This window comes from Leptonychotes weddellii, chromosome 7 (assembly GCF_054177405.1).
Source record: "Leptonychotes weddellii isolate Sample4059 chromosome 7, ASM5417740v2, whole genome shotgun sequence".
Classification (NCBI taxonomy): domain Eukaryota; kingdom Metazoa; phylum Chordata; class Mammalia; order Carnivora; family Phocidae; genus Leptonychotes; species Leptonychotes weddellii.
Window position 1 is genome coordinate 58,596,430 of NC_138375.1, and position 70,995 is coordinate 58,667,424.

General features: G+C 49.2%; 1 protein-coding gene across 3 annotated transcripts; it reads left to right on the top strand.

Moving 5' to 3' along the window:
- Positions 1-4,980: 4,980 nt before the first annotated feature.
- On the top strand, positions 4,981-59,554 carry HRH2 (histamine receptor H2). Of its 3 annotated transcripts, XR_004075390.2 has the most exons (4): positions 4,981-5,070; positions 26,548-28,121; positions 44,838-44,984; positions 56,693-56,780. XR_004075390.2 is itself a non-coding variant. In XM_006732506.3 (3 exons), exons 2-3 carry the CDS (start codon positions 27,046-27,048, stop codon positions 56,883-56,885), a joined length of 1,269 nt encoding a protein of 422 aa, XP_006732569.2. In that variant the 5' UTR covers positions 4,981-5,070; positions 26,548-27,045; the 3' UTR covers positions 56,886-59,554. The 3 variants fall into 3 exon arrangements, 2 of the variants coding, with proteins under 2 accessions (XP_006732569.2, XP_030883113.1); XM_006732506.3 differs by lacking the exon at positions 44,838-44,984 and having other exon boundaries at positions 56,693-59,554; XM_031027253.2 differs by lacking the exons at positions 4,981-5,070; positions 44,838-44,984 and adding an exon at positions 14,498-14,912 and having other exon boundaries at positions 56,693-59,554.
- The last annotated feature ends 11,441 nt before the right edge of the window (positions 59,555-70,995 follow it).

Genomic DNA, 70,995 nt, shown 5'->3' on the forward strand with positions numbered 1-70,995 from the left:
TGTGGATATAGAAAGATATATTTTAAGGAATTGGCTCATGCCATTATGGAGGCTGGTAAGTCCAAAATTCATAGGGTGGGCTGGCTGGCTGGAGACCCAGGCTAAATGCATCATTTCCAGCTCTGGTTTCCCACAGAACATTCTCCTTTTTGCTAGTGGAGCGCACCAGGAGAGCAGACTGGTTAAAAGATGGGGCTTTGGAACCCGTCAAGTGAATTCCCCAGCTAGCTGTGCGACCTTGGAGAAAACTCTAACTTTCTGAGCTTCAGCTTCCTCATCTATAAAAGAGTGATGGTGGCAGATAATAATAATATCTACCTCACAGGGCTATGGCGAGAATTATTTGAGATGATGGATGCAAAAAATCCAGCACAGAAGATGGTGGATATTCAACAAATTGTGTTCCTTCCTACCTTGTAAGCCAGAACTGGGGCATATATAATGTTGGAGACAATGGGCAAATAGCCAAGTCTGGGTTCTTTGGAGTAGCTGTTGTGGGGCAGGAGCCAACTGCATCCACTGGGGGACTCCCAGCCCTGTGACCTTTCCAAAGCCTCTCTCAAGACTCAGAGCACATGATGACCAAGAAACTCTACACCCCACACATCCCAATCGCAGTTTCAGTTGCCCTACCGCAAACCCAGAGCCACCCCAGAGCCCAGGACAGAGATGAGAAATAACTGATGACAAAACCCAGTGGGTTTCGCTGGAATTTTCCGCAGACCACTTCCGTAAATGTTACTGCTATGCCATGTCATTCGTTATCTTAATTGTTGCAATTTTTTTTTTTCAATTTTAAGCTGTCAGACTCGGCAGAGATTACTCATCCAAAGAAAGCACGTTTTTTGTTTTTTTTTGTTTTTTCTATTTTGGTCAAATAGTGGTTTGGTTCTTAGAATAAGAAGCTTCTTCCATTTCCTTTGAAAGATGGTTTTTATTAAGTATTCAGAGCAAGAAGAAAATTTGGGCTATCAGATCCCAAAGCCCTCTTGCAAATGATGACTTCCTATATGATCGTGTTTAGTAGTTTCCAAAGGTTTTTCAGATCTTATACAGAACTGGAAACTTTTAGAGCTGGAAAGGGTTGCAAATGTTATCCCAGTCTGTGGGGGGACCAACCATGAATTGACTCCAGCAATGACTCCAGTACTAACTTGCTTTATAGAGTATAAGGGTATCACTTCCCTGTTAAAATCCTTCCTCGGCTCTATTTTATTTAGGCTGAAATCTACTCACCTTACCATGGCCTTGCAGCAACACCATCTCCAGACATCTTCCCTCTCCCTCATGCACTCAGCCATGATGAACTTCTCCCTACCTTGGGGCATTTACACTTACTGACTGCTTCTCCTACGTGGAACGCTGCTCCCCATTATCGTCATGTATGCCTGGGTTCAAATGTCATGAGCTAAGACAATCGTTCTCCAACCATCATGAACACAGCACTGCCCCCAGTCACTCTCAATTACATTATCCTGCTTTGCTTTCCTCGTAGCTATTATCTTTAGCTGAAATTATCTGCCTTGTTCATTGTCTTTTTCCTCCTCACATTTCCAGTCCTTGCCTATCTGGTTCATTGCCGTATCCCAGAGTTAACCCAGGGCCTGAAACTTGGTAGATCCAGTTGACGGGTGTTGAATGAATGACTGAACTTAATACCCATTTCTTTTTTCATCTGAGCCTCATCTAAACTCTTTGAGGCAGACATTGCTATTATTCTTATTTAATGGTCAAGGAAATGGGCTCAGATATAGGAACTGATTCTCCCCAAGGCCCCTTTCCTAATTCATTGCTTTGTTACAAACCACCCCAAAATTTACTGACTTAAAACAACAAAGATGCATCATTTCTCTCAATTCTGTAGGTGAGCTGAGTGGTTCTTCTGCTGGTCTTGCCTGTGCTCACCCATGTGGCCATGAGACCTGGGACAGCTGGCTGTCTCTCTGTGTGTGGCCCTTCATCCCAGATGTCTTCACGGCCTGGTGGTCTCAGAGCATTATTCCAAGACACTGAGAGCTAAAGCACCAAGGCTTCATAGAGCCCAGCCTCAGGAACCACATAACACCACTTCCGCTGGGTTCTGTCAGTTAGAGCCAGTCATGGGGCGGCCTGGGTGGCTCAGTCGGTTAAGGTTAAGCATCTGCCTTTGGCTCGGGTCATGATCCCAGGGTCCTGGGATCGAGCCCCACACCGGGCTCCTTGCTCGGTGGGAAGCCTGCTTCTCCCTCTCCCTCTGCTCCTCCCCCCTGCTTGTGCTCTCTCTGTCAAATAAACAAATAAAATCTTAAAAAAAAAAAAAAAAGCCAGCCACGAGGCAGGCCCAACCTAGGGGAAGGGACCCCTCTTGCTGGGGGTGCTGCTATATTGCAGAGGACCTTGGGCCAAATTGTGGCCATCTTTGAAAATCTATCATAGCTAAGAAGTGCTGACACCAGCTTGACTGGACCTCTAACTCAGTGAAGAACACCGAGGACGACGAGTACCCTGCAACATCAAATGACTTAGAAATCCAAATGGCCTACAACAAATTGATCTCTCGATCACATTATGTGCCCACTGGGAGCTGGGTGGGGGTTCTGGGACTTCACTCTGGGACCCAATATGATGAAGCAGCCTCTCCCTGAAACGTCGCCTGAATAGAACCAGTCTCATGACGGAAGAAAGTGAAACGGCAGACACTTGCTCTCCCAGACCCTCCTGCACAGAAGAGACACAAATCACCTTCACCAACACATCAGTGGTTAAACAGGTCACAGACATAGCATCCTTTCTCTGGGAGGGGCACCGAATATGAGTGTACCATAATCTCACCCACAGAGAGCCAATTTCCCTTTTCAGATCCTTAAAAAAATTCTTTACAGAGTCCAAATCTGTCTCATTCTATTTCTACCATTGGTCCAAGAGTTGGAGTCTCATCTGCTCCCTCAGAGAGCCCCTCCTAGAGACAGGTTGCTGGAGCCTTCACTTCTCCAGGATACACACCCCAGCCTTTCCAAGCACCTAGCCCCCAAACCTGCCGCAGCTTCCATTGCTCACAAGATCAGGTCCAAACTCGCATCCCTGAGGTGTCCTTAAAGCCCACCCCACCCCACCCCAATATGATTTCTGCTTGCTGGCCCACCAGGCAGCACTCCCTGGATGGCCCAGGTTAGCTGATGCTCTGCACTGGTTTTCATGCTGTTTCCTCCAGCCCTGTGGCCCTCCCCTCTTCTCCACTCCTATCTCAAGACAATCTTTTTTTCCCTGGCAGGGTCAATCACCTTTTTTCTAAACATTTTCATTATAGTATTTATTCATTCACTTATTCAACCAACATTTGTTGGGCATTTATTAGTATGTACCAGCTACTGTTACAGGCTCTGGGAGACACAGGGAACGATACAAACAAGGTTCCTGCTCCTTCACTGGTTACATTCTGGCGAGGTAAAGCAGACAATTAGCATTAAAACAAAAAATTCTAGATACCGGTAAGTGTTTTCATGATAATAAAAAGGGACGATGTGAAAGGCACTGTGGCGAGAAGGTGACTGCTTTAGGTAAGATGATCATCAGGCCATGCAGCCTCTCTGACGTTTGAGCAGCCAGGAAGATATGGGGGAAAAGCAATCTCAGAAGAAGGAAACGCCAATGCAAATGGTCTGTGGTATGACCCAGCGTGACCCGTTCCGGGCACAAGTAGGAAGCGGCTGTGGCTGAGGCACATGGAGTGAGGCAGAATGTGGTGAGACATAAGATCAGATCACATTGGCAGTGATAGGGTGCTTGGATTTTATCCTAACTACAATAGGAAGTCATGGGAGGGTTTTAGGCAGGGAGTACAGAGAGGCATGTTTGATTTACTCTCTTAGAGAATACCTATGCGTCTTTGTAAATTGTAAGTGAGCAAGCATGGAGTCCCCCAGACCCTCTTGGAGGCTCTTGCTGTCATTCTTGCATGCATGGCCTACCACATCCTCCCCCAGAAACTGTGACCTCGGAGCTCCAGAGGACTGTGGCCTTAGTCTGCATCTCAGCCCATAGGCACAGGGCCAGGCCCATAGTGTCAGAATGGCTTAGGGCGGTGTGTCAATCATCTTTAGCACGCCTCTGAAATGTATGCTTCCCTGAGCCAGCATCCTTCTGCTCTCCTTTGCCAAGCTTCTGCACAAACTCCCTTCCTCGTATCAGGTTCCCCAAGCAACTAGGGGCAGCCCATCTGACCACCTGCCTCTCCTACCCTGGCCTGACTACCCCAGGCCTGGCACAACGCCCTTGGCCATCCTGTCCCCCCAGGCTCCCTCCACCCACGTCTGCAGCCTTGACATCTTGATATTTAAGAGATATGTTTTCCCATCTGAGCCTCCATTTTCCATACCCAAAAGCCCCTTTCCCTCCTCTCTACCTCTTCTCTTTCTCCATCCCTTCCTCCAGCTAGAACAAACCCTCTCTGGGGGGTCTTCTGAAGTCCCACTGATCCCAGAATTATCTAGGCTTTTCCCCGGAAACAAGTCCTGTCTCTCCTATAGCCTGATTCCAGGTAGCAGGATGCTGAGCACCCATGCTGAGGGGTGCCACCGGATCCCTGGGCCACAGCCGGTAGTCCCCTTCCACTCCTATCACCTCACAACTGGACCGCTGGGTCCCAGACAGGCCTAGGGGTGAGGGGGAGTGGGTGGTGGAAATGAGGGGGGAAATGAGAGGAAGAGGGGTAGTGTGACGGAAAGAAAGAGGAAGGGGTAGTGTCAGAGCCAGAGAGAGAAGGAAAGAAGGTCTAGGAGAAAGTGGGGGAGCGTGGGGGAGAGGGACTGTGGGGAGGGAGCCGAGCGAAGGAAGAGAGAGTGTGCTGTGCACGGAGGCGGGAGGAGAGAGGGAGAGAAAGAAAGGGGAGCAGGAGAGCCCGGGAGAGGGAAGGGAGGGAGGGCGGGAGCGGCGGAGAGCGAGGAGGAGCGAGTTGGGGGCGGAGACGAGGAAGTGGGCGCGGGGCGCGGGCGGGGCGCCCGCTCCATCCCTGCCCGGAGCGGAGTCGGCGCGGGCGCAGGACACCGGCGAGCCCGGAGCCGAAGCCGGAGCCACACGGCGCAGCAGCTCAAGGTAACGCGGTCGCCGCCTCCCCGCGGGGCCTCGGCTCGGGTGGGGTCCCCGCCGCCGTCGTGACCCTGACCCCGAGTGCGAGCTCCAGCCCCACGGCTCGCTGACTGTGCCTGACCTTGGACGATTCTCTCCGCCTGCGAGCCTCAGTTTCCTTCTCCGTGACCCGCGGGGGTCGTGCGCGCGCCAAGGGGGCGTTGCAAGGACGGGATGCAGCCCCGGTTCGAAGCCGTGCTCTGGGTGCGGGGTCCGGTGTATTGTCCTCTCTGCCCGCGTGGGGGTGGATTTGGAAAGTCCACTTGCACCGAAACAGCCCTGTTTTGACCCCAGCTCTGGTGGCAGTTTTCTAGGGCCGTTGTGTCCGTTGGAGCCTGGAGCGACATTCTGCTTAAGGAAAGCCAGTAGAGGGCTGGGGGTGGGCGGGAAGGGGGCTCGCAGTTCCTCAGGGAGCCCAGGCATCTGGCCTTCATCCTCCTGTGTTGCTGCCCTATGACCAGTAGCAAGGATGGGCAGGGCTTGCCTGGACCGATTTGCTTCTGGGATGAGCTGGGCAAAGTGGCCTCGGCTGGGAATCCCAGTTCACTGACTTAAGTAATTGCAGTTGACCTTGACCATGTGAACCTCAGTTTCCAACCCCGAGAAGAGGGGCGGGGTGCTGATGGCTCTCTGAGAAGGCTCTGAGGATAGGAAGGTGGGTCAGGAAAGTACAGGTTGTGGTGTCTCCCAATGGCAACTGTCATACCCTAACTTCAACGGCCAGAGTCCTGGTCCTCATTGCCTTCTGGGAACTCACTGGCATGTGGCAGGTCCTCTCTGGTCTCCTTTGCCAGAAGTGGCCAGTGGCCCGGCTGGGCATGAAGCAGGGCCTGGGGAATTGGGGTGGGGAGCAGGTGCCCCTTCCACTCCAGACACGCATCCTGATGGTTCTCTGAGACATGGAATCTGTGAGATGACCGACTCTGCCCTGAAAAACTCCTGGCGGAGTCTCTCTGAGCCTCAGTGTCTTATTTGTAATGGGAAGTTATAAATTCATACTAATGAGTGCCCTGTCGCTGGAGGTTATAAAAGGCAATGAGATAGATTACCTTTATTGACATCTTTGACTGTGAGGTATGATGAGAATTGAATGGAACAAGAAAATAACATTTCTCCTGCACTTGCTTTGTGCAGGCCTGGTACTTGGTGCATTGTGTATACGGTGTGGGCTGCAGTCTCCACAAGGATCCTGGGAACCTGGTGCCATTAAACCCCAAAATTACAGACAAGGCAACCAAGTCTCACAGGGGTAAATGGTTTCCACATGGTCACACTGGTAGGACGTGCCTGTGCTGGGATTGGCCTCAGATCTGCCTGATTCTAAGCCCTTCTGAGGGTATCATACCGGCTCCACAATATGACTGTGGGAAGTGTCTAGCATGGGACCTGGCACCTGGCTGGAGCCCAGTCAGCACTGGTTTCTTGTTCTTTGTGTAATAGGAAAAGCTGCTATATAAACACTGGAGAAAGTGAGTCTGAGCCTGGCAACGGGGTTGGGTACCTTTGCCTAGTGATTTTTCGAGGGATCTGGAAGGAAGGAAGGTCACTAGTCAACATCACATAGGAAGCAGATATCAGGCTGGCTCACCCCAGCCGGCCAACTTCTCTTCCTCTACCACCTTGTCCCAGGTAATCTCATGTCCATTAACATTGGCCTAGGCTGCTTCTCCTTTTCATTCTCCATCTGCTGTTGACTAACTAAACTGACTCTCCCTGCTGATGCGTCCAACAGGAAGACAAGGCCAGCTGTGGTCCATCTCCACCAATGTCCACAGAAGGGGAAACAGGATTAAGTCACAATCCCAAGGATTTGGCTCAACCTTGCGGAGGAAATCCCTGATGATGGGAAAATGGATGCCTAGCTGTGGGAAAATGAGTGTCCCGGCGGGCTAGAGAGGTTCCTTTGCCAAAAATGTTTTAAAAGAAGGAAAGACATCCAAGTGAAATGACTAGACTATGCACAAAATCTCCTCCAAATGCAAAGATATTCATCAACAATCAGAGAGTGCCTAAATGTCCAGTAGGGGATCAATTAAGTAAATTATGGGACAGCCATGTGGCTACTAAGAATGGAAAGTTTTTAATGAATGAGGACATGCTTATGCATATGCATATATAGGGTATGGTCACAAATTCATGGCAAGCACTTAGAAAAAAGACTAGAAGGAAATAGACCAAAGACTGTTAACAGTATTTGCCTGTGGGTGGCAGGAAAATGGGAGATTTGTTCCCTGACTCTTTATAATTTCTGAACTTCCATATTTTATGCAATATTCTCATTAGTGGACATAGAACTGTCTGGCTTCTAGTGACAATATAACCCACCATCCCCAGCTCCTCTTGGCCAGCACCTGGGACAGGGCTTACACAGGGATACTTACCAGTGACAAGGCCACCTCTATGCTGAATCCTGGAAGGCCCCTCAGAAAAAAGAAAGAATAGTAAATTATTATTACCAGCAGAATCTGACATTTGTTGTGTTCTTACTATGTGTTCATGATAACCCTGCAGTGTAGGTACTATCAATATCCCCATTTTACAGAGAAGAAACCAAGAGTCAGATAACTCAGTCACTTGCCCAGCATCCCACAGCAATCAAACCCAGGCCATCTGGATCTGGAACCTACACCCCTACCCAGAGTCAGGAGGGGTGGACAGATCAGTTAACTCACATTTGAGACCTGATCACAGAAACCCTGGGAGAGGCAATGCATCTCCGCACTTGGCAGATGAGGCGATGGCTCCGTAGCAACCTCCAAAGGGCCAGGTTTTATACTCGATGCTGGAGACCCAAAGGCACGTAAGGTGCCGTCTCTACACAGCTGTGGGGGAGAGTGGTGTGTACACAGCGTGCTCAGGGCTATGATGGGGGTTTGTTTAAGAAACTGGCAAACTTTAGAGAATGAAGAGATGCCATGGGAAATGATTCTGGAAGGATAAGCAAGAATTCACCAGCTGAGCAAAAGAGGTTAGAGCAGTGGTTCTCCCTTGGGGTCGGTTTAGTCCCCTAGGAGATATTTTTGATTGTCGCAGCTGGGGTGGGGGGCTGTGCTGACTGCTAGTGGGTAGAGGCAGGAGTGCTGCTGAACATCCCGTGATGCACGTCCCATGGTGCCTCCACAACAAAGAATGATCCTGTGCAAAATGTTAACAGTGCAGAGTTAAGAAAGCCTGGGTAAGAAGAGGGGGGCATTCCTGAACAGGGATCGGCCTGTGCGAGGCATCCACACATAGTCACTCTGTGCCTCCCGTGCGCTGGGCACTCTGAGCCTGTGATTGGGCTCTTGGCTGCCTGGCCTCCTTGCTGCCACTCTGCCCCCACCAGCAACCAGAGTGGTCTTTCAAAACAAAATTGAAGCTTTGTAGAGATGTAATGCACATGCCATAAAACTCGCCCATGTAAAGTCTACGAGTCAGTGGTTTTCAGTATGTTGTACAACCATCGCCACGATCTACATCCAGATCTAATTTTCATCACCCCCAAAAGAAACTTTGTACCCATTAACTGTCATTCGCCAATCCATCCCCACTCCTACACAAGGTTGGGAACTGCGACTCTATTTTCTGTGCGTATAGATGTATCTATTCTGGACATTTCATATCAATGAATCATATAATATATGATTATATGGAATAATAGATGGCCTTTTTTGTCTGGCTTATTTCACTTAGCATGTTTTCAAAGTTTATCCATGTTGTATGTAACATGTATCAATACTTCATTCCTTTATATGGCCAAAATAATATTCCATTCATGGATACACCACATTTTGTTTACCCATTCATCAGTTCATGGGCGTTTGGGTTGTTTCCACTTTTTTGGCTATTATAAATAATACTGCTATGAACATTTATGTGCTGATTTTGAGGACATATATTTTCATTTCTTCTGGGAATAAACCTAGGAATAGAATTACTAAACCATATAATAATACAATGTTTAACCTTCCGAGGAACTACCAGAGTGTTTTCCAAAGCAGCTGAAACTCTTTTTTTAAGATTTATTTATTTATTTATTTGAGAGAGAGAAAGAGCATGTGCATGAGTGGGTGGAGGGACAGAGGGAGAGGGAGAGAGAGTCTTAAGCAGACTCTGTACTGAGCTTGGAGCCCGATGTGGGGCTCGATCTCATGACCCTGAGATCACAACCTGAGCCAATCAAGAGTGGGATGCTTAACCGACTGCGCCACCCAGGCACCCCAGCAGCTGAACCTTTTCCATCTCTACCAGCGGTGTATGAGGATTCCAGTTTCTTCTCATCCTCACCAACCGTAATTACCCGTCATTACTTTTGGATTCTGTGGGTATGACGTGGTATTACTCTCGTCTTGATTTGCATTCCTCTAATGGCTAATGAATTTGAACGTCTTTTCAGGTGCTTGTTGGCCATTTGTATATCTTGTTTGCAGAACTGTCTGCTCAGTTCAAAGTCAAAACTCCATTGCTTTGTTTCCTTATGTAGTTTAAAATGCAAACCCTACCGAGGTCTACAAGGCCCTACATGATCATGATCGGGCCCTGCCTTCGACTGCATCTCTGCTCACTCACCCTGCTCTGACCAAAATGGCAAGCTGGTCCCCCACTGAAGTCCTCTGCACGGGCTGTTTTCCTCTGCCTGACCGTCATGTGCATAGCAGCTCTGGGCTCAGCCTCGGGGAGGCCTTCCTGTCCTGAAAATTTCAAGGCCCTCCTCCCCAGGCCCTTGCTAGCACATCTCAAGGTTTCTTTTGATCTTTTTTTTTTTTTTTTTTTTTAACTATCTGATAAGATCTGGAAGAGCTGGGCTCCGGGCATGGCTATACCTTTCATCACTGTGTGACCCTAGGCAAGCCACTGTCCTTCTCTGGACCCCAGCTGCTCCATCTGAAAACCAGGCAGGGGCACACTGGCTGATCTCATAGAGCCTTTCTGACTCTGTCCTTTGATGCCAGCTTCCATGTGACAGCGCTGCCTGGTGCCGTGGCAGTGAGGGAAAGGTGGCTGGAGCCAAGCTGGTCACAGATTGGAGCAGGCAGCATGGCTGATTATCGCCAACCCCGTGGGGATGGTCTCCAGGAACATGTGGCGGCCTTGACCTGGTGCCCAACCTCCAGGAACGGCAGGAAGAATCGTCAACGGCTCCAGCCAGGACTGGACACCTCAGCCACTTTCAGCCCGGGAATCGCCCACCTTTGCTGCGAGAATAACCTTCTAACCTCCAAACCTGCTGCCCTGGGGGAATCGGGACAGGATTCACAGAGCTGGGGGTAGAGGTGAATGGGGAGGGCAGCAGGTAGACAAAGAGTATTCTTTGGAGAATGGATGATGGAGATGGAGAAAGAGGTGTACAAAGACACAGAGCCACAGAACCTCTGGGGTGCTCAGGGCACACAGGACAGCTAGGTTTTGCAGGAGGCGTGAGGGGCAGGGGAAGGAGGTAACAGAGGAGTCGGCAGAGCTGGATTCCGCAACGGATCCCACAATACCAAACTGAGGAGTCTGGACTTTGTCCTGTAGGCTGGGGAGCGACACAAGGATTTCAGGCAGGGGATAGAGGTGACCAGGTTGTGTTTTCTAAAATGCCCTTTCCCCAGATAAAGTGGAGACAGGTGGGGCTGACGAGAGAGCTGAGACCTGGAATAGTCAGGACAGCCCTGCCCTCATCCAGGTGAGCTGGGATAAAGGTTGGAACACTGCAGCGGGAGAGAAGGGGACCGATTTAAAAGCTGTTTGGGAGGTGAAAGCACGTGAGAGGGGTGTGGGTTGAAGGAGAAAGAGGAATCTAAATAATGAACAGCCCAGGAGCAATGGATGCCAGCCCCTTGGGGTGCTGGCTACAACAGAGAAGGCACAAGGAGCTGCCGTTTGAGTGTGACACTGTCCAGCTGCCAGAGGGATGGATGGTAGAGGCAGCAGGAGAGGGTGATCCCGACCCAGGGATCAGGATGTGCAGAGACACTGAGGTGCAAGAATATGGAGAGCTAGAGGAAGGATGAGACTTTCTAGCAGGCCTGTGCACAGAGGGTGTGATGGCAGGAGAAGAAGGGAAAGTGAGGCTGAAGAGGGCAGGAGGGGCAGAGACACTGGCATCAGAGGGCTATTAGAGCCCAGAGCAGCACCACTGACTGTCGCTGCCTGACGCAGAGCGTTCACTCCCCACGAGAGGGCTGGTTGCTAGGGTTAGTCAGCCTCTCCCGGACTCCTTTCCACACTCCCGGGGCAGAGATAGATGGGTGTCAGCCCAGTTTTCAACAAGAAGGAAGGCAAAGTCCCCTGGGCAATTGGCCAATGAGTTTGATGCTGATCTGGGGCAAAATTCTCAAAGCAATCATGAAAGAGGGTGGGTGGCTAGAAAAGGGAATAAATCCTCAGGGCTGACCTGGCTTTCTGAGAACACCAGCAACGCACTGAGCTCCTAGCCCACAGCTGGTGGAGGACTTTTGCAGGGAACCATAAGATATTAGAAAAAAAAAAAAAGAGAGAGAGAGAGAGATTGCATTGAAAAGCTTGGATATTTTATTTTATAGCCAGAAGATTTCATTTAAAATCCGGATTTCCAACTTCTCTTGAAGAATGTGGCAGTCTGTTAGCACTAGGCCCATAGTGACCACAGTGACCACCCCTCTGGCCAGGGCATGCATCCTCTTTCTGGGTCACCATGCCCACACCCTGCAGTCTCATAGCGAGTATAGACAGTTCACACACAGCCTACCTGGCTCAGGGAGGCACGACCAGCCTCCTAGCTTTCCCTTACCCTGTGCTCCCTAAACTGGTCCTGGGAGCATCATCCTTCGGGTAGGCTCCATGGGAAAAATAAGGCAGGGACCTTATTTGGCTTGTTGGGAGCTCTGCAATCCCCAGTCTCTCTCAGTCCCAGCACATGCTGACGGGCTCTGTCAGGTGCACCATTAAGACCCTCTACTTCCAGCACAAATTCGTTTTTTTTAAGTAGCAACTTTAACAAATGTCCACAGAGCCCATATGGGAAAATACTGCCTTTGCTAAAGGTTTATTCGATAGTTATGTTTTCTTTTTCTTTTCACTTTCTGATTAGAGAGAATATTCATGTGGTCAGAAGTACAGTATACAAAGATGCACAGGGAGACCTTCACTCCACCCTGGCCCCCATCTGCCCAGTACCCTGCCCAAAAGAGGGGGTCACTTTTGTTTGTTATGCTGTATCTTTCCAAATTTTCTTTATGCAAAAGACATATGCACTATATATATATGCATGTTTTTGACATAAGAGAAGTACAGCATACACAATTCTGCATCTTTGTGTTCTTTTTAGTCACTGTAGAATTAATCCTCAATGTAGAAAAGTTGGAATAAGGAAATCTGGAAGAAGACAGTAATAAGTCATCGTACCACCATCCGAAGAAAACCACTATTCCCATCCAGTTTGCCCTTCTAGACATAAATGTTAGTTGCTTTTCTCTCCTGTAGGTTAACAAGGTAGGAGTTCTTAATTATAATCATCTCCTAGATACAATTTCAGTCTTGCTATTTTATTACTTAAAGATAAACATTTTCCCTTATTATTTCATAGTTTCCAGAGCGTGATAGTAATAGCTATCAGGATTCCATTATGACATAATTCCTCCACCAGTCTTCTAGTTTGAAACACCTAAAAGTCATTTCTAGTATTCACCTGTCGTAAATAACACAGTGAAATCCGCAGTTTGTTCTGTATCTGGATTGGGCTGAGTGGACGTCTCCGGGAAGCCTGGCATCTAGGTCAGACACTGCAGAGTCATGGGTTGGCCCCCCAGGGCAGGGGCTAGGAGCTGAGGGTGCTGCCGGGGGATGTAGCTAAGAAAGGGGACACGCTGAGGTCACGGAAGGAGAAGGGACAGGGCAGGACAGAGCCCGGTGGGGAGCAGGAGGAACACGGGCTCTGGGTCAGGCATTGTGCTGCGTGCTTGTGCATCACGTAGAGGGCTCACACCCACTGAACACTGACTACTGGGGCTTTGCACACCTTCGCCCGTTTCTTCCTGGCAACAACTCATCATTTCCATTCTGCCCGTTGAGGCATCTGAGGCAGAGAGACACCACGCCATTGCTTGCCGCGGCTGTGGAGAGAAGCAGTGGGGGAGCTGGTTCTAGAAATGCCTCGCTCTTAAGCCCGCAAGCCTCTCGGCAACCCTTGTGTGGTTGAGGTTATTATCCCCATTTCACAGGAAGGGAAGTCGGGGCTCCCAGCCGAGTCTCCTGGCCAGAATTGCCTCACGGGTAAGTAGCGGAGCTGGAATTAGAAGGCACTTGCAGTTGCTGGGGGGGACTCTTTGTTTCACTGGGGTCTGGAGGCTGAGATGAGGGTGGGCTGAGGGGCAGGCAGGGAGGAGAAGCCTGCTAACTGAAACACCGTCCCCTCCGGCCTGGCAGTCTATGGTGTACTTGCAGTGCTCACTTCTTCTCCCCGTCTGGCCAGCTGGGGTGCCTTCTCTCCCAGAAAAGGCAGGACTCCAAGTGCAGTGTCTCTGGGAGAAGAGCAGGGAATGGCCGTGGGGAAGGAAGGGAGTGACACTTGCTAGGGGCCACCTCGCTTCTAGCCATCCCTTTGTGTCACACGTCATCTTCCCAGCACTGCACACTGCGGTATCATGCCCATGTACAGATGGGAAAACCGAGCCTCGGAGAGGGTCCTGGCTCCTTTCCACTGCCCAGTGGTGGCTTCCTGCACGAGCCAGATGTTTCCTCAAGGGGGGCAGGCAGCCCACCCTGCGGTCCCGAGGTGGACTTGGGTGGTCGGTGGCAGAGATGTTGGCGCGCAGCCAATCCTACGGAGAGAGGGTTCTCTTCGGTTCTTCAGACCTTCCTCTCTGTGTCCAAGGGGAAGTATCAGCGTGGTGCCAGTCCGTCTTAAACACCTCCCCGGGCAGGCCGGTCTGCCTTTCTGAGAAGGACAGGGCTGACTCTTTGTGCAGTAGTAGCCACGTGGAATGTAACATGGGTTAATCGCCACATTAGTTTTCAGGGTGACCTGTTTGAAGGAGAGTGATCCTGCTGGTTATTGCAATGATAAAACAATTCCATTTGCAATAAATTCAATCACTTTAAAGAAAAATAGTAAGTAAAAAAAAACAGGACGGGTATTTTGTGGGTTTGGCGAGAACCCTGGAGGTGGTGCGTGAGTGAATGAGGTTTGAGAAACACAGGAGGTGGGGCGCCTGGGTGGCTCAGTCGGTTAAGCGTCTGCCTTTGGCTCAGATCGTGATCCCAGGGTCCTGGGATCGAGCCCCACATCGGGCTCCCTGCTCGGCGGGGAGCCTGCTTCTCCCTCTGCTCCCCGCTGTGCTCTCTCTCACTATCTCTGTCTCTCTCTCTCAAATAAATAAAATCTTAAAAAAAAAAAAAAGAAACACAGGAGGTGGGGGACAGGGTAAGCTGTGGGGAATGAGAGACAGAGACGGCTCTGCCTGCCTCTGACCAACTGTGTGACCTCGCCTAGGCAGCTGGCCTCTCTGTGCCACATTTGCAAAACAGGGTCAGAGTGACCTCCCCGAGTGCTCCATAGCATTCTCCTGCGGGACCTGAAATGAGGCCATGGGCATGTGGAGGGGCCATGGAAAGTGGGAGAGGACAGAGAGGATTATGTAAGATAGCCAGTGTGTGTGAATGTTCCCGGCAAATGCTAGCTGTTTGCTGCCGCCATTGTTAAGGTGACCCAGCTGGGGGCAGGACTGTCGCGTGGAGGAGCAAGTGTACCTTGTTGCAAGGGCAAAACCTGGAGTGAGGCTGGGGGAAAGAAGAACAGAGACGGAGGGAGATCCCGAGATGGTGGGGGCAGCTCCCGTGCCTGGCTCCCGAGGCGGCGGTGGCTGGAGGTAAGGGGAGGCGATGCAGGGATGGAGATGAGGGTGGCCAGGCCGCTGATGGCAGCCGTGATGGGCAGGGCGGTGGTGACAGTGATGGTGATGAGGAGTCCAGGTGGAGGCCCGAGGGCTGCTTGCTCAGAAAGGAGCAAAAACTCAGGAGAACAAGGAGCTCTCTCAAGCTGCCTGGAAAAGGGGACTTTGTTCTATGGGGCTTCAGAGCTTTAAGGAACCTACGAAAGATGCCTGCAAACTCATACAGGAGCACACACGCACACACACACACACACACACCAGATCTGAAATACAAAAAGAAAACCACAAAATTGCAAGTAATAAATGTTTAATTGGCCTTCTACAATTGTGTCACCATGACAGCTGGTCAGTGACAGCTCATTATACTAAACAGCTAAGTACACATTCTCTTTTCTTTGGAATATGCATTTATTACAACGCATTTATTATGCAGGGGGGTATGCCTCCAAAACAAAGAGTGTGTAGGGCTCTGTAATGTCTTTAAATGGCTGTGACTGGCTGGCAAATAATTTCTGAGATAGTAAGTCCCCCATCATTGGAGGTATGCAAGGCGATCGGGGCTGACTACCTTTCAGGGATGCCGTAGAAGGGGTTCTTGGCCACGGGGTGACCACTGAATGTAGTTTCCACACAGAACACTCCTATGTTGTTATTTTGGGAGCTCATGATTCTATCCTTCCCACCCCCTCTACACATACACGCATACATAAAGTTGTTGGAAGAAACCTTTGAGATATTCTAAGCCCATCTCCTCACTTGTCTGCTGAGAAACCTGAGGGTATGGGACTTGATGGAGGTAACACAGCCAGTCGGGGTCATACCAGGAACTCAAACTCAGGGTCCAAATTGCCAACCCTGTGCCCTCTCCACCCCACCCCTGCCCCCTGGATGGCAGAGATTTGGGCCCCCCTGCAAACATTGGCAATACGGGTCTCACCTCCCTCAGAAGAACCAAGGCAGAATTTTCATTTGGCCCAGTCCAACTCGCTCTTCCCCAGGCCTTTCCCACACTTGCCAAGCCACTGCTGTCCGTGGACTTTGGCCAAGTCATCAAACACCATAAACCTCAATTTACTTATCTAGAAGATGGAAATGAATAATGGAATCCACAAAATAGGGTTGTTGCAGAGATTAAATGGGATAAAGTATATAAGGTACTTAGAACATCACTTGGCACCTTCAAAGTGCCCAGTAAATGGGATATTATATTGTTATGATGGTTGTTTTCAACATACATTTAGTCTATCTAGTCAGTATTAATTGAGCCCTCACTAAGTGCCTGTCAGGGAACAAGACAGAGTAGACCCTGGCCCTCATGGCACCCACGTTCCAGTGGGGAGAGAGAAATAGGGAACAAGTAGGGAAAGCAAGAAAAATTCCAGGAAAAAAAAAATCCGTGGGAAGCGGAATGGAGGGATATGATAGAGGTGAAGAGAGTTGCTTCGGGGGGTCAAGGACGGCCCCTCTGTGGAATTGACATTTGTGATTGGAATGTGCAGGTCAACAGCACAGCACAAGCAGAGCCCCAAGGAGGAGCGAGGGGCATGCCCACGGCACTGGAGCGAGGTCAGGATAGCCAGGTGCCCACTGAGGCCTCGGGCATAATGTAGGGGACCAGCGAGGTAGGGCACAGGGCCCATGGGGTCTTGTGGGCCAAGGGGAGGTGTCATGGTACAGCGTTGGCAAGAGAGAAGGGAGGCCAGTGGAGAGCGGTCACAAAAGTCCAGGCAAGAGATGATGCTGGCTTAGACTAACCCTGGGATGGTGGCAGAGGCCAAGGAAAGTAGCCACTTCCTAGATACACACATTTCAGAGTCCCCAGGCTTGCTGGTAGGTTGGAGGTCAAGGGTGATGCCTAAGTATTTAGCTGAGCATCTAGGCGGATGAAAAGGAGCCAGGGGGTGGAAAAGAGAATCAGAGGTCTCCCCTAGCCCCACACTTCCCAATTTTACATGCCCTTCGTGCCCATAATATCTAGAATAGGCAAATCCAAAGAGCCAGATAGCAGGTTGGTAGTTGGGAGGGACCAGGACAAGAGGGGATGGGGAGTGACTGCTTAATGAGCATGGAGTTTCTCTGTGGGGTGATGAACATGTTTTGGAACTACAACATTGTGAATGTACTGCATGCTACTGAATTATACACTTTGAAATGGTTAACTCTCTGTTATGCGATCTTCACCTTAATTGAAACAAAAAATGAAGGAGAAATAAAGACTTTCTCAGACAAACAATAACTAAGGGAATTTGTTGTCACCAAATGTGGCTTCAGGTTCCCACATCAACCATTAGCAGAGGCCAGGCAAACAGCGCGGGGTCTCTCACTGATAAGAAGACACCTCAATGAGAACTGGTCACACAAATAGGGAATGAGCTAGACCAGATGCATGTCTTGGACACTCAGAGACTGTGGAGCCAGGCCTGGTTCCAAGCCCTGCCTGCCTCTTTACTAGCTGTGTGCACCTGAAAAGTGATCTGAACCTCTCTGAACCTGAGTTTCACCATCTGTCAAACACGAATAATAATAATCTTGGCCTCACAGAGATAGTAAACTATCTGTAGGTGCTCAGCAAATAGAAGTGATCAGTGTCCCTGCTTGTGGTCCAGTGTGTGGACCTCGTGTCCCCCTCAGTGAGATGCCAAGGTGATAGCATTCATCACAATAGAATGTCCACTTTGATCCCACCTCCCCACTGTGGACTAAGGAGTGGGTGGGGCTCTCCCCAACCTGTGCCGAGCGACCCCAAATCCCAGACGACCTTCAGATCTGTTCACCTCTCAGCTTGTGCAGAGGGGCCCCACCAAGGGGGCTGCAGTGCTTGGAACAAGACACACTTGAGGACAGAAGCAAACACAATCCGTGGTTTTGGGCCCCAGGAGGAAATGAAAGGTGGGACCAAAGTTCAGATGACTGGGATCTGGGACCTTTCTCTCTAAAGAACAGCCTCGACCAAAAGCCTTTCCTGGCAGTGGGCTGGATGTTTTTTTGACCAAATGTCCAGCCCACTGCCGGGAAGGGGTTAGAAGTCTACAACCACAAAGATAAAAAACTAACATTAATGCTATTGCGAAGAAGGAAGTGTTTCATGTTGCAGATGCCCAGGCAATCACACCATCTCTTTGAAAAGCCCAAACAGTCATTTCTTTCTCTACAGGAAAAGATAAGATAAATAGGCAGTGGCCCAGTACGGACTCTGGAGTCTGACAGACCTGGATTCAAATCCTGACTTTTCCACTTAACGGTGTTGAGACTTTGGGCAAGTTCCTGAACTTGTCTGAGCCTTGATTCCTGCATTTGTAAAATGCAGAAGAGATTTCTTGCCTCAAGATGTTGTGGTAAAGTGTAAAGGAGATGATGTTTAGAGAGAGAGCCCCAGGCCCGTTGTGAAGTAAGAGTTGTCTACATGCTAACCAGTAAGAAGAGTGTCCTCACTGGTGGTTGGCTGACTGGGACCAGGAGAACGTGTTCCCAGATCTGCGACCAGTTTTCTGGGTAATCTTGGGCCCGCTGACTGAAGTTTCAGTGGCTTTCTATTGCCTTCAGAACTAAGTCCAAACTCCTTTTTAAAAATTTTTTATATAAATTCAATTCAGTTAACATATACCGCATTATTGGTTTCAGAGGTAGAATTCAGTATTCATCAGTTGCATGCAACACCCAGTGCTCATTACATCATGTGCCCTCCTTAATGCCCATCACCCAGTGACCCCGACCCCCCACCCCCCTCCCCTCCAGCAACCCTCACTTTGTTCCCTAGAGTTAAGAGTCTCCTATGATTTGCCTCCCTCCCTGTTTTCGTCTTATTTTATCTTTCCCTATGTTCCTCTGTTTTGTTTCTTAAATTCCGCACATGACTGAAATCCTATGGTATTACTGCTAAGTCCAAACTCTTTAGCACTCCATCCCCAGCTCCAACTTCCCCTGGAGAATCAGCCAGAGAGGTTGGTGGAGGCCAGATCCTGCAGGGTGTGGCAGGCATGGTCATCTTTATGCGAACAGCAGGGAAGCGTTGGAGGGGCATGGCATGACCAGTCTGACCCCCAAACCTGTGCTGTGATTGTGGGGAGAGGATGGTGCCTGAGGGCAATGAACTCAGAGTGGAGGATTTCTGATAAGGGGCTCCTGGGCTGAGCGGACCCAGTGCCAGCCCTGGCCTGGAGCCCTGACCAACCACATGGCTGGTCCTGCTCCTAGGTGTGATCTGATCACCCAGCTTCCATCCCTCTGCCAGGAAATCTCTGCCCTTCCCTTGTCCACCTGTCAAACTGTGTGGCTGTTAGGCTTTGAATCGGTGATACATACCCAAGGTAAAAAGATTCAAAAGGTCCCAAAGGGCATATAGTAAAAGAAGTCTCATGGGGCGCCTGGGTGGCACAGTTGGTTGAGCATCCGACTCTTAGTTTCAGCTCAGGTCATGATCTCAGGGTCCTGAGATCAAGCCCCACGTCGGGCTCTGCACTCAGCGTGGAGTCTGCATGAGATTCCCTCTTCCTCTCTTTCTCTCTCCCCCTCCTGCTCGTGCTCGCTCGCTCTCTCCTTCTCTCTCAAATAAATAAATCTTAAAAAAAAAAAAGTCTTTCTCCCACCCATGGCTCAACCCCCAGGTCCCCAGAGGAAACAACCCCGTTTTGGCAAGTCCCAGTATCCTTCCTGAGCAGTCACGCATGGATGCGTGGGTACACACACACATTTCCCCTTTTCCTATCCTACTCGGCACATGTTTGGAGACCATCCCACATGGGCCCAGGCAACCTACTCAGTCTTTTTGACGGCTTCATTGCTTTGTGTCCTCTGCACTTTTACACCATTTCCAGCTTTTGCTCACACAGTCAGTGCTGTGGGGAGTCACAGGACAAATTCTTAGAAACTCAACCGCTGGGTCAGGAGTCTGAGTGTTCGTAACATTCATGGGATTTTTCAGACTCAGTAAAGCGTGCGTGCACACACCTGCTACCAGCCGCAGAGTCGCACCTCCTTCCTCCGAGTTCCCACAGCCCCTCGTTGTCCCCACTGCGGCCACTGTTAGCTGTCCCTTGGCTGTGTCTGAACCGCCCTGTGCACTTGGTTTATATCCCCGGCCTCACAGCTTGCGCCAGGCTCCTGGCTGATGGTAACTAGGAGCCTCAGAGCTCCTGGCGCATAACAGGCAGTCAGCCTTTCCTAAGTGGACCTGGCTGGCATCTGTAAGTGGGAAGAAAGAACCCTGGGGAAGACCAAGGTCATTTCAGTTCCGACGGACTGGCTGAGCCTCGGTCACATTTGCCCAGCACCCCATGGGGGTACGGCCACTCTGGAGCTTGCAAAGGCTTGTCTTCCCTCCTTAAGGAATGAAAAGTTGCCCCGCTGACGGTTGGGACTCCTGACAGGGACAGAGTTCCTGAGGGTCTGTTGCTGGGGCTACTTTCTAATGCGTTCTTCACCAGGTACCTAGGACGTTTGCAATGGCCAATTATAGGGGGGAGGTTTGAAGAAATTATGGCTCATAAAGACAAGGAACTGCCTTTCCAGGACCCAGTGACTTCTGTCTCATAACTTACGGTGATTAAAGGAGGTGGTCAGCAGGGCCCAGCTCAGGCCTACGCCCACTGCCACAGCCCACCTGGTATGGACAGCAGGGCAGGGGGCCCCTTCCTCCCTCCAGTCACATCACCCTTTGCTCACACTCCCCCTCTACCCCTGAGGCTTCCCATGGCTCTGGGGTTAAAATCCACCATCTCCCTCCTGGTGGAGCTTTTGTGTGAGCTCTTCCCTCTTTCTGGAACCTGCTTGTCCCCCACTGTCATTGAGTTTCCAATCTGTACCGATGTGTCAACTCACATATCCCTTCCTTGAGAAGCCTTTAGTAACCCCGAGACCAGGTCAGGACCCCCCCATTATATAATCTTTTGGCTCCCTATACTTCCCATTTATATATAGAACTCTTAATACAACTGTAATTAAATGAGCAATTCTACCATGAGTTACTTAATGTTTGTCTCCCCCACTGTACTAGAAGCTTCTAGATGTGTCTGTCATGCTCACTGTTGTGTTCCAAGAGCCCAGCACGGGGTCAGTACCTGAAAGGCACTCAATAAATATATGGAGTGCTCATGCATGTTATTTCCTGGCTGGACAGCTTTAGACAATAATACAGATAACATTCGGAGAGAACCTGCCATGTGCCAGACCCTTACTCTGCATTTTCACATCCACCAAGTGAGGGAGGGCATATTTATCTTACAAATTTTACGAATGAGGAAACTAAGGCTCAGGGAGGTGGCAGTAAAGTGCCCAGGCTCACAAAGCTATTAAGTGGCAGCACCGGAATTAGAGCCCAGATCTGTCCAGAGTCCTTGCTTTCAGCCCCTGGCGCTCCCCTTCACCTCCCTGCGTGCCGAGGTTTGCAGAATAAGCATCGAATCACCTCCTTCACAGGACTTCCTACTGGATCACCCAGGAGGTACCTGGCACACAGGCATTGTCTGATGAATCCCGTTTTCTTTTCCTAGTGTAAATTATTGCTTGGAAAACCAGACTCATCTGTCGGGCCCAGTGAGAAACCCAATCACACCAGCCTTAACTGATCCCCCCAAACTGTGGGCTGCTTGCACAGTACCAGCTCCCTGTGCCTGGAGCTTAGTTTCTTAAACCTTGAAAGGGGAACTTCATTTCATTTCCCAGTGAAAAGGGAAAAGAAAGTGCTGGACTCAGTTTGATAAGATTTGAAAGGGAGGAGGCCCGAGCCCCTAGACTAGTGGCTTTTCCAGAAGGCCTCACCCTTCTAGTTAGCAAACAGAATCTACCACCAGTGGCATTTCTTCTGGGATTTTGTCTGTGAAGACTAGTGAGAGGGAAGTTGAGGCACGAGACAGACCTGGGTTTGCCTCTGGGCTACGTCTGTGCTGGTGGGGCAACCCTCGACCCCCCCAAGCCCCCATGTTCTTTGTGCTGCATGGGAGGAGTGAGGAGGGAAATAACATTCTGGATCCCAGCCACCACAACTCCATTCCTGGGGAGACACATTCTGATGATGAATCACCAAGGACCCCCCAAGGAGGAGAGTTTTCCTGGGGCACCGGAAACCCAGGATTCTACCCAGCGCACCCCAGAAACCCCAAGCCTGTGCCAAAGGTGGGTGCAAGTGGGAGGTAGAAGTGAGGGAATGGAGCGAGTACCTCTGGAAGCCTTCCTGGCTGAGATAGCAGAGGAGGCCAGGTCTTACAGGAAGAATGATGGCTCGCCAGCCAAGAGGAAGGAGGAGGGGCATTCCAGGCAGGAGGAACAGCATATGTGAAGGCACAGAGTCAGAATGGGCCTGGCACTTTCAAAACCAGAGGAATGAAATGTCACCTGTGTCGTGTTTCTCAAAGTGTTGTCCTAGGACACGAAAGTGCACATGGCAGGCAGGAGCTGAGACGAAAGAGAAGAGACAGAACCGGGTCACAAAGAACCTTGAATGGCACGTCAAGGATCTAAACTTAGAGACCAACCAAAGCTAGTAATGGAAAACGGATCAGACCTCCCCCGCACAGAGCCCAGCACGGCGGGTTTAAAACCCATCAGAGAGTGCAGAGAGTGCACTTATCACGCTGGGCCGGGGCTGCTCTTGGGGGCTAATTGGCCAGCATGGCCTCACAGAGGCCCGCAATGAGCAGACTCTGAGCTGGTCCCTGCTCTTTGTTAGGGCTGCATTTGCTAGGTGATAACGCAGGTAAAGGTCAGAAGCCTCCCCAGGGGGCAGCGGGGAGTACTGCAACCCTGAGCCAATTCTCCAGAAGGTGCCTTTTGAAAGGCTATTAAGACAAAGATGAGCAGTGGGACATGTGCAGCTGTGACATCGTGGTTAGCCTATGGGATTGGGGGAGGAAGTGGCTGAAGGCTTTTAATGAATTTCATGTGATTTTCACACAATGAGAGGTGAGCAGTCAATTATCTAATCTTCATGGACAGTTGGATACGATCTACCGTGTATTTTGTTGTTTTTCAACTTTTTGTGTGTGAAAACGTTCACCATAAAATGCTGGGGAAAATAGGCCCATTTTCACATATCAATTCAGATACTAACCAGACCCATTGAATCCCAAGGGGAGTACCCATATATTTCCAAGGTGGGGAAACCACACACACACACACACACACACACACACTCACTCACACTCCAGGTACCCTGTACTTCTCCTGTTATATAGACAACAGAAAATGTTGGCTGGCTGGTTGGATGGCTGGCTGGCTGGCTGGCTGGCTGGATGGATGGATGGATGGATGGATGTGTAGATGGATGGATGGTTGGGTGGCTGGCTGGCTGGCTGCCTGGCTAGCTGGATGGATGGATGGGTGGGTGGATGGATGGATCGATGGGTGGCTGGCTGGCTGGCTGGCGGGCTGGCCGGCTGGATGGCTGGATGGATGGGTGGATGATGGATGGGTGAGTGGGTGGGTGGGTGGATGGATGGATGGGTGGATGATGGATGGGTGGGTGGGTGGGTGGGTGGGTGGATGGGTGGATGGGGGGTGGAGAGAGGTGGGCAAGATCCAGGCCCTGTGGGGAGGGCAAACACAGAGCCATATTAACACTGCAAGGCAGTAGGTGCCAAAGTATAACTCGGTGCAAAGTACGGGGGAGAATGCTTTTGCCTCCAGGCATTCAGGAAGGCTCCAGGGAGATGGAGGTGTTTGAGCAGGGCCTTGAAAGGAGAGTAGTCGAAGTGAACAGAGGGAAGAGCAGAGCTGCAGGTGAGGGAGATAGCAAAGGCAAAGAGTGAGAGGGTGTGATACGTTTGGGGGAAAAGCTGGGTTAACTGAATGGCAGAGTTAGAGGACAAGTATAGAAGTGTTTGGTGAGATCCAGCTGGAAGGACGGGGTGAAGTCTGATCCGAGCACAGGCATTAAGGCAGGCTGAAGGAGTGCGAGCTGAGTGTGAATCCAGACTCTCTGACCACTTACTAGGCCTGTGACATCACTGGGCCTCTCTGAGCCTCACTCTTCCAGGCACTAGATAACAGCAGTGATTTCCCTCACTCGTGGGTTATTGTGAGGATGAGATGATGTTTCATTTAATATGCGATCTCAGCATGCCCAGAGCGATCCTGCAGTGAGGATGCACCATGATCTCTCAAGCCATCCCCTGCTGCTGGACACTCTGGTGGGTTCCTGCTTTTTGCTGCGTGCAAACCTGCTGTCACAGACGTCCTTCACACATTTAGCCCGACAGAGGCTATATTGATTGCCACAGCATAGGTTCTCAAAAGAGGGAGTGAAGCCTAAGTGACCGAGAGGGGTGTGCTAATACAATAAAGGAATTAGGGAAACCGAGCTGCTCCGTAATGTGGAGAGCGTGTACACAGAGAAGCACAGGGAAAGAAGGGAAGGCCCCCATCACACCAAACCATCAGCAGCAGGCACCTTCCAGGCAGGAGGGCCTGGACGTGTGACCACACAAAGAGTCGGCCTTTTCTGTATCCCTCGGGATACTGGGTTTACTGTAATAAGCTTGTCATTGCTTCGAAAGTTTGAAAGGAAAGTTCGAGAAAGTGTTTTTATGTTGTCTGGGATGATGAAAACAGTGACAGTGATCTTGCGGTGCTATGGCTCTGGGGCGGTCTCTCTACCCACAGGCTATAGGGTGGGTGAAGCTCCATTCGAAAGCTCCTGCCTTCACGGAAGGTCACCAGGAACTCTGGGACCTGGGCTGTAAAAGAGAAACACGACAGTAGTGATTCTTCTTTGAAACTCCATGAGAAAAGGGACCAGCACTGCTCTGTTCATCATTGTGCCCCCAGCACCTAGAACAGCGTTGGCCGTGTTGTAAGGTCTGAAAGAAATACGGGCCGAAAAGAACAGAGGGAAGGAAGAGAAGGAAAGAAGAAGGGAGGGGAGGATGGATTTCAAATTATGTGAAAGGCTGCTTCGTTCAGATTTGAAAACCCCAAACATTAGCTAAAACGTTGGTCCGGGGCCAAAATACCTACACCGGGCTGTTAAGAAACTCAGAAAAAAAAAATTGTTATCAGAAATAGGGATTCTCAAAAAAGATAGCCTTGCTGCTATCTCGTCCACAGTTAATTAAATGTACCAGTGAGAACCATGCTGCTTGCGTTATTTATGTAATGAAAAGATCTTCTAAAAATAATACCCAGAGGCCCAGCTCGCAAAGCACGGTGGCTGAACCAGCTGGAGCGGCAGAAGGTGACCAGGAGCCGTGATCCCTGCACCAACACAGTGGTTACGATTAAATGATGCTTCTCATATTCAGGTTGCAAAACCGCTCCAGGCCAGAGCCTAGGAGAGGCTTAATTCATGTCACATGGCGATTAGCTTGCTTCTGAGAGGGATTCCACTGTCATCCTGATTTCTGCAGGCTCCCAGATCCCAGTACATTGCCTGCTAGCTGCTCTCTGAAAAACCAGGATCGGCTAGCATGAAAGGGAATCGGCAGGGCCTTCACTTGTTTTTCATCGATTGGAATCACAGAATATCACCAGTAGGAGGGGATTTCTGGGGTTTAACCAAGACATATTGTGTGTGCAGCCTTTCTGTTAAAGTGAGGTTTGCATTGGGACAGGTGGAAGGAAGGTAGGAAGATGGGAGGGAGGAAGGAGCTGGAAACCACCAAAATACCCCTGATGAAGGCATAATAGGATCAACTGTGGCCAGCCACCCCGTGGGCTGCCAGGCAGCCATCGGAGAGACTGAGTCAGTTCTGCGCCGGCTGACCAACCACATGTGCCGCCAGATAAGAAAAGATTGAGAGCGATGTTTGGAGCAGGTGTGGGCAGGGCCTGCCACTGGCAGACTATGACAGCAGACTCAATCTGGCCCTCTGCCTGGTTTTGCACAGCCCATGAGCTAAGAATGGCTTTTACATTTTTAAAGCGTTTGGAAATAGTTTTAGAGAGTTGGAAAAAATCAAAAGAAGAATCCTATTTTGTGACACGTGAAAGCTATGCGAAATTCAAATGCCAGTGCCCATAGTAAAGTCTCATGGGAGCACAGACACACTCTTTAATTTGCACATTGTCCGTGTAGGTGCTTTCGGGCTACAGGGACAGAGGTGAGTCATTCCAGCAGAGACCTTGGGGGATGCAAAGCAGAAAGTACTTACTACCTGGCTCTCTGCTGAGAAAGTTGATCAGCTCCTGCTTTATGGTACGATGACATTTTGTGAAACCAACAGTGCCAGACACTGCTCTCAGTGCCTCATCGGAGCAAAGCCATTACATTTGCTCATTTATTCACTCATTTGATCATTTATCCATCAGATGCTTACTGCCTACCTTTGGGGTCAGGCACCGGGAACTGGCAGTGAACAAGTAGACGCAGCCCCTGTTCTTGTGGTGTTTAGAGTCTGTGTCTAGTTCTTTCTTTCTCCCGTATAAATAGTCCTACCCCTCCAACCATATCTCACAGGGTGCCACAGTGGTCCAGCCCCTTGCATCCTGCCTCCCTTCCTCCTCCCGCTGTGCATCCTGGTTGCCTCAGTCCCTCCTAACGAGAGGCATCCAGATTGACCCTGTGCCTCCTGGTGTCTCCCAGGGAGGTCAAGGTGTAGAAGGTCTAGAAGGATTCATCTCGCATCGGTCATGCTCTTGGTCTGATTTCAAAGTGTTCAACACTGGATGCTTGCGTTTTCAGCTCCTGTTTGCCAGTGGTCCTAAGAGGCAGATGCAGCAGTCCCTGACCCCCATCACATGGGTGGGAGCCTCCACCAGCTATGGAGAAGGATGCGGCCACATCGCCACATGATCCCTCCCGAATAAAACGAAAGCCACCTCCAGATACATGCTCCAGTGCCTCACTCTCTATGCAAAACCTGGAGAGTAGAGACCTGCTCCAGTCCCTGGAGGAAGCTGGCTCAGCAGGGGGTGATGTGAGGACTGGAATTTTAACCAGGAGCTTTCTCCTTTTGCTCTTCTTCATTCATACTCATGCTCGATACCTCCCAGAAGACTGCTTTATTTATTTCTAGGAAAACGGCACTGGGCAGTCATTGTCACCTCCCCACATTTGGACATTTTCTTTTGGCTCCATTGGGAGCCTAGAGCCCAGTGGTTGACATAATTGACACACTGGGAAGCTGGGCAAGAAGTGGCCAGGGTCCGCCGGCAGAGGACGGAGCCGTAGGGTCCCAGGATGGTACCTAATGGCACAGCCTCTTCATTTTGTCTGGACTCTCCCCCATGCAAGATCACTGTCAGCGTGGTCCTCACTGTCCTCATCCTCATCACCATTGCCGGCAACGTGGTGGTCTGCCTGGCTGTGGGCCTGACCCGCCGGCTCCGCAGTCTGACCAACTGCTTCATTGTGTCTTTGGCTATCACCGATCTGCTCCTCGGCCTCCTGGTGCTGCCCTTCTCGGCCTTCTACCAGCTATCCTGCAAGTGGAGCTTCGGCAAGGTCTTCTGCAACATCTATACCAGCTTGGATGTGATGCTCTGCACGGCCTCCATCCTCAACCTCTTCATGATCAGCCTCGACCGGTACTGCGCTGTCACGGACCCCCTGCGCTACCCCGTGCTGGTCACCCCAGTCCGGGTGGCTGTCTCCCTTGTCTTAATTTGGGTCATCTCCATCACCCTGTCCTTCCTGTCTATCCATCTGGGGTGGAACAGCGGGAGTAAGAACAGCAGTTTCAATCACACCATCCCCAAGTGCAAAGTGCAGGTCAACTTGGTGTACGGCTTGGTGGATGGGCTGGTCACCTTCTACCTGCCGCTGCTGGTCATGTGCATCACCTACTACCGCATCTTCAAGATTGCCCGGCATCAGGCCAAGAGGATCCATCACATGGGCTCCTGGAAGGCGGCTACCATCGGGGAGCACAAAGCCACAGTGACACTGGCCGCCGTGATGGGAGCCTTCATCATTTGCTGGTTCCCCTACTTTACCGTGTTTGTTTACCGGGGGCTGGTAGGGGATGATGACATCAACGAGGCCATTGAAGCTGTTGTTCTGTGGCTGGGCTATGCCAACTCAGCCCTGAACCCTATCCTGTACGCCACGCTGAACAGAGACTTCCGCACAGCATACCAGCAGCTCTTCCGCTGCGGGCCCACCAGCCACAGTGCCCAGGAGACTACTCGGAGGGCTGGCAGCTCTCAGCTGACCAGGAACCAAAGCCGAGAACCCATGCAGCAGGAAGAGAAGCCCCTGAAGCTGCAGGTGTGGAGTGGGACAGAGGTCACAGCCCCGAGGGGAGCCTCAGACAGGTAACCGCCCTGAGTGTGTGTGTTGTGCGGGACAAGCGCCCCGGGGAGGGGGATCCCAGTAATGGCGACCGCGAAGGTGGCAGTCGTTCCCCAGGTGCTGGTCGAACATTTTGTGCTGGGAAGTCTTCATGAGCACTTTGCCAACCTCATGTTGTTCCATCCTCCCAACGGCCCGCCGAGGTAGACGCTTTGACTTCCATTTTTAAAGGACCACATTAAATCTCAGAGCGCGTGACCAGGGCCACACAGCTGGGACCTGGACAGAGATCTCTGACTCCAGAACTTGTGGGCCCTTTATTCTAGCTACGTTGTCCTTACAATCGGGAATCCCAAGTTCGAGCCCAACTCTGCCATTTGGTTAGTCATGTGAGGTGTTCACCCAAGCTCTCCAGGACAGCCCTCAAATGGCCAGGCACTGATGCTGCCGCCGAGGGAGTAACCACAAACCCAGCTCGGTCCACGTTCATTGAGCCCCTTTGATGCACCCGCTCTTATGCTAGGGGTGCTCGGGTCAGAGGAGAAAGAGGGCTGGCCAAATTGGGAAGGCAGAGCCTTGTAGGTCAGGCTAGGGGCTTGGACCTTGTACCATTGGTCTCAGGGGAAGATGGAAGGATTAGAAGCAAGGGTGGAGGGAAGCCAGGCAGCTCTGTGCTTTGGAAAGAGAGCTTTGGTTCCCGGAAAGACGTGGACCGGAAGGATGAGATGGGGCCATCGGTGAAGGGGGATGTGCACTGGCCCATAAGAGAGGAGAAAGGAAAAGAGCAAAATCTAGGAGGCTGTTAAAAAAAAAAAATAGGCTTGGAGAGCATTGGATGTTTGGGGTACAGGAGATGTGAGAGAGAGGATGCCCCAGGATTCTACCCCCAAGAGGTATCCAGGCTGAAAAAATAAACAGGATCAGAATGAGATGTAGATACATGCACTGATGGCAAAGTCAATGCCGGGTATTGAGGGAAACCCCACTAGAGACCTGAGTGGCGCTGAGGAAGCTCACCCACAGCATGGAGAATACGTTGACCGGTCTGTGGGCACTCTAGCTGCGGAGGGGGCTGAGTGAAAGGCGCTGGTAGAACGCCTGGCACGTGAAAGTGCTCAACAAATGTTGCTTTCCTTACTCTTCCCACAGACCATGCCTTTGCCTCCCAGAATGCAGGTCTGTGTGACCAACCCCCCCCCCCCACCCATCCATCCGTCTGTCCGTCCGTCCGTCCGTCTGTCCATTCATTTGCAAACCTTTATCAACTTCCCACCACATGCTGGAAACTGTGCTGAGCCCCGAGGATGCAGAATGACATTTTGGGCATTTGTTCTGATGCACAGGCATGGAAAGTCAACTGCATAGCCCCGCTCTCAGCTCTGTTCTCCCTCCCTCCTTGGTGTGAGCAAGTCCCTGCCCCTCTTGGGCTTCTGTTTCCTCATCTCCTAGGGGGTGGGGTCTGTCCTCATGCAGCCTGCCCTGCTCACCTCCCAGGGTTGCCTGATGCCCACGTGAGTCAAGAGATGTGAACAGGCTCTACAGCCCCAATGGGACACTTGTCTCCTCTCAATAATTGAGCATCAGACTCGAGAAAAGCTTGGGCGGATGCCGCAGCCCCACACCTTCTGGGTTCTGGTCCCTGTGGAGCGTTGTGGGAGCAAAACTGCCCAGCCAGACCCCTGGGCCTCATGTCCCCTCTGGTCCTTGCAGCAGCCAGGTGTGGAGTGTCCTGCCATAGACTTGGGTCCCGGGCCCTCCACCCCTCCACTGCCAGCCTTCTGGAACAAGCCTCATTGCTCCTGCCTCCAGCTCCTAACCTTGAGACTCTCCCTCTCAAATCCATCTTCCAAACCACCGAGCAATGTCTCTCCAAAATGGAGATCTGGAGCCTTCCACATCCGGCCCTGATGGGTAAGGCCCCCTCTGACCGTGTCCTTCCCCATTCCCTCCCCCATTCAGGAAGCAGCCTCAAGCACAAAGCTAAGTTAGATCACGAAGCAAACAAAGAACAAAGCACAGGGGTGCCTGGGTGGCTCAGATGGTTAAGCCTCTGCCTTCGGCTCAGGTCATGATCCCAGGGTCCCGGGATCAAACCCCGCATCGGGCTCCCTGCTCCGCAGGGTGTCTGCTTCTCCCCCTCCTTCCTGCTCGAGCTCTCTCTCACTATCTCTGTCTCTCTCAAATAAATAAATAAAATATTTAAAAAAAAAAAAAAACAAAGAACAAAGCACAGAGAGTAGACCCCGTAGAAGGCTGTTGACACGATTCAGTCTAGTCATGCATGCCACTTCCCGCTGCTCTTACCTGTGTGACCCCCTGGTGAAGAGGCTGCCTTCACCCCTAGTCCGTAGGGAACTGTATTCAATAAGCACTTAGCAACAACAGCTGACGCTACTCGGGCACCCACTAGGTGCCCGCTGTACACGTTGGCCATTGTTTCCATGTATAATCATTCTGTGGGCATCCTATCCCCATCCTTGGGCTGGGTGCTAAGGGTGCAAAGGGAAATAAAGCAAGCCCCCCACCCCAGGTCTCACCACCTGTCATTGCTCATGGTCTAGTTTAAGAGTAGATGGGCAGCAGCTCGGTGCAGCATGTGCCAAGGACTGAAACCCAGTGTGCTGGGCACCCAGAGGAGGCGGTTCATGGCCCAGGGAGCCCATCCCAGGGAGCAAACCTCCAAGCTGAGCCTTAAATGCAGACGGGAAAACACCCTATTCATCCAGGGTGGTACTGGACCCTTTGGACTTATGACCTCATTCCACTTTCCCCACAACCCTATGCTTGTTTAAGCTCCACTTCACAGATGGGAAAACTGAGGCTCAGAAAAGATAAGTAAATTACCCAAGTGACACAAGCTAGTGAGTCAGCCAAAGCCACGTTCTGAGCAACAACAGAAATAGCAGCCCCCCCTGATTGGCTGTCCTCTGGGTGCGGGGCACACTATGGACCATGAATGCCCACCTTTTCTTCCGATCTTCATGGCCACCCTGGGAGGGGGGGCTATGAGGCTGAGGCCAGCTGAGAGGCTGGGCCTGCCTGGGTCACACACGGCAGCCACGGAGCCAGGGCCTTCAGAGCACACGTCCTGTGTGGCCGTGGCCGTGCTCTGTCCTCCAGGCCCCGGAAACAGTGGGCAGAGGGGTTGGGCAGAGGAGGATGGTGAACCAGTTGGACTGGTGGGGGCCTGGGTGGGGGGTGAAGGAGGCCACGAACAGCCAGAGGTTGATTTTCCCACTGAGACTGCCAGGGCATCAGGGCTTCGTGTGGCCCTCCATGAGGTTGGCTCCCAGCTTCCCTGATGACTGATAACATGTCCTTTCTGCTTTCCGTCTGGGGACAAAAATCAGCCTTGACCTGACCGAAGGCCCTTATCCCTGCTGGGGCGGGGGGAGGGGGTGGTGGTGGAGGTGTCCCTCTGAGTGGAGAATTCTGAAGGGCCTAACTGGGCCTGCCCTTGGGGCAGGGTGGGGCTGGGTCAGGGGCATGGTGGCACCAGCCAAGGGGAGACTCCCGGAGAGAGTGGCCCTTGTCACCTCTCTGGCCATGTGCCCCACCCAGTGACCTCCACCGCTCCTGCTGGATATCGGCCTGCATTCATTTCCTAGGGCTGCTGTAATACTCAATGGCCAAAAACAAGGCAGATGGATTCCCTTATAGTTTGGGAGGTCAGGAGTCTGAGACCAAGGTGCTGGCAGGGCTGGTTGCTCCTGGAGGCTTCAGAGGAGAATCTCTTTCCGTGCATTTTCCGTGTCTTTTCCAGGGGCCACCTGCTCCCCTTGGCTCATGAGCCCTTTCTCACATCTTGCCCCTCTTGCTTCCTTTGTCACAACTCCTTCTCCCATCTGTAGCCAAATTTCCTGCCACTCTCTTAGAAGGGCTCTTGTGACTATATTTAGGGACCACCAGGATAATCCAGGATCATCTCCCCATCCCACATTCCCTAACTTAATCATATCTACTAAGTCCTTTTTTTTTTTGCCACAGAAGGTAACGTGCTCAGGTTCCAGCAATGAGGATGTGGACATTTCTGGGGACTATGTTCAGCGACCCCAAGTCCCAGCGCCTTGCCTGGCATTAGAAGCCCTACCCTCCTCCTGATCTGTTTCTTGCCAACATCCCCTGACCCACACCCGCCCTCCACCCACTTCAGTCACAGCCAAAACAGACCACTCCGAGCCCAGGATCCCCAGGCACCCAGCAAGGATTTGCTATAAGCCCAGCCCTGCTTGGGGCATAGAAGTGAGCAGATCAGAGGCTGTCCTCCCTGAGGGATGTTATTCTAGGGCAGTGCTTCTCAAAGTGTGGGCCCCTAGCCAGCTGCAGGCTTCCAGAAGCAAAGTGGCCAGCGTCGGACCACATAGCCTCAAATCCAAACAAGGATTCCCGTCTGAGCCTGTCTGACCCTAAAGCTTGGGGTCTTTCTACAGTAAAACACTGTCTGGACTTGAATTTAGTCCAGACTCAGTGCTAGTCCCATTGATACCAGATGAGGGAACTAAGATCACTGGGAAGCAAGTGACTTATCTGAGGCACAACGGCAAGCTCAGGAGGGGCCAGTGAACCCAGTACTTTGGACCCCTGCCCAGGGCTCTTGGGTCCTTTTTCCACACACTGGCTTGCTCTGGGTAATCTCCCAGGGCGGGGAGATAATATTCATAAGCACCTGGAGTATCAGCAGTCGCTCGTGGGCGTGGCATTTCCGCATTCCTGCAGAGCGCCTGGAGGCTGGAGCCAGAGATCAGGAAAGACCCTGGGAGAAGGGGTGCAAAGGGAGGCAAGGGGGCCCCCACCCCTCCAGCCAGCTTTCTCCTCAGAGGTCCCGTGGCAGCTGTCCACCCGAGCCCTCCTATCTGCTCTCCTTCTGCAGCCAGAGAGCAGGTTTCCACGTGGAAGTGGGACTATGCGCCGTCCCCCCTGATGCTCCCAAGTTCTTATCCTGACCTCCCAGGCCTTGTCCTCCACGCCCCCTGGCCTCAGCCCAGACTGTCTTATTCCTCTTGATGCATTCTCTGTGTTTCAGGTCTGCACCCCCGAGGGTACGCTCCCCAAGGGCAGGCCCATGCCTGTGTTGTTCACTGCTGTATCCCTACTAGGATACGCACAGTAATATTGTTGAATGAATGCATGAGTGAATATCTAGTTTTAGGTCCCCAAGAGCCCTAAGAGGTAAATAATACTGCCTCCACTTCAGAGATCAGGAAACCAAAACTCAGTGAGGAAGTTGCAGGAACTAGTGGGAGCTCAGAAATCCCTGGTTCCCCTTTCTAATTTGGACATCACAGCGGGCCTCCCTCCAAACAGTGGTGTCGGGGCAGGCCTCACAACAGACCCCAACCACAGGCTCTGAATCAGTCTTGGAGAGGGAAGAGGCCCCGAACAGTAACCTGGCCCCTCCCCCTGGCTATGTTACACACCAGCCCAGAGAGGTGAGGTCACTTGTGCCAAGGACACAGAAAGTGAGCTTCTGAGGGGGAGGAGGGGAGTCCACAGTTCCTGACAACCTGATGCTGTCCGTTAGGCCTCCACAGCATGTCATGGTTTGGCCAGAGGTTGGGGGTTCAGGGGAGTGCGGGGCTGACTTCATCTGCTGCTCCAAGCCCAGCCTCTGCAGATGAAGCTGCAGTACCCACAGGAGTGAAAGAGCCCCATGAGCCGTGCACACACTCTTCCTAAGAAGGAGTGTTGCTCAGGCAGGAAGTTTCCCATAGCTTGCCTAGCTAAGAGCCCAAATTTGTTTCCCTGTATCATCTGGGTTCTAAAGTAGTCTAACCTTTCGGCACACTGATTCCAACATTTCTTGAGAGCCTTTATGGTGCTTTTTGCGAAGGTGCCTGGAGCAGCTCACCCCCAACGAAGGGCCCTGGCCGCACCCCCCGGCACACTGGAATCCCACTGGCCGCTTTGTCACCTCTACCCTCTGTGCCTGGCCATCACACCACAAGGCTGTTGGGGTGGTCTGCCTCTGGGGTGGAACTAGGGAGCCCCAGTATGAGTCCTGCCCCACCACTGCTTAGGGGTTGGTGTGAGTTTATTTCTGGGCTCTCTATTCTGGGTCCGTTGATCTATGTGTCTAATTTTATGCCAATGCCATATTGTTTTGATTACTATAGCTTAGTAGTATAGCTTGAAATCAGGGAGTGTCATACTTCCAACCTTGTTTTTCTTTCTCAAGATTGCTTTGGCTAGAGAAAGTCTTTTGTGGTTCCATACAAATTTTAGGGTTATTTGTTCTAGTTCTGTGAAAAAAGCCATTAGAATTCTAATACGGATTGCATTGAATCTGTGCCTTGCTTTGGGTAGTATGGACATTTTAACAATATTAATTCTTCCAATCCATGAGCATGGAATATCTTTCCATTTATTCATATCTTCTTCAATTTCTTTTGTTAGTATTTTATAGTTTTCAGTGTATAGGTCTTTCACCATCTTGCTTAAATTTATTCCTAGGTATTTTATTCTTTTTCATGCAGTTGTTAAAGAGATTGTTTTCTTTCTTTTTTTAAAAGATTTTATTTATTTGAGAGAGAGCACGCGCATGCACATGTGCATGCAAGTGGTGGGAGAGGCAGAGGGAGAGGCAAAGAATCCCAAGCAGACACCACGTTGAGCACAGAGCCCAACTCGGGGCTTGATCTCATGACCCATGAGATCATGACCTGAGCTGAAACCAAGAGTCGGACGTTTAACTGACTGAGTCACCCAGGTGCCCCTAAATAGATTGTTTTCTTAATTTTTCTTTCTGCTACTGCATTATTACTGTATAGAAATGCAGTAGATTTCTGTATATTGATTTTATATTCTGTGACTTTACTGAATTCATTTATATCAGTTTTTTGGTGGAATCTTTCGGGTTTTCTGTATATCGTTATCATGTCATCTGCAAGAAGCGACAGTTTTACTCTTCCTTTCCAATTTGGATGCTTTTAATTCTTTTTCTTGCCTACCTGCTGTGGCTAGGACTTCCAATATAATGTTGAATAAAAATAGCAAGAGTGGGCATCCTAGTCTTGTTCCTGATCTTAAAGGAAGGGCTTTCAGCTTTTCACTGTTGAGTATGATGTAAGCTATGGGTTTGTCATATATGGCCTTTAATATGTTGAGGTATGTTCCTCGTATACCCACTTTGTTGAGAGTTTTTTTTATCATAAATGGATATTGAATTTTGTCACATGCTTTCTCTGCATCTATTGAGATGATCATATGACTTTTATACTTTTGTGTGTGTGTCATCATTGATTGATATGCAAATATTGAACCATGCTTCCTTCCCTGGAATAAATCCCACTTGATCATGGTGTACGGTCCTTTTAATGTATTATTAAATTGGATTTGCTAATATTTTGTTGACAATTTTTGCATCTACATTTATCAGGGATATTAGCCTGTAATTTTCTTTTTTTGTGTAGTGTCCTGGTCTGGGTTTGGATCAGGGTAATGTTGGCCTTAACATGGGTTTGGAAGTATTCCCACCTCTTCAATTTTTTGGAAGCATTTGAGAAGGATAAGTATTAAATCTTTGAATGTTTGGTAGAATTCACCAGTGAAGCTGTGTGGCTTTGGACTTTTGTTTGTTGGGAGTTTTGGGGGGGCAGGGGGTAGTTTTTTGATTACTGATTCAATCTCTTTAATAATTGGTAAAGTAATTGGTCTATTCAGATTTTCTGTTTCTTCATGGTCCAGTTTTGGAAGATTGTATGTTCCTAGGAATTTATCCATTTCTTCCAGTTTGTCCAATTTGTTGTCATATAATTGTTCTTGGCAGTCTCTTAAAATCCTTTGTATTTCTACACCATCAGTTGTAACTTCTCTTCTTCCATTTTTGATTTCACTTATTTGAGCCTTTTCCCTTTTTCTCTTGATTAGTCTAGCTAAAGGTTTGTCCATTTTGTTTATCTTTTCAAAGAACCAGCTCTTATTTTCATCGATCTTTTCTAATTTTTTTAGTCTCTAGTTCATTTATTTCTGTTCTGGTCTTTATTATCTCCTTCCTTCTACTAACTTTGGGCTTTCATCTGTTCTTCTTTTTCTAGTTTCTTTAGGTGTAAGGTTAGATTATTTATTTGGGATTTTTCTTGTTTCTTGAGGTAGGCCTGTATCCCTAAGAATTTCCACCTTAGAACTGCTTTTGCTGCATCCCCCAGATTTTGGATTGTGTGTTTCCATTTTCATTTGTCTCAAGGTTGTTGTTTTTTTTTAATTTCCCCTTTGATTTCTTCATTGACCCATTGGCTGTTTAGTAACATGTTGTTTAATCTCCACATATTTGTGATTTTTCCAGTTTTCTTCTTTGTAATTAATTTCTAGTTTCATACCACTGTGGTCAGAAAAGATGCTTGATGTGATTTCAATCTTTTTCTTTTTCCTTCAAATTTTTGTATAAATTCTAGTAGTTAACATATAGTATAATATTTGTTTCAGGAGTAGAATTTAGTGATTTGTTACTTACATGCAACACCCAGTGCTCATCACCACAAGCACCCTCCTTAATACCCATCACCCATTTAGCTCATCCCCCACCCACCTTCCCTCCAACCTTCAGTTTGTTCTCTATTGTTAACAGTGATTTCAATCTTCTTAAATTTATTGAGACTTGTTTTGTGGCTTAACATGTAATCTAACCTGGAGAATATTCCATATGCACTTGAAAAGCATGTGTATTCTGCTGTTTGAGGACAGAATATTCCGTATATATCTTTTAAGTCCATCTGGTTTAATGTGTCATTTAAGGCCAGTGTTTCCTTAATGGTTTTTTGTCTGGATGATCTATCCATTGATGAAAGTGGGGTATTAACATCCCCTACTATTATTGTATTACTGTCAATTTCTCCCTGTAGGTCTGTTAGTATTTGTTTTATATATTTAGGGGCTGTGTTGGCACATAAATATTTACAAATGTTATCATCTTGTTGGTTTGACCCCTTTATCATGATGTAACACTCTTCTTCGTCTTTTATTTCAGTCTTTGCTTTAAAGTCTATTTTATTTTGGGGCTCCTGGGTGGCTCAATTGATTAAGCATCCAACTCTTGATGTCGGCTCAGGTCATGATCTCAAGGTCTTGAGATCAAGCCCCATATCAGGCTCCATGCTGGGTGTGGGGCCTGCTTAAGATTTTCTCTCTCTCCCTTAGCCCCTCCACCCACCCAACTCAGGCATGCGTGCTCTCTCTCTCTAAAATAAAAATAAAATAAAGTCTATTTTGTCAGATATAGTTAAACCAGATTTCTTTCCATTCCCATGGAATATCTTTGTTCACTCCTTCACTTTCAGTCTGTGTGTGTACTTATATCTGAAGTGAGTCTCTTGTAAGCAGCATATATAGTTGTCTTATTTTTATCCTTTCAGCCACTCTGTGTTTTTTGATTGGAAAATTTAGTCCATTTACACTTAATTATTGTTATGTACTTATTGCCATTTTGTCAGATGTTTTCTGGCACATAGTTCCTCTATGTTTTTTTTTTTCTTCTTGTTCTCTTCCTTTGTGGTTTGATGCCTTTCTTTAGGGTTATGTTTAGATTCCTTTCTCATTATGTTTTGTGTATCTACTATAGGTTTTTGCTTTGTGGCTACCATGAGGTTCACATAGAACAGTGTATATATATATATATATATATATATATATATATATATGTCTTATTTAAGTTGATAACAACTTAAATTTGAATGCATTCTAAAAACTCTATGTTCCCCCCATGTTTTACGATTTTCATGTTATATTTACTTTCTTTTATTTTGGTATCCCTTAACTAATCATTAATAGTTTTAGTTAGTTTTACTGCTTTTATCTTTTAACCTTTGAACTAGCTTTATAAGTGGTTGATCTACTACCTTTACTGGTGAGATTTTTACTTTCATATGTTTTCTCATTATTAGTTAGTGCTTTTTCTTTTCAGCTTGAAGAAATCCCTTTTAACATTTCATGTAAGGTCAGTTTAGTGGTGATGAATTCCTTTAGATTTTGCTTTTCTGGAAAACTCTTTATCTCTCCTTCAATTCCGAATGATAACCTTGCCGAGTAGAGTAATCTTGGTCAGAAGATTTTTTCCTTTCAGCACTTTGAATATATCATGCCACTCTCTCTTGGCCTGCAAAGTTTCTGCTGAAAAATCAGCTTATGATCTTATGGGGGTTCCCTTGTATGCAAGAAGGTTTTTTTTCGGGTGCCTGGGTGGCTCAGTTGGTTAGGCGACTGCCTTCGGCTCAGGTCATGATCCTGGAGTCCCTGGATCGAGTCCCGCATCGGGCTCCCTGCTCGGCAGGGAGCCTGCTTCTGCCTCTGACCCTCCCCCCTCTCATGTGCTCTCTCTCTCTCGTTCTCTCTGTCTCAAATAAATAAATAAATAAAAATCTTTAAAAAAAATTTTAAAAAAAGAAGTTTTTTTTTCTCTTACTGCTTTTAAGATTCTCTGTTTAATTTTTGACATTTTAATTATAATGTGTCTTAGTGTTATTCTCTTTGGTTTCATCTTATTTAGAACTCTCTGGGCAGGGGTGCCTGGGTGGCTCATTGGGACGCCTGGGTGGCTCAGTCGGTTAAGCATCTGCCTTCAGCTCAGGTCATGATCTTAGGGTCCTGGGATCCAGTCCCACATTGGGCTCCCTGCTCAGCAGGGAGTCTGCTTCTCCCTCTCCCTCTGCCTGCTGCTCCCCCTGCTTGTACTCTCTCTCTTTGTCTGTCAAATAAATAAATAAAATCTTAAAAAAAAAAAAAAAAACAACTCCCTGGGCTTCCTGAACTAAGTGTTTCTGTTGCCAGGTTAGAGACGTTTTCAGCCATTATTTCTTCAAGTAAGTTTTCTGCCCCTTTCTCTCTTTTCCTTCTGGGACCCCTATAAAGCAAATGTTATTCTGCTTGATGTTCTTCCATAAGTGCCTTAAACTATCTTCACTTTTTAAAATTCTTTTTTCTTTTTGCTGCTCTTGGTGAGTTCCACTGCCCTGTCTTCCAGGTCACTGATCCATTCATCTGCTTCATCTGGTCTGCTCTTGGCCCCTCAAGTGTATTTTTCAGTTCCATTATTGTATTCTTCAGCTTTGTGACTTGTTTGGTACTTTCTTACATTTTCTGTTTCTTTGTTGAAGTTCTCACTGTGTCCATCCATCCTTCTCCTAAGTTCATTGAGAATCTTCATGACCTTTACCTTGAAATCTTTAACAGGTAGATTACTATTTCTGTTTCATTAAAATCTTTTTCTGAGATTCTGTCTTGTTCTTTTATTTGGAACATATTCCTCTGTTTCCTCATTTTGCTTGCCTCTCTGTGTTTGTTTCTATGTATTAGTCAAAACAACTACCTCCCCCAGTCTTGAAAGAGTGGCCTTGTGTAGGAGATGAACCTTATCGTTCAATCTTGCCCTAGCTCTTGTTGTCCCTCACACCTTTGTGACTCTCTGAGTAGCCTGATTTATTCTTGATAGACCTTTGTACTTGAGGGTGTGCCAAGACCTGCCAGTGTTCCAAAGGGAGTAATCACAGGCAGCACCTACTTTCAGTCTGATTGGAAGCCAGATCCTCAGGTAGCAGCTTTTTAAGTATGCAAATATATATAGTTCCATGTGACTGCAATTGTAAACTTTGCCGGCCTCCAGACCAGGAAATCTGGAGGTGTCTTGTGGGCAACTCTTGGAAAAATCAGGGCTTCAGGCAAATGTATAAGCTCTTTTCTAAGAGATAACAGTGAGCTGTGTGAAGGCCAAGGGAAGGTTCAAAGATGCTATTTCCCTGCCTACAGTCCCTCAGAGTGCCTCTATAGCCTCTAGATGTCTGGCAAACCTGAAGCCTGTCCCTCAGATTGAAGCTCCAGAACGAGGAGATGGGTCTTTTTCAGAGGCAGACTGGAGTTGAAACACAACTGCTATCAGTCTGCTATCTGTGCAGTGCCCTGGGTGTGATAGCCTGCCCAGAACTGTCTTTCCAATTGTTATGGTCCCGGGGGGGGCCAATAAACACAAGCACCTCAGGCCACAAGGGCCAGGGGATCAACGGTGTCCCCTGTGGGCTGCCCTCATCCACCAGCTTCAGCGAGGCTGTTGGAGAGCGTTGAGGCCAGGGCATGCCTATGGCTCTAGGGAGGCAGAGAGAGAGTGCTGGGGGCCAGGCGCACCCAAGGCTTTAGCAAAGCTGTGTCTGTGCATACCTACCTGTGCTAGCAAGGTAAAGGGAGAGTGCAAAAATGCTGCTCACCAGCACCTCTGTCCCCAAAGAGAGTCCCAACTGTCCTCCACTGCTCTGGTAAATGCACCTCCTCCACATATACTCCAGTCACCTCTCAAACTTCTTCCTTCCCGCTGGTCCCAGGATGGGTGAGTCTGTGCAAGAACCCCTCAGAAGGAATATCTCAGATCTCCACAGACCACCCACCCCGGGTTTCCTGGACATACGGCCCATTGGCTTCCAAAGCCAGATGTTTTGGGGGCCTCATCTCTTCAGTGCGGGTACCAAGGGTTGAGGTGCCCAGGGTGGGGCACAAACCCCTCTCTCCTCAGAGAGAGATTCCAGACCCACAAGATCTCTCCTTATTGTGAATTATCTCACCAGGGCTGAGGTTTTTGGTGAGATCGCGTCTCCACCTCTTCTACCTGTCTTGATGTGGCCCTTTTGTCCCTTGTTGTAGAGGGAAATGTTCCACTACTTTTCCATTCTTTTTCAGCAGGAATTGTTCCATATGTAACTATGGGTTACAGACTGGGTGTGTCCATTGGAGGAGGTGATTTCAGGGTCTTCCCATGCCACCATCTTGGACCACCTTCAATCTTTCTTCCTTCCATGTAACGGTTTTATTGAGAGATACTTCGCATACCATGCAGTTCAAGCATTTCAGGGTACAATTCACTGGGTTTTAGTATATTCAGAATTGTGCTGTTATCACCACAACCAATTTTAGAACATTGTCATCACCCCCCAGAAGAAACCCTGTAGCCGTCTGTGATCATCTCCCAAACCCTGATTCCTGCCCGCCCTCCACCAAGCAACCACTAATCTATTTTTATCCCACGGATTTGCCTATTTTGGACATTTCATGTAATATATGGTCTTTTGTGCCCTGCTTTTTCACTTAGCATAATGTTGTCCAGGTTCTTTATTTCTGTTTTCTCTTCCTTTCTTTCTTCCATTCTATTTTGTGTTTTCGTTTCTTCCCTCTGTTTCTTCCTTCCTCCCCTCCTTCGTCCGTGGTCCGATCTCTCCTTTACCAAGCGCTTGGGCTTTATGGAAGCTTTTGGCCATTTGTAGGCCCTGGGTGGGGAGCTCTAGGCATGAGACTATGTCAAGGACTCCCCAGGTGCCCATCCCTGCCTCTGGCCCAGGGGAGGCCCAGAACGCTGTGCTCAGGCCTGCAGGGCTCACGCACATTTATGCACAGCTGCCGGGCAGAGCAGACAGGCTACAGCAAAGAGTTAATCCTTTTCATCTTCTGTCTCTTCTGAGAGTTTGGGGAATGAGATTCCTTCCCACCCCCAGAGGGGAAGTCAGGGGAAGGAGAACAGAGAAAGAGGAGGTGGGAAGCCTTTTACAGCCTTAAAAGTCACAGAGAATAAATAGTGGCCTCCCGGGAGTCACTCGAAAGGTAGAGAACTCCTCATTTAACTCCCTGATGATTGTGCCTTTTGAGGCCAGCTAGAGGCCCCAGCTCTGCCCAGGCCATCCCTCCCCCACCAACCCCAGCTTCACGCAGACCCCTGCCCCTGCTTGTTCTCTACCTTCACTATCCACTCCTTCTGCTGCAGATCTGATGGGACATACTTTGGGGCTGCCTTCCCAGAGGCCGTGATGGGGAAGGAAGGGGAACTGTGCATTTCGGGCCACTGCTAGCAGCTTTGTGCCATAAAAGAAGGGGTGAACACTCCAGGTGAACAAATTAGAGAAGGGCCCTTCTCAGGGGGATCCAGCCCCAGGGCACATGGCTTGGCAAGCAGAAGGAGGCCTGGGTTTCACCCCTGATGTGCTTGTGCAGGGACAAGGGAGGTCTTGCAGACTTTCCAGGCCCCCTGGGAAATTGCATGGCATCGGGCAGGAATCAGCCAATCTTATCTGCAACAAGCCAGATAGTAAATAGTTTGGGCTTTGCAACCCCTATGTTCTTTCTTGCAACTACTCAACTCTGCCCTTAGAGGGTGAAAGCACCATAGACAGTACATAAATGAATGGGGGCGGCTGTGTTCTAATAAAACTTTATTACGGATGCTGAAATGTGAATCCTGTCTCATTTTCATCACTCATGAAATGCTATTCTTTTTTTTTTTAAAGATTTTATTTATTTATTTGACAGAGAGTGAGAGAGCACAAGCAGAGAGAACAGTAGAGGGAGAGGGAGAAGCAGGCTCCACGCCATGCGGGGCTCGATCCCAGGACCCTGGGATCATGACCTGAGCTGAAGGCAGACGCTCAACCAACTGAGCCACCCAGGCGCCCCGAAATGTTATTCTTCTATTTATTCCCCCCGCCATCACCACCACCATTTCAACAGAAATAGGTGGTAGGCTAGATTTGGCCTACAAGCTGTAGTTTGCCAACCCTTGATGTAGGGGAAAAAAAATGGGTGTCAATTTCAGCCCCAGCACTTGCTGGCTCTGTGACTTTGGGCAGGTGGCTTGTGCTGTCTGAGCCTCAGCTTGCTCATCTGCAAAATGGGGATAGAAATGTCTCCCTGCGAGGATAGCAATAAGGCTAAGCATCAATTTATGCAAAACACTTAGCACAGAGTAGATGCTTAATAAGTGGTAGTGTTTATCTCTCCCATTCTTCCTTCCTCCCTTTCCTTCCTTCCTTCTGTCCTTCCGTCCTTCCTTCCTCCCCTCTGTACAGAAGCGGCTGGGAAGTTCGAGGCAGGCTTTGTGGACTCATGTTGCAGCTGTGCCACTGAATTGTTCAAGTCCGGCCCTGACCCCTGAGTCTCACATCTGTCCTCTGAAAATGAGGGACTTGGATCAGTCCCAAGGGACAATTTAAACCATGCTTAACAAGGGAGAGATTTTATGCCAAACCCCCAATGTGTTTGTGTCAAGAATCTTCTGGCAAGGGCAGCAAAGAACATGTTTTTCATACTAATAAATCATTCTGAGTGTGGAGGCAAATTCAGTAAAATGTGTCCTTGTCACGCCCCAAGCTGTGAGTGCAGATGGGGGTGCAAAGCAGGTGTGCCACAGGGCTACCAAGAGAGCCCCGCCCTGGCAGATGAGGGGCCTGAATTCCTCACCGCCCCTGCTGCCAACCCGCTGTGTGGTCACATCGCTTAACCGACTGCCTTCGGCTCAGGTCATGATCCTGGAGTCCCAGGATCGAGTCCCTCATCAGGTTCCCTGCTCCTTCTCCCTCTGACCCTCCCCCGTCTCATGCTCTCTCTCTCTCATTCTCTCTCAAATAAATAAATAAAATCTTAAAAAAAAGAGAGAGAGAGACAAGATCACATCCCTCTCCGAGTCCCAGTTTCCTCATCTGTCAAAGAGAGCTCAGACTTCTGGAGGCTGCCACGGCTCCTGACAAAGCAGCAATGCGTCACGGGGCTCTCTGCTTTGGGGTGTTTGGTAAACCCATAGGGGCTGTTTGTGGGTGTGTTGGGGGACAGGGATGGGGTACGCCTGAGACACGCCGTGCATTGCAGGGTGTCCATAGCCCGTGAGGCTCTCCTGGCGTTTGTGGATCACTTACTCTCTGCCAGATATGGGAAGGGTGGGGGCGGGGGAGTTTGTCCCAACTGGCGTAAGTGGCAAGTGGCTTGACAACACACTGGTGGGTCTGCTGCTCCATACCGATCGTGTAGAAGGTTGCAGCGTGCAGGGAGGGCCACAGGCTTGGGCAGCACAGGCCTTTGAATGAGACTCCTCCCTTCTTCATTCCAGGACTGTAAAACGTGCCATTGTCACCCAGGGACTGGCATTCGGGGTGGGTGGCAAGGCAGTCCCAATGACCAGAGGATTCAGGAAACTTCCCCTCTCCACACTGACTTTGGAAACACAGTATTTATAAACACTGAATTATTGTGGAAGGGGAACATTAAAATTGAAAGTCGAGGAGAAACCCCATTCCTGTTGCCATCTTATGCAATCCCTGAAATCATGGCTCTGTTCTCCCTTCATGTTCTTCATGAGCAGATGTGGCCTCAATATCATGGCAAAAAAGAGGTTCCATACTTGGAGTTCTTCAGCAGGCCACATGTCTCCTGTTTTAGGGGCTGCTAAGTCTTACCGAGTCATTGATTCACTCATCCTTTACCAAGGGCCCACTCCCCTGCAGGGGGTTGGGTGGGAGGGAGGGGGACACTAATGGAGGCCCTAGAAGAGCAGGGAGGGGTACAGACACATGTGATGAGTGCCCAGACCCCGTTGCTGTGGGGGCCGGGCTGGGAGTTCAGAGAAAGCCTCCTGGAAGGGATGATGTCTCAGCTGATTCCTGAAGGACAATAAGAAGTTTCTAAGCTGAGGAGCAGAGGGCCATTCTGGACAAAGGAACAGCGTGGGGAGAGGTGCGCTCTCATAGGCAATGAGATGCCGTTTAGTGCCGTGGTCTGTTGAGAGAGCGCTGAAGGCCAACCTCCCCATTTTTGCTGGCTGGTTGATCTTGAGTAAGTCCTTTCCTCTCCAAAACTCTGTCCCCATCTGAAAAGTGGGGCTGGTCCTTACAGCACCTCCATCCTAGGCTGGAGAAAGGAGCAAGGCTGTTCATGCATGTGCCCGGGACAGCAGCTTACGGCGCAGCCCTGAGCCCCCGCAGGTGTAAGATTCTTTGTTTCATTCTGCTTAGGGTGCCCGTGGACCACCATTTCATGGATGGTGGAGAAGCTCTGGTCAGAGAGCTCGGTCACTTCCAGCTGGAAACACAGTGACTTTGGCAGTTGAACCAACTCAATACAAGATTCTCTCTACTCCCCCGCATCTCCTTCCCTCCAGGGTAAGCTAAGTTCCCAGAGGCTGTCTGACCCCCACAGCATCCTCTGGACCACAACAGACTTGTCATGCCAGTTTCTCCATCCCTGGTGTTTGTGCCACGGTTGGGCCCCAGGACACAAATGACCTGCTCCTGGGCTCTCCCTGGCACTGCTGAGGACCGACCACATTCTCTCAGGGGTTTTCACCTCTGCTGCAGGCCCCCAGCCTCCTTGGACTCCCCCAGCAGGCAGGCATCAAAGCCCGGCCACATGCTGGAGCTCACTGTAGATCCAGGAGACTTGAGGGACCTCCTGCACCCCCTGTGGGAGCAGAGGAATTGGGGTACAGGGTTAAGCTGAAGCCTCCTCTCTGCCTTGTCTGCAGGGACCCCTCTTTTGTCCTGGCTTCCATTAGGGATAGGGCACAAGCCCCTCTGCTTTCAGACCCTCACACTCATCCTCCAGTGACCCCCCACCTCACCTCCAGTCTGGGTTCTGACCCCAAAGGAGGGTGACGGGGTGGGGGCCCACTCTACCACCTAACTCTAGGCCTCCTGCCCCAGCCCCCAGGTCATTCCTCTTCCTCTCTGGGTGGTGGGGGAACTGCTCACATGGGCCCTTGAACACCAAATACCCTAGGACTCTCTCACTACTGTTTCTGTTTGGAGTCTAAGAAATCATCCCTGCCCACACCTGCAGTTGCTGCCTGAATGGTGGGGGGGCAGCGATGACAATGGGGACAAGCAGGAGTGAGAAGCCACAGCAAGCCCTCGACATCTCAAAATAGTATCCCATCCTGCCCCACCTGAGACATCCCACACACCTGGCACATTGGCTTGCATTTAACAACTATCTACCTGGTGACGGTAACTAGTCACCACCACTGCTTTGGGAGCGGTTGAGCCTGGTGGAGTCAGACTGACCTTGAGCACATTACCTAACCTCTCCATGACTCAGTTTCTTTGTCTGTAAAATGGGGGCGTTGCCAGGACCCACTTCAAAAGGTTGTAAGGATTGAAGGAGAGAATAAATATAAAGGTCTGAGAAGAGTGCTTGGCACGTGGGGGTTCCCCAGTGAACACTGGTCCATGGCAGTTTGCTGGGGTCAGGGGAGTGCATGAGGAGCCTCATGATTGACTGAAATGTTTCCCTATTGCACTTTGCTGTAGTCTCCAGATTCTTTTGCTATTATAAGCAACCCTGTGATGAACATCTCCATGCAGAGAACATTTGGTTTCTTTCAGATTATTTCCCTAGAAACTGAATTTCTGGGAACAGAATTACTGGTAGAAGGGGAAGGATATTTTAAGCGCTTTGTCACCCTGTGCCTAGTTGTTTTCTAGACAGGCTGCCGGGCTTCTGGAAGGTATCACTTCCTCGAAGCCAAGTGGGGGGAGCGTCCTGGAAGGGTTGTAAGGGGCGCTGCTGGCTAAGGCAGGGCATAGATGCAAGGAGAAGGGGCCACCAGCACTGTAGGATGGGCAGAGGGGACAGGGAAGAGATGGGAGTCTTTGAAAGGGCTGAGAAGGAGCCATCAGAGAAGGGAGAGCCTGTCACACATCCACGTCCTGAACCGTTCAGAGCAAGTAAGTCTCAACCTGAAGAGACCAGCGTGGCGATAACAGGGAGCTGAGCCCAGGATGCAGCACCTGATAACACCTGACCTTGGGCATATGGCAAGCCTGCCTGAGCCTCAGTTTCCCCATCTGTAAAATAGGCATGACACTTGGCCTGCCTCACAGATCTTGAGTAATAGAATAGATAGAATGAGTGATCGGAAATGACTTTGAGGATTGACATGGGTGCCATGTGGTTTTTTCCATAAGCACCCACTGGTGTAAGCGGGCAGGGCTTTGGGGTTTTCTTCAGGTTTACCAAACGTTCTATAGTTTCAAGGAGAGGATTGGGCAAGCCATCCAGTCTCATGGGGGATTACTGGAGGGTTCGAGCAGCAAGGCAGGGGGAGCACAAACCTGGGACTGGGGCGAACTAAGTGTGAGCCAAAGTGCATGGGGGACGCCCGGCCTCCTCGAGAGCTGCTTTGTGTATAGGAAGGGATCAGGGTGGGCAGGGCATCTCCAGCTTTGCAGTTGGGCCAAACGGGGCTGTCTCAAGGCTTTACCACTTACCTGCTGTGAGTCACTGGGCAAGTGACTCAAGTTCTCTGGGCCCAGACTTCCTCTGTTAGCGCTAAGAAGATAACAACTCTATCGTATGTGTCCTACGGGTGCTATGAGAGTTCAGTATTGAGTGCCAGACGCATGAACACTATCATCACTTTTTTATTTGGCAATGCTCGTGCAGCCCCAGGAAATGGATGACATGGAGGCAAGGGAGGGGTTGAGTGGAAGTAGGGCTCCCCACACCTTCACTCCTTCAAGCAACAAGCCCAGTGCGCTGTAACATACCCAGCTCCCCTTACCAGCTGTGTGACCTGAGGCAGGTTTCTCACTTCTCTGTGCCTCAGTGTTCTCCATCACATGGGGAGAATCATAGCACTTACCCCGTGGGTTTTGCGTGTGGATTGACTGAGCTCAGACTCACAAAATGCTGAGACCCAGAGCGCAGGAGGCGCTCCGTGGATGGTGGCTATCGTTTGGCTGCTCTGAGGGCTTAGAGCACACGCTTTGGACCAAGGCGACAAGGCAAGAACCCCATTCCTCTACCCACCAACTCTGCGACCTTGCTCAGGTCCCTTAATTCCACAGAGAGCTACTCCCCTCATCCATCAAGATGTGGGTGGTGCCCATGTGGCAGTTCAAGCACCCCGGAAATGCTCAACATGATTGGAGACTGAGAGTCTTAAAGAGAACACCCATGAAAAAGGCCCGGACCCATGCCCTGCAGCCTCAGCCGTCCCCATCAGTGGGAACACCTGTGACAAAGGGTCACACTCCCTCCCCACCGGCCACCCTATGCCAGGCCCTCACTCAGGTACAATCTCACTGAGCCACGTAGGTGTAAGATCATGGAGAAGGGCCAGTGCTGACCACAAGCTGAGACTGTTCCTCGGCCGATCGCTGACACTCCTCGGCTCTGTAGCCTCCAGCATTGCTCCGGGGCCTGGCAGGTTACTTGCAAACTCCTCCAGCACGCCCCTCACGTTCTGGCTATGGAACCCCACTCTGTCTCCTCTCCCGCTGCATCCTCAGGCTCCTTTTGCTCCAGATGAACTAGACCTCCCTGCTCCAGAGCACAACCCACAGCTCAGGCTGCCCCCTCTGCCCAAAGAGACATCCCCCCTGCCAACATCCCCGTTCCATTTCCACTCATTGCCCCAGGCCCAACTCAAAGGCCACCTGCTCCGCAGGGCTTCCCCTGATCCCCAGGGCCAGAAATGGTTCTGTGCCCACCATCGTCCACGTGGGAACCAACAGCTGTTGTTTCCTATTTGAGTTTTGTTAATGAGTGACCTAGGGGCATCACTGAATCACCCAGAGCCTCAGTTTCCTGGTCTGTGAAGTGCTTGCCTTATAACACTGCTGGGAAGGTTAACTAGAAAAAGGATGCCAAATAGCCCACTCAAGACCTAGCACATGAGCACCCGGTAAATGCTAGTTCTTGTCAATCATTTGCTCATTCACCAGTACAATGCCTGATGCCGGCTCTGTGCCAGGTCCCTCGCTTGACTGCTAGAGTGGTAGCCAACCATTCCCTCACTGAGCTCCCAGTGCGGTCCCAGGCTGTGAGCCTCCAGCATTCAGGGATGCGTGTCCTGGGAGGTCCCTAATAAAAACCCCTCTGATGAGCCCAAGGCTTTCAGACCCTCACCATCTAGTTCCTACGTCACGAGCGAAAACTTAAAAGAGGCCAATGGTTTATGACTATTACCTCTAGATCTCAACTAAGTCCCAGGGAGTTCTGGGGTGCCCTTCTTGGATAAATTTCACCTTCTCTGGTATGAAAATGAACGCAGTGTGTGTGCAAAACTCCTGCAGGAAGCCTCTGCCCAGTTCGCTGTGATGCTTGCTGTTGAAGGACAAAAGACCCCGCCACCACCCCTTCAAAGCTGATGCTGGTGTAGGCAAACCCTCTATGTTTGCTTCCAGAAAATTCTGAGAAGGGCATGAAAAAATAATTTCTTTCATGAGCAGAGGCCTGAAGTTTGGTCATTCCAGCATATCGGGTGGTATCAATTTGTGCTAGGAAACAAGGGTATGTGAAGATGACACCTGAATGGCCTCTGGGTAGCTTGGTGTCCTGAAATGTCCACCTCATAGCTTATTTCAGAACAACCAGAAATTAGGCCTGGCCTGGAGAAGAGGGTCACCCCTGACTTTGACAAAAGCTTAAGGCAGGGGAAAGAGCCCTGGTGGGTTATGGCCGGCTCCTGGGGTACGAGAGAGCCTCTTCTCCTTTCTCTTCTCCTCCACTTCCTTTTCCCCATAAAGGAGTTTCAGTGACCCAGTTCCCAGGGTGTAGGCGAAGCTGACACGTGGTGGTGACGGTTGTGCACAGCATAGTAAGAACCTGGTCTCAGAGATCAGCCCAGACCCTCAACATACAGCCCCTCAACCTCCATTTCTTGGGGACCCTGAGGAACAAAGCAGCCACGACCACACCCATTGCAAGAAACAAGGGAGGAGGAGGGGAAGCTTCCTTTCCCAGCCCCTTTCACTTGGCTCGTCCCCATTTTACAGATGAGGAGAGGGACTTGAGAAAGAGATGGAGTGTCTGAGACCCAACAGCAGGGGAATGGGGAAGCCTCAAACCACACTCAGGGCTCCTGGTCCCAAATCTCCCGCTTTCTCCGTCCCCTCCCAGCACATGGCTAGTCTCAGAGGTGCTGGCTGAAATGGTCAGCGTCTCTCACTGCCCCTCCTGGGGCTCCTGTCCACGAGGTTCTTCCCGGCCTGCAGCAGGGAGGTGGAGATAGAAATAAAGCCAGCATGAGTCACCAACACAGCAGAAGGGCTGCCGGAGCGACAGGGAAGTGCTTCTGTTTCTGATGATCTGTGAATTGGGGAAGTCCAAACATGGCAGAATCACTCCTGAAACTGAGATTGATCGGGCTTTTCATTTTCACACACCTGACTGACTGAACACCTACTAGAAACTTGGACGGTGGGGCTGAAGATGAAAGATCCAGTGCATGCCTTTCGTCTGGGAGATAGACAAGTCAATGGATAGTTAACCCAAGGAGGTCAGTGCCTCAGCGGAGGGGCTATAGGAGCTGGGAGGGGATCAGCAATCCTGGGAAGCCTCAGAGATAGCTTCCCACGGGAGGCGATGCCTGAGCAGAACCTTGAAAGAGAAGTAGAAGTTGAGCAGCAACGAAGAACATAAAGACTCCAGCAACGGGACATGTGCAAAGGCACAGACGTAAATGACAGCAGGTGCTGTGCACACGTGGTTCTGTGTGGTCGTCAGTACCATACGCAGTAGACGGTAACGGGGAAGAGCTCTGACACTCATTACCTGTAGTCCTCACAGCAATCCTGTGAAGTTGCTGGTATAAACTTATTTCAGAAGAGAAAACTGAGGTTCAGAGAGGGCCTGAGCAAGGCTTCCTATAGAGAGAGTAGCACTGAAACTGGATCCGGACCGTGAGTGGCCGGATAGATTTTAACACCCTCAACGTGAAAAGATGGGATTCAGATTCTAGAAGTATTATTAGTCGGGATACTGTTGACTGCCAGGAGCAGAAACCCAGTTAAAAGAGGCTGTGTGGGTGGGGGGTGCCTGGGTGGCTCAGTCGGTTAAATGTCCAACTCTCGATTTTGGCTCAGATCATGATCTCAGGGTCCTGAGATCGAACCCCACATCAGGCTCTGCACTGGGCGTGGAGCCTGCTTAAGATTCTCTCTCTCCCTCTGCTCCTCCCCCCACACACACACTCATGCACACGCGAGCTCGCTCACTCTCTCAAAAAATAAATTAATTAAATAAATAAATGAAAGAGGCTGGGATTGGTGGAGGTGGGGAACTGACTCATAAAACTGAAGAAAACAAGGGTAGCTTCAAGCATGGCTAGATCCAAATGTGCAAATGTCATCAGAAATTTGTCTTTCTCCAGCTTTCAACTCAGTTTTACACTGTGTTGACTTCATTCTCAGAGTCTCCCTGTGGTGCCACCAGCAGCTCCAAGCTTACATCTTCCCATCTTAGCATCTCCAGTGGAAAATGTGTCCCTTTCCTACTGTTCCAACAAAAAAGTTTCAGGCTTTCATTGGCTGGGTGGGTCATGAGTTTACCTCTGTACCCACCCCAGGAGCCAGGGCAAAGAATAAGAAGTCAACCCCACCTCGCTCACATGGGCAAAGAGTGAGGAAGGCTGGCTCCCAAAGAATCAAAGTGCTATTACCAAGAGAAGGGGAATAGATGATGGGAAGGTGAAAATGACAGGTGTTTACCATAAGCACTTACTGTGTGGCAGACACATATTATGTGTTCTGGAGAACCCCATTAACATCCCCTGCTTCAAGATTTAAGGCTCAGGGCAGTATGGGCCATGGGGCTACGAAGGGGGTCAAGGAATATTAAACCTACTGGTATCTCTAGACTCTGTAATGTAATAGCGTCTACACAGTATTGGAATTTAGCTTAATGTCTCATCCCAACTTACATTTAGCATGGATGGCAAGCTAAGTAAATGAAGAGGGCTCCATGCCACTAGACTTTATTATATTAAATATGCATGTTAAAATTATTTTATAAGAGGCTAGAAATTCCACAAGGTAAGAGGGAAGGAGAATGAGGGTGGGGAAAGGGCAATCTAAAGCAAAGCAAGAAAAGATAGGAAAATTTAGAAAAGGTAGGGTGAATATAAAACACAAAACCACATTGAAAAAATTAGTTAAAATATATCAGTAATCACAATATGTGTAAATGGAATAAAATGTCCAAGTAAGGAAAACAAAGGCCATCAGATATGATTTTTTAAAAATCCAAACAAATGTTTTTACAAGAAATAGACTTAAGGAAACAAAAATGTTGAAAGTTATACTTTCAAAAATACAGTATGCTAGACAAATAGTAACAAAAGGAAATTTGGGTAGCTACATTAAATCAGACAAAGTGAATCTTAAGCAAAACATTTTACTAAAGATAAAGATCATCACCATATTTTGAAAAAGATTCTATTTACTGGAACAATAATAATTCTAAACACATACGTACCCAATAAACTAGCTTTTAAAAATATATGAAATAAATTTGAAAGAACTACAAAGAGAAATCAATCACAAACATCATAAACAATATTAAGAGTTTAGAGAGGATATTATTTTAGATGTTACAGAGATTAAGAAAGGTAATAAGAATGCTGTAATCAATTCTATGCCCCAAACAAGGGAAAGCTCAGATAAAGGGAAAAATTTCTAGCGAAACAGACCTTGTCAAAACTGACTTACAATGAAACAGAAAACTGGAATGGTCCTGTAACAATTAAAAATAAATAAAACGAGGGGCGCCTGGGTGGCTCAGTCATTAAATGTCTGCCTTCAGCTCAGGTCATGATCCCAGAGTCCTGGGATGGAGCCCCACATTGGGCTCCCTGCTCTGCAGGAAGCCTGCTTCTCCCTCTCCCACTCCCCTTGCTTGTGTTCCCTCTCTCACTGTCTCTCTCTCTCTCTGTCAAATAAACAAATAAATCTTTTAAAAAAAATTAAAAACATAAAAATAAATAAAATGAATGAAACACCAGTAGTACTTGGTTTTGCAAAGGAGTTCTACCAAATACTCTAGGAATAGATCATAGATCATTCCACTTCTGCACAAACTCTATCAGAGGAGAAAAAAAGGGAAACTCTCCTATTCATTTGATGAGGCCATTATTGTGTAAATTCAAAAACAAGTATGAGAAGGGAAATGATAAAAAAAAAATGGAAAACAACTCAGATGTCCATCAACAGGTGAATGGATAAATAAATTGGAGTATTTTCACATAATGAAATACTTTACAGCAGTGAAAATGACCTACAGGTACATGCGTCAGCACAGTTTAATCTCAAAAATACAGCGTTCAACAACAACAAAAGGTAGCTACAGAAAAAAATCATAAAACATGGTTTTACTTATATAAAAGGAAAATCTAAATTTTAAATACTTTCAATTTGTAGTTTTAATCCTTCTTTGGATTTTTCTGGTTGTTTTTTTTTTTTTTTACAAGTGGTGAATTTTTTTTAAATCCAGAGTAAATTATAGTTATTACATAAATTAATGCTTATTACCTAACTGTTAATGATTGAGATGTATGCTGAGAGATTAAGTATGCCAAAAACCACTAACTGCATTAAATAATCAAAATTTTAGTATCTGAAACTGTATTAACTGATAAATAAGCCAATATTTTTCTCTTTTTTTAAGATTTATTTATTTATTTGAGAGAGAGAGAGAGAGAGCGTGCTCAAGCAGGGAGAGGGGCAGAGGGAAAGAGAATCCTCAGGCAGACTCCCTTCTGAACGTGGAGCCTGTCTCAGGTTGGGGCTGGATCCTGGGACCCCGAGATCAGGACCTGAGCCAAAACCAAGAGTCGGATACTTAACTGAGCCACCCAGGCACTCCAATAAGCTAGTATTTTTCAAGCCTCTATATGCACTCAAAATGTCAAATAGGTGGCAGGTCCTCCCAGGCATGTTAAACTTGTGTTTGCAGTTATAAAATATTGTAAAAGTTGTTTTGTTTATAGGTGCAAAGTGTTGTAGAGGGTTGTTATGATCGTAAAGTACAGAAGGTTGGTTGTGTTTACAGTTATAAACTGTTGTAGAAGGTTGTTTTGCTGAATATATTATTACTGGAAATAGTAAACCTCAAATAATACTCTGTGTTGTTGTATTAGACAAAAGCCTTTTTTTTCTTTGTAAAGAGAGAGTGAGAGCAGTGGGGGAGGGGCAGAAGGAGAAAGAGAGAGAATCCCAAGACCCTAAATCATGACCCTGAGATCATGACCTGAGCGGAAACCAAGAGTCGGATGCCTAACCAACTATACCACCCAGGTGCCCCTGGATAAAAGTCTTGGTTGGAAGTGATAGTAATTCAGTTGGATAGCCATCAATTGCCTTTGTGCTCCTAGCTTCTCTGCCTCATAAGAAAGATGCAGTAGTCATGGGAAGGACTCTCTTTCTTCTGGGTTGAGTTCTGAACTCACCTCTCAAGCAGTCACTGTTGCCACATGGAGAGGTGAATCCAAAAGCATCCTCTAGGGAATGGGGCCCGATGATGCTGTGGGGACTGAATGGTTGCCAAAGGAAGGCGTTTGGGGCAGAGAAATCACATTTATCCATCAAGGTTCATTTCAAGATGATTGTCATCCATGAACAGCCTCGTTCCAGACAGACAATCCAGATTTAGCCCCCATTTGGAAAATGACAATATTGCTGAAATAATTGTTATTTTGTAAAAAGAATAAAGCTGTAATTTGCAGCCCCCCACCTCTGCCAAAATAATAATAAATAAATAAATAAATAAATAAATAAATGCAGGCAGAACACCACAATATGATGTTTCAGGATACCTAAGTATTTGCTAAAACAAGTCAGGTACTGGTAAATTCTGTCCCTTAACCTGAGAGGTGGTTATGCTGGTATCCATTTTAGTATTCCTTAGTAGTCTTTAAACCATGCATATTTGACTTTTATATAATCTCTTTGGATGTATGATGTATTTCATTTAAAAATATTTAATGACAGAATCAATATGTAACAAAAAGATATGTCTGAGTAGAGGAGTTATTTGAGATGTTCATCTTCTTTGTTTTGTTAATCTCTATGTCCTGAATTTTTTATAAGGAACATGTGATATTTCCATAATAATATTATTTTAAGTCACCTGTAAGCTCTTTACAAGGGAGCTGGTTATTTCCTAGCCAAAGCCAGCTTTTCTTTGATGATGTCAGTGAAAGTCGCTTGACCAGAGCTGCGTGTGGAATGTTAACCCAAGGGTAGATACCTGCCTGCCTGGGCAAATATGTACACTGCTAGCATGGAGAATGGGGCCTCTGAAGTGCCAGGGGTATAACCTTGAGGTCCAGGTGAGGGCACGTGTTCTGGGGAGGGAAGGGCTGGCCAAACCTCCAGGGAGAGCTTGGGCCACTCACAGCCTTCAGCAGTGGCTAAGCTGGAGCGTACCTATGCACTGAGCGAAGCTTGGGTGTCGGGGGCTTCTCTCATCTGTGTCTTACAAAGTCAGGCGTCCAAATCCACAACCCCCATCTATCTAACAGATGCTAAAGGGAAGCTCGATGCTCTTACCTCTCTCTATGTAGAAAGGAGGAGGAGCAGGGAGTTTGATTCCTCTGCCAGCCAGATTACCTTAACAGATGATGGGGGAGCTGAGGCCAGGTGTGATCTTCAGAGGACATCCCAAGGAACCGCACGGGGTCTCAGGGCCAAGCAGCGGGTGGCTCCCAGCTTGAAACTGACGAGGAAAGCTACCACTCCAGCCTAGGCAGGGAAGCCAAAAAGTAGGTAGCGTTCGTGGCTTTAGACATAGCTGAGGCCAGATTTAGTCCTGCCCTGGGGCTGCAGAGACCCCAGACAGAGTCTCTAGGGCCACCATGCAGTACTCAGCTTCTTCTGTGTTTGGGCTAAGGGGAAACTGGGATGGGTCGGGGACTTGGAACGGCACTCCGCAAACCAGGGCCGCTTGCACATTGCCTTCCCCATCCAGTCCAGCCCGTAGTCTTCTCCCACCTGCATTATATGCACTTAAAGCTCTACACCAACTCGCTGTTTTCACTGAAATACATGAGGAAACTTTATATTGTCCCCATAAATGGAAACACAGTATCACTGGTGGAAAACAGAACCCATGAGCATAGATACAATGACACAAAACAATGTCATCAAAGTCTGACCAGACCCAATTGCCTGATTAAAGCTCTGAGCCTGCCTCCTGTTCTCTGTTCTAAAGGGAGATCTGCAGGTGGTGCGTGCTGCAAACACAGGAGCGCCACCCTGAGCCTTTCCCTCTGACTTGAAATAAGCGTGATAAAGGAATTCTTACTCACTGAAAGCAGCTCCAGAGAAGAACAGGTCTGCCATCCGCACCTTAGCAGGCAACAGCGCAAAGGAACTCTGTATGCCCAGAAGGGAGGGAAATCCTCTTCTTAGTAAAAATATATGCCAAATACTTTGTTAAAAACTTTCCTACCAAGCTTTTGGCTAACTCAGTCTTCAGTGATCTATTCTTTGATCAGATCGACCCAACAGACGTTAGCTGAGGAACTACTATATACCAGCGATAATTTCCAGGGGCTAGCGCCTTCGGGGAGCACACATTCTGATGGAGACAGATGCGCTCACAACTGACTCTAATGCAAGGCTGAATAAATCTGTGTGTCTTCTCCCAGCCTCCCTCCAACCCATGCAAGGCATACTGCCGATGTTCTGGAATCATTTCACTAAGAGTGAGAAACAGCAAATATTAATTGGGCTCCTATTGCGAGCCAAGCAAGGTGTGGGATACTTTTGTACCTATTTTATAACACTTAATCCTTCCAAGAATTGGAAAGGTGGCTGTTTTTTCCTCCACTTGGGGTTCAGAGGAGTTGAGGGGTGCACGGCATGCTGGAAGCAGGCCTGAGATCTGAAAGCTCTCCTGAATGCTCTCCTCCATGGGTTGAAGGAAGAAGTCCCTGCTGCATGTGGGCTGCCCTGCTGGCCAAGGAAAGGGCCCCCACCCACCCTTCCCCAGGCTGGCATAGAAGAAGCAAAGGCCAGAGGTGGGCCCTAGGCCCTCTGGCCTTGCTCCGTGGTCACCTCAGCCCTGACCTCTGCTTGTGTCTCCCCAGGAAGCCAGCGCTATCCTGCACTGTGTGCTCCAGCAACCTTCTAAGCTGCTGCAAGAGTCTGTGGGGGCTTAGGTTCCTCCAGAGACACATGAGAGGCCCCTCAGAGGAGCAACCAGGCGAGCCACTGTCCGAGGAGCCACTGAGGACACCACCCCAGGAAGCGGTGAGGACTCTGCCCTCCGAGGCTGTCTAGACCCGGCCCAGGACACAGAAGACACTGCTTCTGGTCACCAAGATTTGACTCCTGGAGCCCAAAGGAGGTCCCAGAAGCCCCCAGAGCCACCCTAGCCTGAGTCTAGGGACTCCCGGAGCACACAGTGGGGTGCTGGGGTCCTCGGGTCTAGTGCGGAGCAGCCTGTTCTGTGCTCAGCATCCCCAGCAGATGTTCAGAACTCTCCTGGGCCTGGGTCCGCTGAATCCCCCGGGGTCAAAGCTCACGTTGGTGCTGGCCCTGAGTCATGAGCAGAGATGGCTGGGCATGGCAGATGTGTGCACAGATGTGTGCGTGGAGTTGTACACACAGGAATGCGCAGGTCCTCTGAGCACAGCAGAGGGTGTTGCCATAAAGAGTTAGCCTCTCACTCTCTCACAGGTTCTGTAGGATGAAGGGAAGGAAAGGCGAGGGAAGGGAAGGGAAAGACAGGAAGAAAATTAGCCTTTCCTGAGCACCTGCCGTGTGCCAGGTACTTCCTCTGCTTGAGCTCGCGTAATCCTTATAACACGTGGTAAGAATCACCAACCTGCTTCACAGAGGTAGAAACTGAGGCTCCAGGAAGACCGGGGCCCGCCCCAGGGCTCTCAGCTAGCACGCGAGCCTGGCTCCTAGGAAGCGCTCGAAAAATAGTTGTCGAGGGAAGGAAGGAACGGGAGCGTGGGCAAAGAGCCAGGCCTCGAGCCCACGTTCTTGACTTGACATTGCACTGCTGTTCAGGAGAGAGGTCAAGGTGTTTGCTTGACTCAGCCTAGCCTTCTCTTAGCGGGGCTCCGCTCCGGAGCCTGAGGGGTGCCTTCGTGCTGCAGTTCTGCCCCTCTCTGGTGCTGTTCATCAACAAGAAGTGGTGCGGAGCAGAGCCAATGGCGGGGCAGGTGGTGGGGGGGGTGGGCAGTGTGCCAGAGTCAGGGAGAGATGGCATTGGGGGGTGGGGGCCTGGGGGGAGGGAGTCGACCCCACAGCGTCCTCTGCTGGATGTGTGACCTTGGGTGCATCGTAGTGATCTCTCTGAGCAGCTCTTGACGCCTCCATCCAAGGGGGTAAGATCCCCTTTGCTATTTTCAGGGTTGTTGAAGAGACCCAAGGAGGTGGGGGTGGTGACACCCCAAGAAACAAGGGTATGCATGGACTCTCCCTGCTAACCCCGGCCCCTCCCTGAGTCCGCTCCTCCCTTGGTTCCCCCTCCGTGCGCACCCAGGCCTTCTCGGCCCTCTGGCGGCTCACTGTCCTCTCCCCGGCTGTCAGGTGTGCCTGTCCCATGAGCCTTCTCTTCTCACTGCGATTTCTCTGCCTCTGTGGCCTCGTCTGCACCCTCGTAACCAAAGTCACCAGGAGACTTATCTGTGAGGAGATTACTCCCAGGTTTGTGCCTGGAGCCCGGGCTTCCTTTGGGAGTTTTCCACCCGACCCCTCTACCTGGGTGTTTTGAAGGCACCTCACTTTTAGCACGTCTGCAGCCACACTCCTGACCGTTTCCCTGCACCTGTTCCTCTGCCAGGTCCCCCGTCTCAGACAGAAGTATGCCACTGGCTTCGCAGCCCGAGGTCAGCCTTAGCTCCTCGTGGTCGGTTGTCCCGGTCCCCAGCTGCACAGGTACCCACCATCTGCTTGATTCTGTCCGCACTCGGCCCCACTGCCGTCCTTGGTCAGGACAAATGAGACGGCTGCCTGACAGCTCTCCATGTTCCCCACTGGCCTCCGACCAGCCCCCCCGCCCAGCAGCCACAGCGGGCTGTGCGAAACTTGGACGTGCTCACACGGCGCACGCAGGCGACCCTCTTTCTCCTGGCCCACCGGCCCTGCGAGCTCAGGCCTGACAGGGCCCTCCAGCCTCCTCCTGCCACGTTCCCCTCTGCCTCTTCACCCCAACCCGCCTGGCTTCTCCTTTCTGTTTGTTTATCCTCCTGCTCCTAGCCGCCGCAGGGCCACGCACAAAGCTGTTTCCATGACATGGAATGCTCTTCCCACCCATCTGGCCATGAGAGCTCAGCTGAAATACCACTTCTTGAGGAAGTCTTCCTTGACCCACCCCATTAGGTCAGGCCTCCCACACACACACACCACAACTGTCCTCAGAAGCCACTGCGTGTTTGTAATTTACAGTCATCCGTGTGACTCCCTCACCCTTGTCTGTCTCCCCCCTCAGGAGGTCATGGGCCCTGCCTATTTCTGCTGACCTTTGTATGTCTAGTCCCTAGAAGGGTGCTTGGCACCTAGTAAGGGCTTTAAGCAGTTTATCTGCCAAAACACCTGAAGGCATGGTTTGCCGCCAGTGACCCTCAGAGGTGCTCAGTCTCTTGGCTGGATTCCTTCTGGAAGCCCCAGAGTCCCCTCCTAAGCGGTTTTCCCGGGAGTCTGAGGCAGGTGGGTCTCTAAGTCATGGCCAAGTAGTTGGAGGCATAAGACCCAGTCTGGCTCGCCACAGTCTCAGCTGTTCAGGGCTCCAACCCAGCGTGCCCACACACCACCCGCCATGGCAGGGGCCTCTTTGGGTCTGTGTCTGAGCTGCCCCCACCCTTCTGGAGGCTCCCTGGAGCCTCTGCTGGCTGCAGAAGTGGGGCACATGCTGTCTAGAGGAGGGGAGCATCTGTGATGGGCCCCCAAATCCATGTTCTGTGTTACCATCATGTTCCAATAAAGCTATCGAAACAGATGCTGCCTCGCGGTTTTATTTTTTAACTTCCTGGTGAGGACTACTCCCCAAACTTGATCACACGGTGTGTCTTGATTTAGAAAAGGAGTTATGGTAAAATACTGGGGTAAAGGCCAACTTGGCAGTTGCCTTAAAAAGTCAAGGAGTTCTCAGGGGACTATAGAAACACCACACTGGCGATGAAGGACGGGCTGGTCAGAAGGATCAGGCCTTTGTCCTGCTTACCCGGTGAGTCAGGTACATGGCGGGCGCTCGGTAAGGGTTTGCAGAAGGCCATGTGCCCACGATTGTCAGCTGCAGAGATGCCTGTGTTAAGGAACAGAAAAAGACATCTTCAAAATGGAAAACTTGTCAGTCGAGGAAGTCTGCGGTAGGGTAGGTGGTTGAGGAGCAAGTAAGAGGCCACCAGATCAAGAAGAGATTCATGGATGTGGGACCAGGAAGGAATACCAAAGGCACCAAGGAAAGGGTTTGGAAGATGAAGGAAGGAGCTGACCAGAGTCGAGATCAGCAGTGACCGTGTCCCCTGGGAGGGAAGGGAGGAGGCCAGAGGAGGCTGTGGAATCCTGAACTTTGGGCCTTGCAGCAAATGCAAAAAGGCACACCTGGATGAATGTCCACAGGAGGCAGAGAAGAGATTGTGAGTCATCTCAGTCAAAGCTTATGGGAACTGACTGGCTCAAAGTGGATTTTTTTTTGAGATTTTATTTATTTATTTCAGGGAGAGAGAGAGAGAGCATGAGCGGGGTGAAAGGCAGAGAGAGAGGCAGGCTCCCCGCTGAGCAGGGAACCCGATGCGGGACTTGATTCCGAAATACCAGGATTATGACCTGAGCCTAAGGCAGGCACTCAACCAACAGAGCCACCCAGGCGCCCCTCAAAGTGGATTTTAATATGGGTTTTTTCAGGGGAGAAAAGACAAAGCTGTGTTAAGGGAGACTTGGGAAAGATGAGAGTAGCAGATGGAGTCAATAGCTGGTATTAAGCAGTTCTATGTGGATGGAAGGAAATGACAGGGAAGTGTCCCATGAACTATAGCAGTGGGGGTGATGAATAGTGGGGCACTATATAGGCAGCCAGCCAGGGCTGGAAGCCTGGGAATTTTTCCAGAATCCTATTCCAACAGGTGTAGATTCCACCAATAGGAAGCCGAAGAGAAGCAAAACCATTATTGCTAACTAGGCAAACAGGGGAGGGGCGGAGGAGGGAAAGAAGACCAGGGAGTGTAGAAGGGCTTACCTCAGAGAGCGAGAGCAGGCTCCCGAGGCAGCTGCATTGGGAGCATGGGTAATGGGATGGCTTGGAAGGGTCCTCATCAGGAGGGGCTAAAATGATGAGGTCTGTGTTATGGAAAGATCATTCAGACTCCAGTTTGGAAATTCAGGAATGAGGAGGTCTGTTATGGAACGATCTTTCGTTCTCCAGTTGAGGGAGCAGCCCCACTGCTGGGAAGGGTGGACTGTAGCATTTTATTAGGATCTACTACAGGCTCTACTGCAGACTGTGGGCTCCATGCTGGGAACCCAAAGGAACGGACCCTCCCCACCCCCCAGAGAGACTGGCCTGTACCAAAATTACCAGGGAATCATGCAAAGAATGGGACATGGGGGCCAGTGCTGGGGTGGCCAAGGTGCGGGGTGTGGAGTGTAGGAGGACGTGGCCACGGCAGCCGTGACCGTCTGAAGGGATGCATTCCTGGGGCGTGCTGGGGCTGTGCTGAAACTCAGAAGCGTGGTGGATGGGAGGGAGTGCTCAGTAGCCCAGATTGAGGGAATCCATTTGGAGTCTCATCTCAGCTAAGCAGCCAGCAATTCACCTTTGCTGACCCAACTCCATCTGGGGCTTGGAGGGCGAATTTATCATCTTCACTGTCCATTTGAGGGAGCTCTTCCCAGGCCACCCAAGCAGGAAATGATAGCCAAGGACACACATCTCTCAGAATTCCAAGCATTCCAGTGATAATTCAGGAGCCTTCAGTGGTCACTAACAGCTTGGAGGGTGACTGGGAGAAGCTCCCCTACACCCAGCCAGCAGCTCTAAGGCATTCATGATTTGTTATTTTGGGGGATCATTGCAGATGTTGGTGTCATGTCCCCAACCTCCCCACTCGGGGTCACACAACACAACATGGCTTCTCTCATGCCCTGAGATGCCACTGCACAAGCCCGAGCACGGGCCCGGCTGGACCAGAGCCCTCACTTGCCGGGGCCTGGCCAGGGTTGTGTGTGCCTAGTAGTCCCGGCAGGATGCCCAAGGAAATAGAGCCCCAGAAGGACCAGCAGCCTGGGCTGTGTGCCTCATGGATGACCCTATCCTTTGCTTTCAACTGACATTTATGAGACCCTTCCTGTGCCCGAACATGATGTCAGCCCCTCCACAGACACCAGCTCATTTCTTCCACCAGTCAGCCCTGGCAGGTAGAGGCTCACATCCCCACCAACTGGGGCCTGAAGAGGAACACAAAGTGCCCAGAGTTAAAAACCTAATTATGTGACACAGCTGAGGTTACAATTCAGACCCACTTGTCTTCAAAATTGTAACACTACAGAGAAAGCCAGAGTCCCTTTGACCACCCCTTCCCGTGCTTTTCCCTAGCACTTCCCCTTGAGAAACCACTGCTATCCAGTTGGCTGCGTGGTGTTCAGTTCCGTTTTGTTTGCTTCTCAACACAAACGTTATGCTCTACTTTACGAACTGAATTCAGCAATGTGTCTTCAAGGTTCAACCACATTAACCCATAAAGGGCTCCTCCATTATTGTTAACCATCAGAGAGTGTGCCATGGTGTCCCCCTAGCCAGGAATATTTGAGTCATTTCTAACTTGTAGCTGTTTAAACAATACTATGTTGATCGTCTGACAATATTTCCTTGTGCACATATGCAAGTAGGTTTTGGTGGTGGTGGTGGTGTATGAATGTGTTTAGCATACCGACAGGTGTAATTCTGGAAATGGAGTATACATGTTGCCCAGTAGCCCTTCAGAGAAGCACAGATCATCCAAGCTCCCACCAACAACCCTTGGAGGTGGAGGGCCTGGCTCCCTACAGCCCCACCCACCTGGGTCTTTTCTATCATGCGCTGTGGCTTCTTTCATCCCCTAGAAGTTAGAATATTCCCCCTAGAGATACCTTACCTCCAGCGAGTGCAGGACAGGACATTTAACTGGAAGAAATTCCCAGAACTTTCCTTGGGCTCACCCCAGGCTTTCTATGAGCTCTACCAAATCTTGCTTTCCTCCTGTGGGTCTCCATGGAGGAAGCCAGCCTTCCCAAGTCACACAGCTGGTGAGAGACTGTATTAGCTCACAAGGGCCACAGTAGTGCTCATAATAAGCATGCCCAAATTCTCCCAGAAAATGACAGTAAACATTTACTTAGCTCATGAATCTGTAGGCTGGCTAATCTAGGATGTGTTCTGCTCGGTGGTTTAGCTTTGTTCCACATGCCTCCCATCCTCTCTTGGGACCAGTAGGCCCACCTAGGCATGTTCTTGTCATGGAAATGGCAGGGGCACACAAGACAGCAAGCCCAGCAGCACAAGTGCATTTCAAGTTCCCAAGCAACTTGTCTACAAACACATTAGCTAAAGCAAGTCCCATGGCCAAGTCGTGGATAGAGCGAGTAAATCTACTCCTCCCATGGAATTGAGGTAGAGGTGGAGGTGAGTGTCAGTAGATGACCATCTAATCCACCACAGCGGCAGAGCCTAGATAGGAACTGAAATCAGCCCAACTCCAGAGCTCTGCAGAGCCAGGGCCTTTCAGATAGAGGAGACATGGGTCTCCTAGTGCCTGGCAATTCCTGGGAGCTCTCTAAGCTTCCCTACTCCCTAGTAATACAGTTGCTTCCAGTCTCTTACACACCCTATGTTCATTCTCTACCCTGGCCTGCAACAGTATGTCTAAGACTCAAATCTGGGCCCTGGCACTGACTTCCAAATGTCATGCCCCAACAGGGAGGAGAGAGGGAAGCCTCACGTACCCTGAGCTCAATCTAGGATGCAAGATCCAAGTCAGGGCTGCCCTGGGCACCCAATGTCTCGTAGAGATTTAGGGACAGAGTTCATTCTGATTTTACTCCAGACTCTTCTCCCAGAGAAACAGTGTGCCTCTGATCTGGGGGGCTGAGCCAGACAAGGCAATGGGAGTGACAGACACAGTCCTCTCTGACCCTCACTTTCTCATCCATGAAGTGATGGTACTGGGGACATTTTTCTTTATGCTATCTATAACCTAACTGCTTTTTCAAGAGAAGGTCCCTTTATTGATAAATGGGTCCCCTTTGTTCTGTTGAGCACCTCGTTGAATCTGAAAATGCATTTATCTGCATAACAGTGGGGAAAAAATTTGGAGTTCCTGAGGCACAGTCTGGGGTGGCAGATGGTGAAGAGAAGCTATGGGAAAAGAGGAAAAAAACAAGAGCCACTAAAATGGGGACAGGGTGATGTTAATCAGGCACGTTCTCAAATGCCATTTTGAGGAAAGGGGAATGCCTAGTGTTCATTTTATAGTTGTACACATTGATGTGATGCAAACCATTCTCCATCTCTCTTCCTACAAAAGAAATCTCCAGGAAAGTTCACTGCACTCATGCATATTTTGTGTGAGTGGCTTTTGGGGGGAATTTAGGAAGGGAGTGGAGTTTCACATGTGGGTCCACAAAGAACATAAAGGAAGGGGTCCCAGAGGAAGCAGGTGCCCGGAGCAGAGGAGAATTTGAGAATCTGAGCCCTTTGGGAAGGCACCAGAGTCTCCGGGAAGGCTGTAGACTTCCTGGGTGGTGGTGGTGGGGGGGGTGTTTCAAAACAACCTTGTCCAGATCTCAAGGGATAGGGAGGCCCCATATGTCATTTTGGTTACACAGGGGTAATAAAATCTACCTTGCATGTTGAGGTTTAAGATTAAGGATTAAGGTTTAAGGATTAAGAGATATGATCAATAAAGACATCCGATGAATACACAGAGACAACGATTATTTCAGGTGAATTTTCCTCATGGTTACATCCTCAGAAAATGGCTGTCTCACAAATGCCACACACAACATGATAGGGTCTTCCAGTTTGAAGATCATGTCTCACACAGCATAAAATGCTAAACACTGGGTGGGTCTAAGCAGGTGTTTCAAACAGTCTGGAACAGTTTTGACTCATATCACAAATGAGAAGAGGAGGAGGGGTATCTTCTCAGTTCTCTGTGCTTACATCTCCCCTGAAACATGTCACTACAGATAGACCCAGCCCAAGGTGAACTGTGGCTTGAGCCAGCCAGCCAGCCAGAGTAGGAGCCCTGAAACATCATGAAGATAACTACAAATATGTTAACTCAGGTTTCCAGAACCATTCTTCTACTGTAGCTGGCAAATTGTGCATTGACCCCTACAATTCCAACAAAGAAAATGGCTCCCCATTGTGGAATTTTTAAAAATACCTTGCTGTGCTGATCCTTCTGTGGGTATTTTTTTTATTAAGGTATAATTCACAGACCATATAATTCATCCTTTAAAGTACACAATTCAGCCCTTTTAGTATACCCACAAAGTCGTGCAACCATCACCACTGTCTGATTCGGGAACATTTCCATCATCCCGGAAAGAAACTTCCTACCCATCGGCAGTCACTCCCCCAGCCCCTGACAACCACCAGTCTCCTTTCTGTTTCTATGGATTTGCCTGTTCTGGACATTGGGCTGCATACACGTGCTGTCAGAGCAAGCTTGGCGTCCACAGCGACGGCTGCTGAAATTCCAAAACCCAGTCGTTCCTGCTGCTTACCAATTTAAAAAAAAGGATTATCTAAAATTAAAACTCTTTACTATGCCTCCCACTAGTTATTTGATTTGGATCTTCCCAAAGGCAGGCTAAAGAAGGAAAAATAACCACCAAAAAACAGGAAATGTTTTGCTGGAGTATTTTCAGAACTGACTCGCTGGGACCATAGACGTGAATGCGTTGACTTTCTTCCTCTATCTAGTTTTTGTTACAGAAAAATCCGTTTTCCCTCGGCTCTACTGACTAAGTGTTGAACAGAAATTGAGAGGCATAGACCTGGAGGGGTGCCAAACTATTTATCTGCCCTGGGAGCCACACATCTACAGCCCGCCATGACCCCGGCAAGGACTTGCCCCCCCAAAACCCTTATCTGTTCTTAACAAAATTTATCTAAGACTTGGAAATAGGGCTAAAGATGATGGCATGTCCTCTGAGTGTCATATGGGAGTGTAGCCAGCAGGCCCAACCAGTATTATATGATTCTCTAGCGGAAAGTCCTTTTGTTGACTATTTAGTATTGATCAGGGACCAGACTCTCCAGTTACATGTTAATTTATACAAGACTGATAAGTTGCAAATGATTTTCTTGTGGCCCAATAGAAATGCAAATGATTTCTGTTCAGTAGAAAAGGTAACTCCGAAGGTTACAGTTTATTGTCCTGTAGGACACTGACCAGTTTTATGTCTCAGCAGTCTTATTTCAAGATTCTTCCTTTCCAGATGTACAACTGCCTCTCAGATACTTCCTTGAGCCAGCTCTATCATCTAGCTTGTTCCCCCACGAATGGGCTAAATTAAACTCTGTCACGTGCTGACTATACATTTGTATGAGTTATGTTTTTAATCTTCTGAAAATTACGCTTCAACAAAAATCTTGTTTTTCTAACCACAGCAGTGGGCAGGGGTGCCCCCTGCTGGCAGGGTTACTCTAACCATTAGACACTGTAAAAACACTCTTTTTCCGAGACCTCCAGAGATATTTGGGAACTGAAAAAAAGTCAGAGCTTCCAAAATATAAGAAAATATAAACTTAAAAAAAATGAACAAATGCGGGCGCCTGGGCGGCTCAGTCGTTAGGCGTCTGCCTTCAGCTCCGGTCATGATCCCAGGGTCCTGGGATCGAGTCCCACATCGGGCTCCCTGCTCGGCGGGAAGCCTGCTTCTCCCTCTCGCACTCTCCCTGCTTGTGTTCCCTCTCTCGCTGTCTCTCTCTCTCTGTTAAAAAATAAACAAAAAATCTTTAAAAAAAATGAACAAATGCTTGTTAAATAACTACAAAATACAACATTTTAGATGTCTACTAAGTATAACTTGTCAACCATAGCTCAGCTCGACTCATGATTACATACAAATGATTTTTAATATGGTGTATTCTCAGTGGTCACAATTTCTGATGTTGGGAATCCCTCAAGAAAAGAGGAAGGTATATTCTATGTCGGTTTCACCAGGTGTAAAATGGAAATAAAGATAGTTATGTACCCGGGGACATTCTCTTGGAGAGGCAGCCTCTCCCACATGCCCTATTTCTGAGAGGGGATCAGTTTCTGTTACAGAAACCCAGATCCACCTGCCAAGCCCACGGGGGCCCCCTAGAATCTGATGGAGAGGGTGGGCAAAGTTCCGTCCCTATATTCCCGAGACTCTATGCCTCTGTGGTCCTTTGTCACGCTTTAGGACCAGTAGGGTGGGCCTGGGCCTTGATGCCAGTCAGCTATTGATCTGGGCAACTGGAGACCCATCACCCTTCTGCACGACCCACTGAACTTCATGGGAAGGCACACTAATGTGGGTGGCCTTCTACCTGGTGACAACAGCCACCCAACCATTGTGGTTTCATGGACTCCTTGCTGCAGTCTGTGAGGACCTGGCACTAAGAAATACTAAGAATGTTCTGGTTTGAGCTGTCTTCCAAGTAATCAATTCACCAGTTTGTATCCATGGTAACCCTTCCAGGCAAAGAAGAGGTCTTAACAGGGATTTCATATCTCCATGTCCACAAGGTACAAATGATCTTTTTAACTCTCCTAATTTTGATTTCGATAATCTAGAAGTATCAATTTTGACCCACCAGGGATAGCAAGTGAGGTTACAAAATGGCATTACTGTCTGTTTCAAGCCCAAGAAACTCACTCTTAACGGCCATGGGGTGGGGATTAAGCTCCTGTCCTCACTTCTCTGAAACTGTGGTCAGGCCCACCATATCATTGTTAACAAAGCCAGGTTCTATTTTTTTTTTTTTTAATTTTATTTATTTGACAGAGAGAGAGATAGCGAGAGCAGGAACACAAGCAGGGGGAGTGGGAGAGGGAGAAGCAGTCTTCCTGCCGAGCAGGGAGCCCGATGTGGGACTCGATCCCAGGACCCTGGGATCATGACCTGAGCCGAAGGCAGACGCTTAACGACTGAGCCACCCAGGCGCCCAGCCAGGTTCTATTTTAACCCAAGATAAGAGGAGAAAGCAAATAGGCACATTGTGGGTCTCAAGGTTTTGAGACCTTTACTGAGAAGGACCCTCACTCCTGTCTTGATCTCAGAACCCTAAGATCTGAATTCTGGCTCCAGTTCAAGTCCTAAGAAAGCCTGGTGCTCATTCATTTGTACCTTGGTTTCCTCATCCGTGAAATGGGAGTGACCATGAGTATAAGGATCAAATCAGGATTGAATGAGATAATATATACAAAGTGCCCAGCACCTACTCGATACCTAATAAATATTTGCTTTAAAAGCCCTACAATTTTAAAGTAAATAACTGTTTTACATGTCACCAAATGAAGTTACAAGTTTTTAAACATCGTGTAGTTTGAAGTTTGATGAAGGGCCTTCCTGTACAGATATGCTAATCTGGGAGGATTTACCCCGTATCTTCACTAGGAGGTGCTAGTTTTCAGACCCCATCTTAAATGACTCTAGTGTTGAATTCACCTGCAGTTCACCAGCTAGCATAATATTACCGCTTGCAGAATATGTTTAAATATAAACATTGATAGGTTTTGATTTTGCAGTCTTATTTTTTTATTTTTATATTCTGAAATCAACTTTTTTCAGACCCCACCTTAAATGACTCTAGTGTTGAATTCACCTGCAGTTCACCAGCTAGCATAATATTACCGCTTGCAGAATATGTTTAAATATAAACATCGATAGGTTTTGATTTTGCAGTCTTATTTTTTTATTTTTATATTCTGAAATCAACTTTTTTCAGACCCCACCTTAAATGACTCTAGTGTTGAATTCACCTGCAGTTCACCAGCTAGCATAATATTACCGCTTGCAGAATATGTTTAAATATAAACATTGATAGGTTTTGATTTTGCAGTCTTATTTTTTTATTTTTATATTCTGAAATCAACTTTTTTTTTTTGGCAATATGCAGGCAACAGCTAAACAGGCGGGATGGTGACAACCCTGTGAGAACGGGGAGGGAGTCCCGAGCTAGAGGTTATAAACTGCAGCAACTGCCATAGGGAGCATTCATCTGTGGGGTGGTTTAAATATTTACCCGAAATCTAAATAGAATGTGACTTGCAAAAAAAATTGGAAGGGATTGAAAATCCTTTATTTGGCAAGATCAGATCCATTCTTCTTCCTCAAACCAGTGGTCTCCAAAAACAAGTGGCACGTTACTAGCAGGAAACGTTAAGGCTTCACTGTTGCGAGTTGCTAAGTTAACACTGCTGGATTTCCTCCTGCACAACTGGTCGGTCCTCGCGCGCCCCTTGCCAGGCAGGCAGCTATCAATCACAGCTGCCCACACCTGCGGGCGCCCTCCCGCTTGTCCTGGGTTTCCTCTACCGTGAACTCCTCCTGCCCAGTATAGAATGCAAACATCTGCATTTCCCGGCCTCATTGCCCTTCGGGTACAGACGTGTGACTTTAACCGATCACAGGCAACAAGCACCTTCAATTGAGAAATAAGCTCATTGCAGAAAGCGGTGGGCTCAGGAAGCAGCGCATCAGGCTGGTGGGCAGGGCCAGCTTCAGAGGGCAGCCAGTTCTGGCAAGGATCTATGAGCTTCCTAATAACCCCTATGCTAATAAAGCCCTCCTGCTTAATACCCAGCTCCTGCCATGTAATAGGTACTCAATCCATTCTAATTGAATGAAGGCCTGTAAAACAAAAAACCTCTCCCATGTATAGGTTTTCAAGAACCAGTATGCTTGGGGAGAAGGACTGGGTCTGGTTTGAGGTATGCCCTCCCCTACTAACTGCGAAGGCAGAGGCTGTGTCCTTCAAATCTTTGGTTGCCAGAGCCTGGCAAGTGCTTGGCATAGAGTGGACCCTGGTGAGAACTGAAGCGGTATTATTTAAAGCCCCCACCCCTTCCTGTCTCTCCAGGGTCGTTTTTGTTCTGGCATATCCCTGGGGGTGCTTCACTCCTGCCTGAGAAGGCTGGAACAAGGGCCCTCCCAGGGGGACCCTCAGACTCCGGCCAGAAGGGCCCCTGCTATGGTTCCTGAGCTTCAGACAGTCCTGCCTTGGAGCTCCAGCTGTACCTCACAGAGTCAGGAGTCTGTGGGGCCAAGAGCATATGCCCACCAGGAGCTCAACCCTCCCTTCTAAACCACACTTGAGACCCTGGATTTCCTCGGCTAAATAGCACTAAAGCCCAGTTCTAGGGCCTGCATGGGCTTTTTCCCTAGAGCCAACCTCTTGAGGCAGACCGTGACAATGGTGTGAGCATGGCTGGGCCCAGAATTGGCTAGTTGTTGGGGGCGCTGGTGTATGGAGCTTTAACCCTCTCACGTGTATGAGTCCTGGGGTGTATGGGATAGAGCCAGGGTGTGAAGAGAAGGGGGGTGTCCTCATGCCATAGTCCACTCCCCCCACCCGCCCCCGCCACCAAGTTCTGGTGCAGAAATCCAAGGAGTCCAAAGATTCTAGATTTAAACCTGACCTCTCAGGTAGTTTTTAAAGTATACTTTGTCAAGGTCAAAGGATAGAACATACTTAATTTAATCGTTTGTCCATGTACTAGCTACCTATTGCTGAATAACAACTTAGACCAAAAATGAGCAGCTTAAAACAACACACAATTATTGTCTCCCTGTTTCTAGGGTCAGGAATCTGGGATCTGCTTAGTTGGGTTTTCTGTTTCACAGTCTCTCAAGAGGTTGTGATCAGGTGTGTCAGCCCAGAGTCTATGGTCTCATCCGAAGGCTCAGCTGGGGAAGGACTGGCTGCCAGGCTCACTCGCCAGTTGTTGGCAGCATTCGGTTCCTTCCTGCACGGGCCTCTCCTACATGGCAGCTGACTTCCTTGGAGTGTGCCAGTCAGAGGCAGTAAAGAGAGTCTGCTAGCAAACCAGAGGTCACAATCTTTTGTAATCTATGTAGAAGGGACATCCATCACCCTTGTCATATTCTACTAGTTAGAAGCAAGTCACTAGGCCAGCCCACATTCAAGGGCAGAGCACCAAGCACCCACTTGCTGTGCCTTGAATGTCCCACTGCAGGGGTCAGGAGAACCCAAATGCTTCACTTTGAGCCCACCACAGGCTGTGTGCACACTGCTCCCACCCAAGAGCCCAGCACTCTCCCCAGAGCTCTACCCTGTACCCTGGACAGACGAGCAAAACTCAATTCAGAGGGAGCTTCCATGAAGGACAGAAATTACCACCTCCTGTTCCAATTACCAGCTGAGCTAATTGCAAAAGTAATTGCAATTGAAAGGTCT

What these genes read in the sequence shown, in the direction of transcription:
- HRH2 (XM_006732506.3), top strand. Translation starts at nt 27,046, where the DNA reads ATGGTACCTAATGGCACAGCCTCTTCATTTTGTCTGGACTCTCCCCCA. An exon ending in CCGAGGGGAGCCTCAGACAG is followed by an intron (nt 28,122 to 56,692) that starts GTAACCGCCCTG and finishes GTGTCTCCCCAG; the next exon opens with GAAGCCAGCGCTATCCTGCA.